The 58215-nt window shown below is 40.7% G+C and overlaps 10 protein-coding genes across 16 annotated transcripts; 3 read left to right on the top strand and 7 right to left on the bottom strand.

Moving 5' to 3' along the window:
* Positions 1–1975: 1975 nt before the first annotated feature.
* LOC135635487 (scarecrow-like protein 21) lies at positions 1976–5634 on the top strand. Its single transcript, XM_065146586.1, has 2 exons — positions 1976–2131; positions 3660–5634. Exon 2 carries the CDS (start codon positions 3788–3790, stop codon positions 5405–5407), a length of 1620 nt encoding a protein of 539 aa, XP_065002658.1. The 5' UTR covers positions 1976–2131; positions 3660–3787; the 3' UTR covers positions 5408–5634.
* Positions 5635–8216: 2582 nt separating this feature from the next.
* On the bottom strand, positions 8217–10445 carry LOC135635488 (uncharacterized). Its single transcript, XM_065146587.1, has 2 exons — positions 9758–10445; positions 8217–9671 (listed from the first exon to the last, which is right to left on the bottom strand). The coding sequence occupies exon 2, from the start codon at positions 9654–9656 to the stop codon at positions 8490–8492; it is 1167 nt and encodes a 388-aa protein (XP_065002659.1). The 5' UTR covers positions 9657–9671; positions 9758–10445; the 3' UTR covers positions 8217–8489.
* Positions 10446–14918: 4473 nt separating this feature from the next.
* On the bottom strand, positions 14919–17044 carry LOC135636251 (U-box domain-containing protein 4-like). Its single transcript, XM_065147889.1, has 2 exons — positions 15476–17044; positions 14919–15337 (listed from the first exon to the last, which is right to left on the bottom strand). Exons 1-2 carry the CDS (start codon positions 16760–16762, stop codon positions 15266–15268), a joined length of 1359 nt encoding a protein of 452 aa, XP_065003961.1. The 5' UTR covers positions 16763–17044; the 3' UTR covers positions 14919–15265.
* A 505-nt stretch (positions 17045–17549) lies between these two features.
* LOC135636252 (1-acyl-sn-glycerol-3-phosphate acyltransferase PLS1-like) lies at positions 17550–24763 on the bottom strand. The gene is made up of 11 exons (XM_065147890.1): positions 24514–24763; positions 24017–24139; positions 22805–22844; positions 22606–22679; positions 22356–22415; positions 21544–21621; positions 21168–21326; positions 20834–20959; positions 18685–18777; positions 18451–18534; positions 17550–17980 (listed from the first exon to the last, which is right to left on the bottom strand). The coding sequence occupies exons 1-11, from the start codon at positions 24592–24594 to the stop codon at positions 17774–17776; spliced, it is 1125 nt and encodes a 374-aa protein (XP_065003962.1). The 5' UTR covers positions 24595–24763; the 3' UTR covers positions 17550–17773.
* A 932-nt stretch (positions 24764–25695) lies between these two features.
* On the top strand, positions 25696–27754 carry LOC135582276 (uncharacterized). 3 transcript variants are annotated; one of them, XM_065146921.1, is made up of 6 exons: positions 25696–25976; positions 26079–26137; positions 26233–26294; positions 26424–26882; positions 26963–27164; positions 27392–27754. In XM_065146921.1, exons 1-6 carry the CDS (start codon positions 25829–25831, stop codon positions 27563–27565), a joined length of 1104 nt encoding a protein of 367 aa, XP_065002993.1. In that variant the 5' UTR covers positions 25696–25828; the 3' UTR covers positions 27566–27754. The 3 variants fall into 3 exon arrangements, with proteins under 3 accessions (XP_065002993.1, XP_065002994.1, XP_065002992.1); XM_065146922.1 differs by having other exon boundaries at positions 25698–25976; positions 27277–27408; XM_065146920.1 differs by having other exon boundaries at positions 25701–25976; positions 27389–27754.
* Positions 27755–27806: 52 nt separating this feature from the next.
* On the bottom strand, positions 27807–36299 carry LOC135635676 (protein DETOXIFICATION 42-like). Its single transcript, XM_065146923.1, has 14 exons — positions 36118–36299; positions 35890–35942; positions 35668–35789; positions 33595–33804; positions 33275–33465; positions 31689–31824; positions 31230–31326; positions 31010–31110; positions 30449–30612; positions 29728–29799; positions 29512–29628; positions 29253–29348; positions 29034–29155; positions 27807–28140 (listed from the first exon to the last, which is right to left on the bottom strand). Exons 2-14 carry the CDS (start codon positions 35925–35927, stop codon positions 28098–28100), a joined length of 1509 nt encoding a protein of 502 aa, XP_065002995.1. The 5' UTR covers positions 35928–35942; positions 36118–36299; the 3' UTR covers positions 27807–28097.
* Positions 36300–38187: 1888 nt separating this feature from the next.
* On the top strand, positions 38188–42395 carry LOC103980809 (uncharacterized). 3 transcript variants are annotated; one of them, XR_001977722.2, is made up of 17 exons: positions 38188–38384; positions 38493–38611; positions 38737–38851; positions 39006–39070; positions 39255–39293; positions 39418–39514; positions 39729–39825; positions 39924–39987; positions 40076–40152; positions 40325–40406; positions 40703–40782; positions 40865–40949; positions 41085–41153; positions 41254–41321; positions 41402–41450; positions 41660–42117; positions 42196–42395. XR_001977722.2 is itself a non-coding variant. In XM_018825121.2 (16 exons), the coding sequence occupies exons 1-16, from the start codon at positions 38252–38254 to the stop codon at positions 42035–42037; spliced, it is 1617 nt and encodes a 538-aa protein (XP_018680666.2). In that variant the 5' UTR covers positions 38189–38251; the 3' UTR covers positions 42038–42395. The 3 variants fall into 3 exon arrangements, 2 of the variants coding, with proteins under 2 accessions (XP_018680666.2, XP_009395594.2); XM_018825121.2 differs by having other exon boundaries at positions 38189–38384; positions 41660–42395; XM_009397319.3 differs by having other exon boundaries at positions 38190–38384; positions 38737–38845; positions 41660–42395.
* A 463-nt stretch (positions 42396–42858) lies between these two features.
* On the bottom strand, positions 42859–47015 carry LOC103980808 (zinc finger CCCH domain-containing protein 24). Of its 3 annotated transcripts, XR_010495701.1 has the most exons (4): positions 46715–47015; positions 44126–46380; positions 43898–44028; positions 42859–43316 (listed from the first exon to the last, which is right to left on the bottom strand). XR_010495701.1 is itself a non-coding variant. In XM_009397317.3 (2 exons), exon 2 carries the CDS (start codon positions 46355–46357, stop codon positions 44126–44128), a length of 2232 nt encoding a protein of 743 aa, XP_009395592.2. In that variant the 5' UTR covers positions 46358–46380; positions 46715–47015; the 3' UTR covers positions 43485–44125. The 3 variants fall into 3 exon arrangements, 1 of the variants encoding a protein (XP_009395592.2); XR_671353.3 differs by having other exon boundaries at positions 43898–46387; XM_009397317.3 differs by lacking the exon at positions 42859–43316 and having other exon boundaries at positions 43485–46380.
* Positions 47016–47795: 780 nt separating this feature from the next.
* LOC135635932 (calcium-dependent protein kinase 20-like) lies at positions 47796–53899 on the bottom strand. The gene is made up of 8 exons (XM_065147403.1): positions 52696–53899; positions 51776–51899; positions 51401–51544; positions 51065–51217; positions 50559–50674; positions 50224–50391; positions 49625–49855; positions 47796–49406 (listed from the first exon to the last, which is right to left on the bottom strand). Exons 1-8 carry the CDS (start codon positions 53200–53202, stop codon positions 49251–49253), a joined length of 1599 nt encoding a protein of 532 aa, XP_065003475.1. The 5' UTR covers positions 53203–53899; the 3' UTR covers positions 47796–49250.
* A 3019-nt stretch (positions 53900–56918) lies between these two features.
* LOC135635108 (photosystem II 5 kDa protein, chloroplastic-like) lies at positions 56919–57233 on the bottom strand. The gene has a single exon (XM_065145973.1). The coding sequence runs from the start codon at positions 57231–57233 to the stop codon at positions 56919–56921; it is 315 nt and encodes a 104-aa protein (XP_065002045.1).
* Positions 57234–58215: the final 982 nt, after the last annotated feature.

Here is a 58215-nt window from a genome sequence, read left to right as displayed (position 1 = left end):
TACGTGCACGACACCACATTCATACGAGCTTCCAAATGTTCACGAGGTATATTGAACTTGATCGAATGATAAATTGGATTCGGATTAAGTATGGAGTCGATGTAGTAAAGTATATTTTACATTGAGAAGAGAGAAGAGACGAGTTCCTCATCTTGTTTGAGTAGTTACGACTTACGTCACGAGTCATGGATTGAGGTCATGGCACAAACCATGGCATGGGGGCTCCATGACGTCTCACTTTGAGTAGATTAAGTCCGACCTTGATTTGTGCGTTAGTTCTTTGTGTGGTTTGATCCCTAACTTTGGATATCTTTGGAACGGATTGGATTTGATTGTCTGGCGATGGTCAAACTTCATAGATTTGGTAGCAATATGAACTCCGCTTGTAAGGCATACACTCCTAGCTATTAATTAAGATGAAAAAGAAATCTATCTATGATCATTAATAGTACTGAAGAGAAACTTCATTAAATATTTTCCTAATATATCTACTAACACATATGATTTTTGTTGCTACTAAAACATTTCAACTACAAATTCAAGGACGAAACTAAAATATTATAGTTTTCTTTACCAAACACACATGAAGCATTTCATAATTACACGAAGTATTTATATTAAAAATATAAATATATTTTCAAACATAGTCTTAGCACCTTGGATAGGATCAATATATTTTTCTTTCCAACTCGAACCTAATCATATCATCCCTAACACCCTACCTTACGAATAACTTTACAAATAACAAATATAAATTTAGAATGTCAACTAACCTAAATCTTGTCTGTCGATAGTAAGGTCGTTAATTCACACTTACATTTAGAAGAAAAAAAAATTATATACTTAGAATATGAGAGAAAATGCAGCAATGCTTGTTAAAAAAAACAACAAGGCATCCAAACTTTAGTAAATAAGGTAAAGGTGATGGGAAATTAATAGAACGAACTTGTTTTTGTCGCTGAGGAGTTTTTAGCTACAAATTTAGAATTATAATTGCTAAAAGTCATTATTTTGTCAAATGACCTTTTTTATTAGCAAAGTCATGCAATTTGCATACACACATGAAAGATTGTCAATTATATAATGCGATTTGTTGCTCCAATAAACAATTTTACTTTTATTTCTCATGGGGGGGGTGGAAAGAAGACACGGAGTGAAGATTCCACCATCATCTCGGATGCATTCTTTCGACAATGGCATCCTATCAGCTGCCAAACGCTTTTGATGCCGTTGTCATTATCATCATGATAATGATGCTTTAGAGATTCTTATTGTTTCGTCGTAGAGATTAGTCATTCCGCGTGCTAAGATATTGGTTCATCATCTTTGGGCCAATTAAATGACAAAACGGTGTTGTCATTGGGTGTTTGATTGATGGTGATCGATGATGATACAACTCTCCCAAGAATATTTATTTTGGATACCTAATTTACCATAAGTTCTTATTTCAATATCATAAATATATATATGATTATTATATCATAAATATGAATAAAAATATATTCTAATATGCTCGTCGGATAAACTCCAGCAGCCAAAAGAGAGGTCGTCCGGCCAACGCCCCCTTGTGTTGAAGCGGGAAGGGAAACGCGGGAGAAAAGGCATGGAGGAACCTTCTCCATATCGGAAGGCGGTCCGCGGAAACGTGTGGGTCAGATGGCTACCTTCCCACGGCCATTCGATTCGCCCGCACGGTTGACTCGCCTGCGCCCCTCCGGTCAAAATAAATTAGTCCCCAAACCCCCCAAATCAAAAAGGAATTCAATCCGTCACTTTGACCAAATTGGACATCCGCCCCCGGTTTCGCATCTCCATTTGTATCCTTAATCCCATCCCGTTCGATCCCCAATCCCATCGATTTCGCCTCGTCTTGCTCCACGTGTCTCCTTGGCGCTTCCAGCACCAGCGTATCGTCAAATCTGGTACGATTTGGGTGGGTACAAGTCGGGCGTGGCAACAAAGTAATTTTGAACATTCCACGGGGACACTTCAGCCCATGCTGTTGTTGCCTCTTGTGTCTTTATGCCCATCCCCTCCACTTGGCTCACAGGGAGTTGGAAGCGGAAACCTCGGTCTTGTTCCGCTGAGCTCTGTTGGATGTGTTCGACTGCTACTCTCAGGTGCTTACAAGGTAAGCTGAAGCCTGATTCGTCTGCTGTGATTTATATGTATGTTTCTGAGCAATTACATAGTGATAGAGTCGATCATCAAGCACTTTGTTCCTACGGGATGTGGGGCTTTCGTTGTCGTGGGGTTTGTTGATTTTTTTGTGTTGTGTTGATTTCTCTTTAATTTTCCTTTTTTTTATTGTGGGATTGATTGATGGAGCTGTGAATTCAAGCTTCTGTTTAAGGTTTATGTGACTTCATGGTGTTGATTTTGGGAACTTACATCGGTGGAATCCTCCCGATTAACCCGGGATTCCTACTATCTTTTTCCTTCTTCCTTCCTAATGAGCTCTTGATGATGGGAAGGTTCTCTTCTCTCCTTTGATTGAGGTGTAGAAGCTTTAATCAAGGGTTTTATGTCCAAAGTTTTTATACCGGGAAAGGAATTTCTATGCATAGGTTGTTTGTTTCCCCCTAAACTAGGGTTTGTGCTTGGAAAAATGGAGTGATTTGGGGTCTTTTGCAGAATTCGTTTGAGAAAATTATGTATTTTTTATGGAAAGAAAAGAAGATACTTAAGTTTCAGATCTGCAACCACTCTGTTATGCTTTTCCTTGCTTTGACTTTCACTTTCTTCCATTCCTCTTTCTTTGTGGTTTGTTTAGTTGATGCTAGCCTTTTTCTTCCTGGACATGTTGTCTTGGTGGATTAGGTAGCCATTTGATCAGGTGGGTTTCGGCCTTCAACTTGGTATATCTCATAAATTATACGAAGTTAGTCCTTCAAAATATGTTGCAGATCTATTTTCCTTCTACCTTTTTGGATATATGCTCTTCTGTTATGTTTTACAATTCTAGGATGCATAAAACTACAAGCCGGTATGGAGTCTGTCTATCTCTGGTATGGTGCCTGTGGTGGTTGTATCTAGGATTAGTCTCAATTCTTCATGTTAAATGAAACATCTAATCAACATGGCAATAGAATAATGTCAGTTTTTTTATTATAAAAATCATATAAAATCCTCAAAGGATAATAACACAGTTGAAGTCTTTCTCTTTTAAAATGTTCAAATTTCTGTCTTTGGCACCATAAGAAATTCATGATATCAGCAAATAAACCTTATCATAATTGTATGTTGTCATGCTTCCAGTCAATTAATGTCTGCAGCAATATAACATGTGTTTTATGTATTGTATTTCTTCTTGTTTCCCCTTTGTAATACTTATTGCTTTCCATAAAGGTGAGATGAATTTGGAACTAAATCTAAAATGTTTATGTAATTAAGCACAATGACGCCTACATAAATTGTTGAATGCTTGTGTATTGCTGATTCTTTTGACTTTCATATTAATGATTATTCTCATATTCTCATGTCCCCTCTCCTCGCCTTTGAATTTTGTTTGCTACTGACACTTTTTGGAACAATCTTCATTCCTACTCTTTTCTTAACCACATTTATTGAATCATAATGTTTTTGCCTCTTTGGTGAAAGCATCAGTTATTAATATGGAGTTATCTTGGTGCTCATGCCTATACATATGTCTATTTCAGATAAATTATTTTGATAAGACAAAAAAGCTCAGGCAAGCAAAAAATAGTCTTCAGAAGAATGCTCCTCCAGTCAATGTGATTTTAATTTTATTAGACCCTCGAGAGGCTACATTGTGGGTTATACTTCAATGCAAGCATCTAAAAAGTACTCGGTCTTTGACAAACACCAGCAGTCAACATATCATCAGAACTCCATGCCTGCTAGAGATGTTGAGTCCAGTTATATGCCTCAAAATCACAAATCTGTGCATTATTTTTCTTCTGATGATGGAACTCAGCAAAGAAAAATTCAATCTCAGACAAGTGATGTGCAATTCTGCACTCTAGAGTCCTCCTTGGCAACTGCTAATTATAACATGCATAATTCTCCATCTTCCCAAAGTTTCTCGTCGACCAGTGGGAGCCCTATATCCCAGCAAGATTCCCAATATGATATTGTCTACGGATCTTCAGTAAGTGCTTCATGTGTTACTGAAGACCCAAATGATCTTAAAATCAGGTTAAGGGAGATAGAGACTGCAATGCTAGGGCCTGATTCAGATATAGTTGAGAGCTTTGAAAACACCTATCCGGGCCATCTTTCATTGGAGCCAGATGCATGGAGACAAGTGATGGGAATTCCCAGAGGAGACTTGAAACAGCTTCTCATAGCCTGTGCTAGAGCTGTTGCTGACAATGATATGATTAATATTGAATGGCTAATTTCAGAGTTGAAGCAGATGGTTTCAGTTTCTGGGGAACCGTTTCAAAGATTGGGTGCATACTTGCTCGAAGGCCTCATAGCTAGGCTGTCTTCCTCTGGTAGTTCCATCTACAAAGCATTGAAGTGCAAAGAACCCACTAGTTCTGACCTCCTCTCCTACATGCATATTCTTTATGAGGTCTGTCCATACTTCAAATTCGGCTACTTATCTGCAAATGGAGCAATTGCTGAGGCTGTCAAGGGTGAGAACATGATTCACATAATTGATTTCCAGATTGCCCAGGGAAGCCAGTGGATAACCCTCATTCAAGCCCTTTCAGCAAGGCCTGGTGGTCCTCCACACATAAGAATAACCGGAGTTGATGATTCCAATTCTGCTTATGCAAGGGATGGTGGCCTACATATCGTGGGGCAGAGACTATCTAGACTTGCTCAATCTCGAAACGTGCCCTTTGAATTCCATGGTGCCGCCATGTCAGGCTGTGATGTGGAACTCAAGGACATTGTCATTCGGCCAGGGGAGGCAGTGGCAGTGAACTTTCCTTTTCAGCTACATCACATGCCAGATGAGAGTGTGAGCACAAGGAACCACCGAGATAGGCTTTTGAGATTGGTCAAGAGCCTTTCGCCAAAGGTAGTGACACTTGTGGAACAAGAATCCAACACTAACACTACTCCATTTTTTCCAAGATTTTTGGAGACTATGGAATATTATACTGCCATGTTTGAATCAATAGATGTGACTCTCCCAAGAGATAACAAGGAGAGAATTAGTGTTGAGCAGCACTGCCTTGCCAGGGACATAGTTAACATTGTTGCTTGCGAGGGTTCTGAAAGAGTGGAGAGACACGAGCTTTTTGGGAAATGGAAATCTCGGTTTTTGATGGCTGGATTCCGGCCATGCCCTCTTAGTCCTCTGGTGAATGCAACCATCAAAACGCTGTTACAGAACTACTCCGAACACTACTGGCTTGAAGAGCGAGATGGTGTACTTTATCTCGGGTGGAGGAATAGACCTCTGGTTGTCTCATGCGCCTGGAGATGAACTTAGGTATCTGACAAACTAATGACGATCTCTAGTTTTCCTCGTGCTACTTTAGTCTGTAAGCATCTGTAGCTGTCTATGGACAATTAGAATTCTGCTCATACTTTCCAGTTGTGACATGGTCGTGTAAGTTGTAGCATCATAGTTGAAGTTAGAAACAGCGATATTAAGAGTATCCATAACTTCATGTGATCTCATCTTCTATTACAACCTTCCTTTTGTCGACATGTCTACTGCATTTCGTAGGTTTAGAATGCTTGGTTGTAACTCTATGAGATAATGTGCTTTATCGGGAATGAGCGTAGGCATTAGCGAATAAAATTCATGGCATGCTATCATATAGCCACTATTGAGAAGAACATGAAAGGAATTGGCCACGGAAGAGAGACGTAGTAGACGACTGTCATGAGATGATGAATGGGTGCGACGAGTTTCTCGGAGCCTTTTGTTTCATATACTGATCCAAGAGCTCTTTTCCTTGCACTCTGAAGCCCCGTTCTTTCGGGGAAAAAGAACGAGCGCGTAGCAACACAGACACTGCACGATGGCTGCTCCAAAAGAAGAATTAATGAGCTGCCGGTCAGTCCTGTTCGTGATAACTGCATCCTCGACTGACGCCAAGTCCTTAGCGCGGCTGCTTTGCCTTCTCCGCTCCAGTCTCCTGCCACCACAGACTGCTTCTTCTCCGACACATCCAACTTGCCTGCAAGCTTTTCGACGGAATCCTCCACCCATGGGTTTGTGGTTCAAACGAGGTTCGAATGTTATTTTCCTCTGGTGATTTCCGCCTTGAACTCGTATGCAAAGTTCGGGCGAGACTGGAACGACGAGGAGATTGTTTGACATAATGCGTGAAAGAGATATGTTCCGTGGTTTCTCACCTTATGCTCAGACAGAATAAGAATCCCGTTGCAGCTTGTATAAGAGGATCCGATTGAGGCAGGAGCAGAACCCACTTCCATTACTTTGGTTATTGTGCTTCACTCATGTTCCCTGGCCCTTGATCTCCACGAAGGTAGAAAGGTGCGCGATTCAGAGTAGCTGCTTCCACTTGCTCTCATCGATATGTTACAAGTGTTCATGTTACAGTGAGGAAATAGATACGTCCTTGGAGTGCCAATGATAGATCTAATACTGATGCTGTCACAATGGTGGAAAGTTTCACATCAAGTTCGCGGTTGAGAATTCTTTGCTGAGCTCTTTTCCACCGTCGTTAATTGATCAAATATGGCTTCAAGGATATGGTCTCTGTTGGTGGTGCTGCACTGGTAGACCTGTATTCAAACGTGGCAGCTTGTCCAATGCTGTCGATGAGATGTAGTGCTCTGGTGTTCTATGACAGCTGCATGTGGAATGCCCGGTCTTGGAACGAAGGCAATGGCGACATTTGAGAATATGATTGAATCATCAATCAAGCCTAAGGCTGTCACATTGTCTGCGTGGTTTTGGTTGAAGAAGGGAGACGGGTACTGTATGCACCATGGTCGATCACTTTGGGAATCCTGGAGAATTGTAACAGGGCTTGCGACTCGCTGAACACACGTGTTTGGTGTGCAATGCTTGCTGGTTGTATGCTAAACCAACATCGATATAGGTGATTTGGTGGCAAGAAATCTACTGAAACTGGAGGCCGAGCATGCTGGATGCTGTAACCTTCCCTCCAATATCTATGCGTTTGATGGGCAGTTGGTAGGGGTGAAGAAAGTGATGATGGAGAGAGGGTTAAGGAAAACACCAGGATGTAGTTCAGTTTAGGCGAATAAAGTTGAGGTAGGAAGGATACCCCTTGGAGAGGAAGACCTTGTTGAAGCCTGAGCTTGAGAATTTTCTTGAAAGAGTTCAAATTTCACTTCTCAGAAACATGCTGAATATTTGGATTAGAAGAAGAGAAATCTGAAAAGCCTACTTGATACAGATGGGTATGCATTTCATTTTAACTTAATCCTATATAGTTTTCTATTATTTAATTATTTCATTCTTTTTATTGATCTTGAAGTGCTTTACTTTTATTACCAGAGATATACTATTTAGTTTTTGGATGGTGTAAACTCTTTAATGTTAAACACTAGCAAATAGGCATGACCACAACCAGTCCAACAAGTAGTTCAGCATTGTAACTTCATGTGGTATCTCAATGTCTAGAAATTCTTGCTGTAGTTGATATAAGAACTGAGCAAGCAGACAATTTATTGTTGAATTCATTTTTTTGAGTAGTTCATCAACTGATTCATTTTTTTGAGCAGTTCACAAACAAAGATGATACCAACATAGTTGTGAGACACCAAAGAGGAGAATAAATGTTACGAAATATCATCACAAGTAGGTCAGAAAAACCACCTGAATTGTTGTCATAACCAACTAGGTGTGAGGAACACTCAATTCATTGGATTTTGCCCATTTCAATCTTATCAAATTCCTGACAATTACAATTCATCTCTTTAAATCATTTTTTCCAATTGTGTATGCTCCATATTTAGCACCTCAGCAATGAACATCTAGCATTCTGCTTAATTTAACCCTCTCAAGAATGTTTAGAGACGACGGAAAACAGTAAAGAGGGGGAACGACACCATCCTATCAGATTGGCTGCGATTGGACAGTCGTGTCTTAAGAAATGAACTGCTGTACCTAGAGAAACTGCTAGCATTAGATGCCACACCAAATTAGCCAGTGTTTTCTCATGAATCATTTACAATATGTCTTTCAGTAGGACATCAACATGTGAACTTATACTGGCTGCTGAATGTCCAAGTAAAGAACTTAACAATGAACATTGGAAAAGTTTGAATTTCATGTAAAAGAGAAACTCTATAGAATTTTGTGTGTGTTGGTCACATCCAAAGGCAAGAATTATGGTTAATACAAGACGATAACATAACAGTTGCCAGTATGCACCCAATATTTTGTGAAAACAACATTAGGATAATGAGATCGTATACACGTAGAAGCACTAATCAACAACATTAGGATCCTATAACCATTTGATAATCCTAAGCAGCAACCAAAAATTACTTTACTAAGTATTAAGATGACCACTTGAAATGTCAGCTTAAGTCACCTGTGTATCTATCTGTGACTAAGTTCAAAAGAACGCCCTACTTCCGTAGAAGACTTTAGAGCCAGTCCCCTTTGACGCTGGCACCTTCTTGTCATTACCATTCTGTGCACTTGAAGAGGTGTCGTCGACATCCATAGGGAGTTTCATGTTGGCTAATGACTCTGTGAACTGCTGCATGCTTTTCATGTACATATCGACAATATCCTGCTGAACAACTGTCTGCTCTGGCTCAATGTTTACGCTGATGACTGGCTTCACCATTGTATTCTGCAGCTGTGGAGAGGAATCAGCCGCGCCATCTCTAACTTCAGGGCTTGGAGATGCCATGGCTGAGAGAACATGAGAGATAGCTGAAGATGTGGCTGGAAGCATGATATGAGATCCCATAGCGCTACAACTGCTTACAGGAATATCAATCGAATCTTGACTATTAGCAGCTGAGAAGCTCTCAACAAGACGGACCCCTGCTTCCTCGTTCGACCAATTGCCACTCTCTGAAGTGTTCAAGCTTTCAGAATTCTGCGTCTCCATGGTGGTACATTGGATCCCAAAGAGCTCTGAAACCATCATCCTGTTCTCGTTAACGACTCTCAGGTCAGGGAATTCGATTTTCTGATATTCACAGGGAATCTCATCCTCATTTTCTGCATCCGGCAAAGAAGCCTCAGGAACCATGGATTTGGGTACCACTGCAAGGGCCACAACATCCGGCAAGGCACCAACATAAGAGAGCGACAATTGAATGAAACCGGCAGGGGAATGGAAGAGATCGGTGGATGAGAGAGGGAACTCGTGCACCAGCTTGCCATCGGCCACAAGGACATCGGCGAGAGCTACCAACGCGAATCCCAGCAGCTGATCTTCCAAGTAATTCTTCACCTTGCTGAGCATCCAAATCTCGCATTTGAGCGACGACTCAATTGTTCGCACGCCGAGCCGCAGATTCTCGTTAAAGACCGGGTTCTGCCCACCCCCATTGACGATCTGGGTGGAGACGGCAGCGTCGGGGTCGCTGGTGAGGCAGAGCTTGGCATAAACATCTTGCTTGTGGTAGATGCAGATGTTGTGGACGTCGCGAGCTTGGTGGACAAAAACATCAAGGAAACCAGCAAACCCCAGAGAACTAAATGCGCCAGTGGAGGTGTCGGGCTTCTTGTTGATGCTCTCCAGACTTGGCTTCACAGGATTCATTACTTCAGGCAGGAGCTGCAAAACGATTACCGAGCTGCATTGAGTTAAGCTAAACATTGAGATGAAAGCATAGCGGGAGAGAGGCTGTAAAGAATCCAAACCTAATCTGTGACGTCCCGGCCTTGGGTACCTAATTTGAGATTGCAAAGTCGGAATCAGAGGCAATATTGAGACTCGGAAGCAGGAAAACTCGGGGAAAAGACAAATCTTGGCAGCTGGAAATTGCTTTCCAGAGACTGTTCTACGGGTTACAAAGGGAATAAAACCCTAGAGGCTTTGTCTGCGGAACTCAGAGAAACGGAAACCCTTGCCTCCGGATTCTCCAACGCCAGTCTGAAAAGCCAAGATCCAGTTTTGATGCCTCAGAGGAGCACATCACTTCCAAAAAATTCAAAACGAAGCCACCCCAAAGAAGCGTAGTTGAAATCCCAATAAAAATCGAATCTTTAAATCGAGATAAAGAACGACACAGGAAATCGAGGAGAGTCGAAGAATAAGAATAATCGTCCGAGGCGAGGCGAAATTATGACAGTCAGGTGGAGCTTCAAAGGCCTAAGCTGGTGTCTCCTTGTCTTCTACCAGGAGTCAAAAGCAATCCAGTGCCTTTTGCCGATTTCCAATATTTTTCTACTTATCGAAATGATTTCCACAGAAAGAACAGTGAAAAATCTGGAAGGATAATTAATGTAGAAGAAAGAATGCTTTGTGCTTGCTTTGGTGGGATCAACAAAGCCACCACGATAAAGCTTCAGCCGGACCGCCGCTCGAAGGATTCCTTTGCCGAGTCTTCTAAATTGTTGTGTGTGGAAGAAGTTGATAAGGACATTTTTAATATGAAATATATAGAATCATGAGGAGCAATTTTGCTCGATATAATACCCATGGGAAAAAGCAGTATTAATCATCATGTTCTGTACATTCCAATTATTGTAAAAGATAATTACAATCTGTGATATACGTAATTTTTTTCTCAAAATTATTATGAGAAGTGGCATCAGGCGCATAAAATAGAGAGTTAATTATATATTACTCTATAAAGTTAGAATTCTTTAGTATTTTGATTTTTAAATTTTAAAAATTTATATTGGATTCGTATAATTATGAAAGTGAAACATTGTATTTACATTAACGTTATTGGTTTTACCAACAAAGACATGAAACGATGAGTAAAAAGATAATTTTAATATCCTAATTACACTTTCGATGGTGGCGGACGATAACATCATTGGGGTTACAGGTGGCTGTTGTGAATGAGGAGGAAGAGCAATAGCGAGAGGTGAGACAAAGGAAGAGAAGAAAGACGTGACGCAGATATCGACGCTCTACATCTACATTGATGCCGACACAGTTGCCAAGTGACATCAATGCATATATAAAGCAGCGAAAGTATTGCTTGGCATCTTCATCGATACCAAAACATATGTAGAGCGACAAAAGGGCAGTGGTTTATTGTGAGCCGAATGTGGCCTTTCTTTGTTGGGCCTACGACACATTCGTCCATTATACCAATTTCCTCGTGGCTCGTCACATCCGCTAAGTCATTTGTGCCGCTTACCACTCTCTCTTTGTTGGTTATCCCATCACTGGCGTAGGTCTGCCCCCTTTGCGCTTCTTGTGATCCCAATCTTACTATCTCCCTTCACACTTTGTGGCCTTCTCATCCTCTAGCTCTTACTTCCTCACCTCCAAGTCCACGATGATACCTCGAGCGAAGAAGCTTGTAGATCCTCGATGGACAACCATGAAGCAATGCCATGAGGTGGTTAAGGAGATGATGGAGGTTGTCCTGCTAGGTTGGAGTTGGAGGATGGGGTTACGGTGTGACGTCAACACAGATGAAGAGAGGCGAAAATGGTCGCTCGACATCTACATCGGTACCGATACAGATGCAAAGCGATGCAGATGCAAGCAACGCCATTCTGTATTTACATCAGCAACAACGTAGTTGTTGAGTGATGTCAATGCAAATGAAGAGCATCGGTATCTATGTCATCATCTTCCTCTTCTCCCTTTACCTTAATTCTTGTCGTCGTTCTTCCTCCTTATCCATAATAGTCATTCGCAACCTCCAATGATACCATTGAAAACACGATTAGGATATTAAAATTATTTTTTATATATATTTATTGTATTTTTATCGATAAAACCGATGACATTAGGGTAAATAGATCTAAATATTTTTATTTTTATAATTATAAAATTTTAATATAAAATTTTAAAATAAAAAAATATTTAAAAAAATCTAAAATAAGATAATATGTAATTAGCCCCTAATACATAGAAGAAGAAGTCAGGATGTCAATTCTGCGTCTAAATGTGATCCCTCTTGGGACCCTTTAGCAAACGAAGCAAGTCGGTAGACACTGATTGCCTTCCGTAAACATATGTAATAATACTATCCACTCGACGAATAAATAGAGTAGAAAAAATTCTCGCAAAAACACAGTTAAAAAGGAACCATACAATCCATTCCGCAACCATTACCATAATGAGTTTATTTACTACACCCAACCAAAGACTACACATCCTTTGACTGTCAAAAGTTTATTCGCCCAAGAATTGTCATCCTTACGAGCTTTTGCATTTGGTTTGTGTACAGAGTGACTATAAATAAATATCTGGGGAACGAGTGTCTTTGGGGCCAATTAGCGCAAGTCACATCCCACACACCACACACAGAGACAGAGAGAGAGAGAGAGAGAGAGAGAGAGAGAGAGAGAGACAAAGAGCATCTTATCTCTTTGGTGGAAGAGTGACGACCACAGAGCAGAATGTAGCTTGATGTTGAGAGTGCACTCCAAGAACCATGTGTTGCCTGCTTTATGGACTTTGGTAAGATGAACTATCGTCAAGGTGTTCAGCCACCATCTCTATTGTACTTCACCACCTGATTTAGTACTTTATATTCTTTCGAAACCTAATTAACAGCAGTACAATATGACTTAGAAAAATCCAATGACCAAATTAGACGAAACAAAGCATCACATTTGTTACCGTATATTTTAGTTGTTTGACACGTCTACCACTGAGATTCAACTTGGACCCCTCTTTTGATAGGTAATCAAAAATTACATTAGAGGTATACCATAAATTAGATAAGTCAGGAGATAAAAATATAAACTAGTATTCTTAGATGAAATAAAAAATTATTATATAAAATCATCGATCATTATTTGATTGTGAAGACTCATAATAGTAAATCATCAAGCATTATAATTATGATATGATGGCTCCCCTTAGGAGATATGCTTTTATATCACTTTTCTTTATCTATATTATTTGAGATAAATATATTTTTCTCTGCTTATGTTGACACACAAATAGGCGAGTTAGCATTTTTTTTAAATTTAAAAGTAAAAAAATAAAAATTTTCTATATTATTATCGGATCTTCGTTAAGAATGAATTAGTATCGAATCCATAGGATAGGATGATATCTAATCGAATGCTCTTATATTATTATTTTTATCTATATTATTCAAGATAAATATATTTTTCTCTCACACACAAATAGGTGAGTTAGTATTTTTTAATTAAAAAGTTTAAAAAAAAAGAAGAGTAGTCCAAGTTGAGATCAGATTTTGAATTTATATGATGATAGTCCAAGAAATCACTTTTGTTTAAACATATTCAATCAACATTTGGATGGGATGGGATGCAATCAACCTTTGATGAGCAACCATTGTGATCCAACCAGACTCGGACTGGGTGGCAGGAGATGTGCCAGGAATCGACACTATTAAAAGTGCTACTCACCCTCTGATCTTGACCACTTCCTACTCCTCCAATCGTTTTCAGCCACCAATGATGCCATACACTCACTCATATCACTGCACGAGAATTGTTCCTCTTTTTACTGTTTTAGGGTTTGGCTGACCCAATTGCACGAGAATCTTCGTCTATCACCATCAAAACTGTTGTGTTAGGTCCGGAATAGACCACATATCCACTAATATCTCTAAAAAAGCAAGGATGGCTGACCAATGAGAGAACATGAAAGTTAAGTAGAATAGTTCTTTATTTATTTATTTATTTATTTATTATTTATTATTATTATTATTATTATTATTATATATAGTGTTTGTTTTCGAGAAGGGATAGTTGATTATGAGTCTTGCTGCAATGGCTTTATCAGAGGACACTTTTTTATTGAGAATTTACCAAAGCCATACTCTTTGATAAATAGGTAAATGTGTCATTTATTATTTAGGTTTATATATAATTTTATATTTAATCGAATCAAACTAAATTGGACTACTCTGATATTCCATCTTTTTTTTTTCATCTTCTCCGTCGTCACATTTTTACTTGTCGACCCTCGTAATCTCTCTACCATCATTACAAGATGAGGAAGAAGAGAAAAGGATAGGAAAAGAACATGAGTCGAAAGAAAAGAGAGGAGGAGAGGATGAGGGGGTAAAATTCTTGTCACATTTAAAAAATAATAATAATTGGAATAGAAGAGTAAAATTGAGATTAAAAAAAATATCTCTCCCCCTAATTTTTTGATAAAGGAATGTTATCAGTTAGAAAGTAAGTGGTGGAGGCTTCCTTAGGTAAATTATCATTCTTTTTTAGTATTTTTTAATAAATATTGAAACAACACATATTTTTAATGTCATCTTTCCTATCTTAGAAAATAATTCTATTAAAACGATCTTTGCAATTTAAAACGGCAAACCAGGAGATGCAAGAAAAGTCCATTCCAGTGGTTGATTAGGTGGGCGGCCGACGCTTCCACCACCTCCTGCTTTGTCCTCTCCAAACCCAATAAAATGCTCTCCCAAGTAGATGATCGACTAACATTAGAAGTGATCACTACTTACTTGAAGGCCACCTCTCGATGTTATTTCGTCGAACAGTTGGATGCTACCGAACTAAGAGAGAAAAACTCATGCGCGCACACTAGCGATGATTTCGTCGAGATACCGAACTATCGTGGACGACGCCCCGTTCGTGTCTCCTGAACGCTGCTGCTTGTTCCGCACACCAACTGTTCGACGAATAGCTGCAGACCACGGCGTTGCTTTCGGACGATGTCGTCTTACGTAGGCGGCGAACTCTTCATTTTAATTTCCGATGGCGTGGAGGCGATGTGAGTTGCCGCCCCTTTTGAACTCTCCCAGCGAGCGAAGCTACAAAAAGGTCGCCCGTGGATGCCCAACGCTGTTTTCAAACCTCTGACCATGAATAAAGTATGGTGGAAAAAGCAAAGATGCAAAGCTGAAAAGTTAGCTACGCAACATGCACGCTTTCAGTGCCATGATAAGAATTTTGCTTCCAGTCATCTCTGTCGATCGATTGAACTCTGGTGGATCAAGTGTTCATAAAACCCAATTTGATAGCATACGAAAGAAGCAATTTTGATTGATGACACACCAAAACCAGAGGTTTTTTGCGACCGGCAAGTATCTTACAGTCCCCCCCACCCAAACCCCCCCACCACCCACACACATTAACCCCGTCATCGTAACCTGGAAGCCAGCATTCACACCAGACACCACAGACCCCGATCCAGACTCTGATTGGTTCATTCACAGTGAAGAGAGACCAAAATGGTTCGCTTCTGTACGGGAAAAATGTAATCTTTGCCATGTTACCGATCACGAATTACCTCGCCGGGGCCGGCGTCGCCCCACCGTCCTGCCGCTGTTCCCGCAGGTACCCGAGAAGCATCTCCGCCTGTGTTTAAAATTGTGTACAACCACAGACAGCGATGTGAGTCTCTTTCGGAGTGTTGAATGAAGAGAAGAGAAGATTGAGGATGATGAAGGCGGTGTGCCGTCGGGAGGAAAGCGGAGGAGGGAGGGTGGAGCGTACCTTTTGCTTGGCACGCGAGGAGCCGGACTGCGAGAGCGCTACGAGCGGTGGGATGGCGCCCTCGCGGACGAGGAGGCCACGGTTGTGGGCGCTGTCGGCGCAGAGCTGGAGCAGAACGTGCACCGCGAACTCCTTCCCACGCGCCGGGCCCGCTTCGATGGCCTCCACGAGCATCGGAATCCCCCCAGCCGCAACGACCGCCTCCCTCCCCTCCGGTATCGCCGCCAGGCTACCCAGCACCACCAGCGACTTCTCCGTCGTGCCCCCGCCGCGCTCGCCCACCAGCTCTAACAGCGGGGGGACCGCCCCCGCGCTCACCGCCCGCTCCTTGTTCCGCCGCGCCGAGCACAGCTTGTACAGCGTCGTGAGAGCGTCCTTCTTCCCCCGGCTCGTCCCGCCGACTAGCAGCGCCACCAGCGGTGGGATCGCCCCGCACGCTCCGATGGTCGCCCGGTTTTCCTCGATCATCGAAAGGCTCAGCAGCGCGCACGCCGCGTTCTGCTTCGCCACCGCAGTCCCCGTGCGCAGCGCGTAAACCAGCGGCTTGATCGCCCCCGCCGCCGTGATGGGGCCCTTGTTCGCCTCCTCCAGGGAGAGGTTCAGCAGCGCCGTCACAGCGCTCTCCTGCGCAGCGGGGTCTGTGCTCTTCAGCAGCGGCACAAGAGGCGGGATACCCCCCGAAGCTCCGATCAGCGCCCGGAAGTCCGACCGGTGCTTCGCCAGGAGCCGAATCCCCGCCGCCGCCGCGCGCTTCACCTCCGGCGATGGCGACCCAAGTCCCTCCACGCACGCCTTCACCGCCGGCTCCACGCTCTCGACCGAAGCGCTCTCGAGCATCTCCGACGACGACGACGACGGCGAACCAAACCCCATCACGAGTGCCTCGATGTCGACCGGCCCGGACGTCGCAGGGCTCGGGGGCACCTCCGTCAGGGGTATGGACGCCAGCCGCTGGAGCTCCCCGGAGATGTCGGAGTTGAAGCTGGAGTAGTCGGAGAAGTCCCGCGACAGCTCTAACAGCTCGGCTGCCGACTCGGTGGAGGAGGCAGCAGACTTGGCGTCGGAAGGCCGGGGGGGTCCAACGGCGAGCTCCCGGAGCTGGAAGTCGACGACGGAGTCGGTCAGGTTCTCGGACACGGCGCCGGACCGCGCGGACGGGGACGCGACGGGGGGCGGATCATTCCGAAAGAGATTGGAGCGGATGGTGCGCATGGATCGGCCCAGGGAGCGCTGGATCCTGGCGGAGGAGGCGCATGGGCTCTGGGAGGAGTCGGCCAGAGAGACCATGGTGATCGACCACCGATGGCAGATGCAACCACCGCCGGAAGAGTGGAGACGGATCAGGAGTCGAGGTGAAGAGGACTGGCAAACGAATCCATGGAAGGCGAAGAGCTCGAGCTCGGAGAGGGAGGGATGAATGCTTTGATTCGTTTGGTGAGGGGGCGTAATAATTCTTGAGGGCACGCTCGGGGACAAGAATCGGGGGGCCTCGTGGGGCTCGGGAGCACGGCCGGTCTTGGAGCGAGCGCTATGAAACGAGCGCCTCGTCGTCCTTTCTCGGTACAGGGAGATGATAAAAGAGAGCCCACGGAGGGGGAGGCGTCGCGACGGGGCGTTGTTGGATGGATGAATGGGTCGACGGATGGACGACGCGTGGCGAGTCGAGGGTGGGGTTGGGTTCGGCGGGCGGCCGAGTCCGTATCAGCGTGCCTGGTTCGACTACAGCTGGCATATTGGCACGCGCCCTTTATTTGACGGGCTGATGACGAGGGCTGATCGCAGCCGTTGTCATCGGCATCTTTATCGTGACAGCGGTTCGACCACTACGTTATATTGGGCCAAGCAGCAGCTTGCTAAGGCCCAATTGGGTCCGGCCCATTTGTCGATCAGATTGCAATGATCTTCTACAGGCCCTCACGAGATTACGGAATGTAGATGATGTCTTCAGATGCCACTAACTTTGAGTAAAACTCAAGTCCAAACAGATGGCTATCATGCTTACTTGGAAAACTTGAATTGTATCATATTTCATAATGAGACAAGAAAAGAGTCAGCCAGACAGATAACAAGCATATAACAAAAATTTCTTCCCAGGAACTTCAATAATACTTGCAGGACCAAAATTGGAAAAAGACGAGGTTTCTCTAATATGTGCCTAGGACCAAAAAATGGAAGTGCAACAACAAATTCCAAACAATAGTCTACATCCTAGTGGCATTCTAGTTGTGACTTTGCAAATAACAAGGAAAAGTTCTTCAAGTTTCCCATTTCATAATAAGTTGCTGAGTAGTTTTTACACTAATCTTTCTTCGCTCGAGTTCGTGCAGCCCTTGCTGTGCTCGAGCGTTCCGACTGGGAAAATAGAATGAAGATGTGCATAACTATTACGACCAGTAATAGTGCCGCTGTTGATATCGCGACTCCTTTCCACGTCGACAGGAGCTCTGACCACTTGAAGAATCTGAATACACCATATGATAGCACACAAGACCAAAATGCAAACACCTGGAGGATCCAGGTTGTTTAGAGAACACGAAAAATCATATGCAGTGATTTTTTCAGAATTAAATGTCGATTTGTTCGACCCATGCAAATTTATATAACTTGCATATTAGAGAAGTGTGAACAATTATGGTAAAATGAAAATGTAAACAGATGAAAAAAAAAAGAAAAAAGGATAAGGAATCAAGCAGGAAGACATGAATATGGAGTGGAAGAACTCTTCTATCAGCAGTGGTTTTCATGTTAGTGGTTTCACCATAGATCTCTTCTAGACTATCGAGTATGGAGTGAAGTCAACATTTCAAACTGCAGCATGCTTAAAGTATGATTGCAGAACAAACTGCATTTAACAGCCAGAACTTGATGTCTAAAATAGCCTTTTAACTCATTTATGAAGAAAAGATAGATATTTCTGATTGAATTTTGTATTGCTTGTACTTCCAGAAACTTGTAAAGAAGCCTCGATGACATACCAGCAAGGACTTTAAAGGTCGACCAATTTGTCTTTGTTCAACGCCAAATGTGCCCTCTGATATATAATTATCTAGTAAAGCATCCTGTCCAATAGAAACAAGAGAACAAATTGGTTGACAACATATGGGAAATCAAATCATAAAGATGCAGCAGGAACATTGCACATCTTGCCCTGCAATCAAACAGAAGCTTTTAAACCTAAACAGTAAGCGCAGAGAAGAAAAGTGACATGCCTTAGCTACAAATAAGTTTTTACACCATTGTGCTACTCCATCATCTGTTTCAGGCATATCAGCCATAGCATGCCGTTTTATGAGGACATGTACCTGTGTTTAAAGTAGGCATTAGAATATAGCACTGCAAAATGCTAATGCAAACTGCAAACATGGTTTTTATTCTCTTCCATCAGAACATAACTTAAACGAACAAACATCAGAACAATATATTGCCCATTAAACAAACACAAACATAACTCTTAAAAAAAGCTCATCATAGAGTAATTTGATACCATAATCTTATGGACTTACACCAAATTAAGATAAGAAGATTTCCGCATAACATATCATGTAGGAATAAAATGACAGCAACCTGTGGAATTTGTAAATGACCCTATAGAAGTCAGATAAGACAAACATGAACTAGAAGCTCCTAGAAGGCCGATCAATTAACAAAACTGATTCAAATAAGTATAGGGATCCAGAACAAAGTTGATCATAACATCTTTCCCAAACTCTATTAAACTGCTTGGCTGATTTGCATATACTTTTTCCAAATGCATGTTCAAGACACTTCTTAGTCCTTGTAAGTGCTTACTGCTTAAGAATATCATGATCCAGGCAACACTGCCCAGAATAAGTAACAAACTTCTCATAAGGGTGCTAATGGTAGTGAATTTGTGAAAGTTGTCCATCCATATAATGCACCAAGTATGATTACTGCTAACAAAACCTGAATCTAAACAAAATGCATAACATGAAGTTTGATAGAATGATATCATCCTATTCTCAGCACCATCATCCTGATGATTTCTTACAATAATAACAAAGTAGATACCTGATACAAAATGAGTAACATTTTGCAAAATTTATTCACACGACGAAATGCATTAACTAAAGATGAAAATCTGCAGTCACTAAATGATATGGATTTAGAGAAGTGCAAAAAAATTTATAGCAAGAGTGCCTGATGAAATTTTGGCTTGTTGCAAAACTTAATATAGAATCAATTTCATGATGTCATTATTAAGGGTTCATTTAAATTAAAATATCCAGAAGCTAGTCAATCCTCATTGCAAAGCAAATCCTACTCGGAATAAAGATCTCAAATACTTGCCAGGATACTCGCCACTTTAAAACTAAAACGACGCTTACTGAAGTCTCTGGTTTATTACTCACTATCAACACTTGATATTTCACTAAAAATCGGAGTCAAACTGAGAAAGTGCATATAAAAACATAATAAAACAACTTATTGCACCAAACAGGTGGCACAATAGAAAAAGTATATCAAATTAATGCATAAATCCACACAAAAACCTTAATTCATAATATTACATCTTCTTTAGATTACTACCATACTACTATAAACTGTTGATTTAGAAAAAGTGACCACACAATATGCTAAAGGGTGTACCTAGTGCACGACATTCTTATTAATGTGGGATGTGGGGAGGGCCAATATATGCCGTCTTACTAAATATAGAGCTCCTTATTTAGATAGCCTGTTTCTGTGAGGGCACACAATACGCTGAAGTTGAAATATATAACATAACATGATTTTCTGCCTCATGTTTCTGGGGACCAAAAGAGGAAGTCAAAATTACAGGGAAAGAGATTGAAATCCTCATTCAAATGATCATATAGTAACTTCCATAATCTTTTCCAATCAGTGACCACATAAGAGATCAAACAGACATTTGTAAAACACAACATGCACTTTAAAGACATTACAAACTAGTCCACATGCAGATGGCACAAATTTGTATAAAAAAAATCGATGTGTCCCCAAACACCAAATAGTTCTAATATGATGCATACCAGACAAGATCAATCATAAAATTGCACACACACACACACACATATATATGAAAGATGTGTCTCTTACATAATATCTATAATCTTTATTTTTATCCTTCAAACTCAATCTAAAAATCTATGATTTTTTATTTTGTGTGAATATAAAGAAAAAATAAACATAAATTAGTGTCCAAGTGCAACAATACAAACATACAATTTCATAGAGTAAGCATATATAAAAGCAAACAATAAGAAGATTTTGCTAATAGACACAATACATGATAAGCAAGACTTGCAAATAAAAAACATAAATTAAGAGAATATTACAGCAATTCAAAAAAAAAATTTCCAATGCTTAGTTGCTTACAACTGAAGATTGCCCTTTCAGAATTCTGAGCATTGTTGGTGAAGGTTGATCTGCTGGAATAGCCACTGTTACATCGTATATGGCAGGAACAAAAGGCCGCATGATATTTACAGCTGAAACAAAACCCTGAAATTCAGATTCAAGGCATCAATACATATTCATCAAAGTCAGAGAAATTCTTCAAATATAGAATGCTCTTATGAGAACATTGTGTTGTGGAAATCTTGTAGAAAATATTCTGTTTGATTGTTACTCCACTTTGATTAGGTGACGACACGAGTCTAACATAAGGCTACCTACATAACAAACATTACTGTCAACAAAAAAAATCAACCTTGGTACGTGGAATCAGAACATTTCTTGGAGTTGGCAGACCCTGTGAAGCTGCATATTCTTGTGCCGCTAAAAGTTTTGCTGGAGTAAAGCGTGTCCCCTCAACAAAAAGTGCCAGCCAAAACGGTCTAGGAAAATCCTTTAATCTTTGCAGACCCAACTGTGTTTTATGATTATTACAAAGAATTAGAAATGCAGATTCAATTACAGTGGAATATAAGAATTCAGGCCAGCAATCAATATAGGTGCCTTCAGATTACATGATCACAATCACATGTGGGTACCATGAAGATTTGGCCATGCATAGCATTAAAATCCCACCAGCACAGCATGCGCTGGCTTGCAGAGGTCTGCACTATTCAGCAAGGGAATAATACCTTTAATGTGGTCTCATCCTTGGCCCAGCTTCTTTCCAGGAAGAGATATTCAGCAAACCACATTGACCAACCAATAACCTGGAAAAATAGTCGCATGACCAATAATCAGAATAATTATATTAGGATTGACATAGGTGAGCCATGTACAGGGTAAAAGTACATCACCATGACGACTTGAATAACTATTCCAAACTTGTCATGCCAAAGCTAGAATCAACTTTCTGTCATATCTATGAATCCACATGTATCTTACAATATGGCAAATATAGTATCAAAATAAAACAATAATTTAGCCAAGAATTTAAATCTCATTCCAATAACAGTTTTGACAATTGGTTGGACCAGTAAGGTACCAGAATTCTGGACAATATACCAATCTATACCTGTCTAGCATCTCCTAAAATAAAAATAAAAGAATTTGAATACCAATTGGTACCGACCTATATGGTTTGATACTAATCCTTGATCAGATCGATATATACCAGTCAACAAGTGCCGGTCCAACCGGTATTTGAAATCTTGAATTTAACATACTTCCTTGCAGCATGATTGTTATAGGGTGCATAATATGAAAATAAATATTGAATAGCAAAGCAAGCAGATGTTACGCAATCTAAAATGACTTAGTAAAAACTATCTAGGATAGATAAATAATGGAGAATGTTCAACCTGCAAATATTAAGTAGCTAAACACAACCAGAATGTGTTGGTAGCAATAAAAGCAAAGATCAGCCTCGGAACATAAAAGAGGACGTAACAGAATTGTTTTACTGATAGACAAAACAGAATAAGGCATATATAATTATACTCACTGGAAGGAACTTCGATGACTTCTTCATCACAGCTAACGCACTACCAAGACAACCTGAACGCTGAGGTAGACAATTAAAAAACCACATGAACAAGGAGAAGATACAGATGAGTCTATGGACTACTGCTTTCTCGCATGCATGAGACATTGCAAATTGCAACCAGTAAAGGCAACATGATGGCCTTAAATATCAGAACCCCAACAAGTTCACTGTACATTTCTGTCTACCATGAAAATAAAAGTATATGCACCTGTGCTAAAATCCATCCAACAAGCCAATCAATGTCGCTTCTGTGATTTGAAATCACAAGTGCATGCTCTACACCTGTATTTCCCTCATATAAGTTCAAGACAAGAACTGAATTTATATTTTGAGGTTAAACATCTATACCACTCAGCATTGATCATAAAAAAGCATTTGTAATTAGAATTTTTAAGTTCAATCCTTACCCATTGATTCAAATGTCTTGGAATCGGCATATACCTGAATCTGCAACCATGAAATAGAGCACAAATATATATTTTTACAAAGAAAAGATAGATGCATTAGGAAACATTTCATCAGTTCCATGCAGGAGTCTTTAAGATAATAAATGTAACTACTACTATAAACTAACATGACAATTTGCACAAACTAAATCCACCTTGACTCCACTAAACAAACTCAAGATATAGTAGCTTGTTGCAGCAGTACTCGTAGCCAACAAAACAATTATGTTGTTAATGTTCTAGAACCCAGGGCATTTTGTGTTGCAACTCAATTAAAGCAAAGATAAGAAGCCTGAAATTCATACATTTATAAGTACATAAGAGGAGCAAGCACACAGTCAGTAAGCTGGCATGGTATGGTGATTTACATCTTGTCACAATTTCAGCAACATAACAAGGCCACAAAGTACAGGTGTGAAAAAAGTCATAATATTGAAAGTTTCCCTTTTACTACCTGAAAAGGGAGTGATGATAGGAATTCCTAACATCATCACAGATATAGATTTTGAAAGCTCGACCAACTTTATTCCTCAAATCAATTGACTGGAGGAAGAAAAGCCCAACTCATCAGAGGTAGAGTGATTCTGATAAAAATGAAGTTCACTATTCATTAATATTCAAAAACAATTATTAAACAATTTTTGTGTAGTATATAATATGGATTAACCAAAACAACTTTTTGAAAGTCTCCTCTATTCTAGATCCACTTCTTTACTGCTACACCTCTATAAGTAGAAACAGTCAATATCTTGCTTGAGATGGCAAAACCATGTGTATATAGCACTCTTAACTATGACTCTCTGAACACCTTTACAATCCCACCACTGGCTCTAGTTTCCAGTCAGCTGCCTGAAATTTTGGATTCAAGTTCCAGAGGTACAAATGAAACTTCTAATATCTCATTATCCATAACTTGGATCTTCACTTGGAACTTATGAGATTCCAAAGATACCCAGGATTTCAGTAAAATGCAACATTGGATCAAAGTCGGTTCCCAACTTGGGACTATTGGGGAAATCCTGAAATTTCAAATCTCCCTGACAATCGGAGCCTAAAAACTACAATAAATTCAATAGGAGCACAATACATCATGCAGACCAGACATTGAACAAGCTCTACAACGGCCAAAACAATCAACAAATGCAATGGGATCTAAGAACACTTAAGGATTACCTTAACACCAGCCCACCAATCAACAAGCCAAACAAGCTGGAGCCACAGTAACTCAGCCAGCACTCTGTTAATCCTCCTATAAAGACTTTTGGAAAAAAGCCGTATTGTAATAAAACAGACAGCCTGCAGGGATAAAAACAAGGATCGGAAAATGAGCACGGTTGCGGAAAATTTGGAACACCCCAAAGTTCAAATATTTAGGAAATCTACACAAATATAAACCTCACCACCAGCAATAAGCAGATCGGAAAGAAAAAAGGCGAGAAGATTAAGAATGAAGAAAAATGTAAATTTTAAAAGAATAAGCCACTCGGATCATGATCGTTGAGAAGGAAACATTAAAACCTAAAAGAACCGACCAAATCAGAGAATCCATCATATCCGAGAGAGTTCCACCGGAGCCCCAACGCGCACGGGCTCAAACAAGAAACCCAACAAACAGAAAGAAAACCGGGCCGCTCCATGCCCTCTATTCTTCGCCACGTCTGGCGGCGTACCTGAACGACGTTCACGATCAACCCCGATAGTAGGAAGAGGAGGCCGAAGGGGACGACCATTAGCGCCGCGGCGACCGCCATGGCCGAGATCCAGCGAGAGGAGGAGCAGCAACTACTGAAAGGAATAGGATTTGGGGCCTTCTTTTCCCCCTTTCCACTTCTTTGCCAGCTTACGGTCCTCGGCGCTCCCTCTCCGTGCGCTACATAAACGCGCGTCCCCAAGTTCCGGATGCCTCAAAATAAAAGGAAAAAGAAAAAAAGAAAAACAAAGGAAATGAAAGAAAAAAAAATACGGAGAATTATATATGAAAACAAATCGAGACCACGGTTCTCAATTGTTTTGCCAGGTGGCGTGTGATTTGCGGCCTGCCGACCCATTTGGCCCGTTGGAGAACGGTGGGACCCCACTCGGGGGTTTATATCCAATAAATTTATCGGATGCAAATAATTAATAGAGTATATCATACTTATGCACGCATATATATCATCGAGTGCGGGAGTTATATAAAGGACAATGAATCATCAACTAAATCTTAAATCATAATTCTAATAAAGAGATAATTCTGTACCGACGTACGGTCCCTCGCTGTATCGTGTATACATACGTTTGTCACGTGAGACGACGTCGAAGTTTCACCATTGCGGCCGCTTGACTCATGAAGCACGTGACCGACACATCCACCAAAGGCTCGCCGCCTGCCACGTTCGACGCCCGTGGTTTGCCGACCGTGGAAAGAGGTGGCCTCTGGGCTTTAGGATTCGTGTGAGGAATTTGATGTTCCGTCGACTGCATTCTCATCCAACGGCAGCGAACCGTGACTGTTAAGAATTATTTTTGTAAATTATACCAAAAATTAAAAGGAAATTAAACGCTTGCAATTGATAATGATTTCTACATCACAAAAAAGAAGAGAGATCGTTCGATCTGATGGACATCGATGTGAATTAAAATTTCGATATCATATTCCAATGATCAACTAATCTACTTAATGTGTATTATTTTGCTTTGGATCAGCACGCCCGATCCCAGATGATCCGCAAAGTAATCAATAAATAAAAGTCACGGTGGGACCCGCGAGTGGACCCAGATCTCCAACGGTCGAAAACTTCGCACCGGCAGCAACGTTCCACTCCGACGGACTCGATAGGGTTCCAAGGCAACCCAAAAGCCCTCCTTATTAACGACTCTCTTGTTTAGAGAGTTCTTTCTCGTGCCTCTCCATCCCCTGCTTCTCTCTTCCCCGTTCCTTTCAGGTTGGAAGCGGTTCCTTCCTCTCTCAACGCACGCTTCATTGCAGCCGTCGAACAGCGAGGGATGGAGCCGGCCAACATCGACTGGAAGAACATCGAGTCGAGGTCCGTCCGCGACGAGGCCTACGAGAACATCAACGCCCCCAAGTGGCTCGATCTCGCCGCTCCCGACGCGTCACCCGTAGACGACGACGCCTGGTTCTGCAGACCAGGTACGTCAGTTACTATCCCAAGGAACCGCTTCCCTTTCCCTCTCCGTAGCTCAAGAACTCGAGCTTCTTGAACATTTCCATTCTTTCTTTCTTTGTTTCCAGATTGCAAGCACCCGAAAACCGCCGAAGATTTCAAGCTTTTGGCGACACCTAACCCCAAGGTTCGAGCGAATCCTCCGATTCTTCCTTTTTTCCTTTTCTTTAGATGTTTCGGTATGATTGTTCCTTAAAGTTCGGTTGATTGGAACGAAACTAGGCGAAGCTGATGCGGTCGAGCTCGGAGAGACTGCCTCTCGGTGAGAGGAACGGCACTCGTAGGTAATGAAATGTTGATCTAAACAAAAGCTCAGATCTTGCTGTGGAATTCTTTGTTTTTTGATTGCTTCCGATGATGTTGGAGTGAAAGCGGCTTGTTTTCTTTTTCTTTTGATTGGTTCGGTCTTCTAGAGACGAGAACAACCTGAAGAGAAGAGCAGGGATCGCTGCTCCATTGCTGCCGGTATCTCCTCACAAGCCAAAAGCCGCCGCTTCAAAGAAGTTCAGAGAGGATCTTGAAAACCAAGACCCGAATCAGTCGACACCGCAACGTCCAAGCCGCCCGCTCGGTGCTCCGAAGAGGTGTAACACTGCGAAAGAGATGATCAAGTCGAGCGCCGAGAAGAAGGTCGAGGAGCAGAAGGAGGAACCCAAGCAAAAGAAGGCCCAACCCCGGCTGAAGAGCACATTGTCTGCCAGCAATCTTTTCTCCGGGAAGGATATCTTGAATCAGATCTCCGAGTTCTACCACGAGATCAAGAAGATGGCGATCGGACGCGGGAGGACTCCAGCAGAAGAGACCAAGAAGGAGGTCAAGAAGGTTGCCGACATCGTTCCCGAAGCAGAGGATACGAAGCTACTGACTCCGAAGTAATTTTCAAGTATTGAGCTCATCTTCCAAATACAATTTGTTTTTTTCTGTTCTCTTCTTCTCATAGGATTGTCTGCAGGAAAGACGATGCATCAGTGAAGAAAAGCAGCAAAATGGCTGTGAGGATTGAGATCGAGAAATCAACAGCACTCAAAGAAGTAAGAGCTTATCCTCCAACGCCGCAGCGGTTCACTTCACCGTCGATTCGCAGTACAAGGAATCCAACGGCCACTGCCACAGGCAGATCCCCTCTCAACAAGCCTCCGAAATCAGCAACTCTGGTAAGTTGTCACAACCTCTGTAACCATCTACTAAAAGTTAACACTGAGGGCATGCAAGTAAGCACAGAATTTGAAGAACATGATCTATAGAATGATACTTCTGCCACCTCAGGTTGCTGCATGTGGTGAACTGTATGGTGTAAACTACATGTAGATATTCTTGGGCCTCTAATTTTCACAATGGCAAGAGTAAGTAATATTACCTTTTGGAAATGATTGAGCAGCAGAAGGTGATCCAGCAGGAGATGGAGCAAGACAAAGAGGAGAAGACAGCAAGATTACCTGTAAAGGGTGAAGATTGCAACAGAGCTGCTGCTGTTGCTGCTGATACTGATACTGAAGAAGGGAGTTCAGCTGATTTGTTTTGGTTCTTAAAGCCTTGCACTTATCTGGTAAAGTAGCTCTGATAGAGCTTTCCAAAGAGACGACTATGGTCACTGTCCATGTTTCTGTTAAGTCCTTTGATTCATTTAATTATATAGGGTAAAGAATTGCATTCAGCCTGTAGCGGAATAAACATGTGAACTTACAAGTGTAATTAATTAGGTGCATGTGATCTAAATGATACCTGAGATCAAGTTCTTTTTCTCTGTTTTCTGTGTCTACTTTTCAGAGGGGTGTTCTGAACTCAAACTATCAATATAGTGAAATAGCTGGAATTTCAGGTCTCATTATTTGGTACATTAAAGATCTATAATACAACTCATTAATTATACAAAAAAGAGTAAGCTATCTTGATCTGAGCTACAATTTTTTGGGGGGCACAACGTCGGTCCATGTGCAATGTAAGGTAAACAAAAGGAATTGCTACTTGAGTAATGAGAGCTCCATTTGAGTAGTATTTCCCTTTGATCAACAAAAACATTGCACCTTAAATTGTTGAATCAGTGTTCCACCCTCTTTTGTCAGGAGAAAAAGGAATTGAAAGCCTGATCAACTCCAAAGGAAGGTCCATGGTCCTGTACCTGTCCCTATTCTGTAGAAATTGAAGAATCTTATTAGAACACTGGACAAATCTAAGCATGCCATGCACCATGCAATGGTTGATGCTGAAAGCTATAACATCAGAGCTCATCATCTGAAGTTAGACCTAAGGAAAACTGTGCAAATGTGCAATATTATATCTGGTAGATAACAGCATGGCATTTGGAAACATGTTGGACTTCATATTTTTATCTCCAGAACTGGTAATACATACAAAACTTGAAGTAGATCTCTTTTAGTATGTAAGATTGATAAAGAAAACTGCATGGCATTTGGAAACATATTGGACTTCATATTTTTTCTCCAGAACTGGTAATACATACAAAACTTGAAGTAGATCTCTTTTACTAGTCCTACCATGTAAAAAGGTGCTGTTTTCATGTTTCCTTCAGAGAATATGGATTTTTCCTGCCTTACCTTCAACATTTTCAAGATTGAAGAAGGTGGCCACTTGACTTCACCTTTTTGCTAAATTTCCTTGAAATGAAGCAAGATTTAATTTTCAAGTGTGAGAAAATTTCTCTAACATGCCTGTGGTGAGACTAAGCAAGTTCCGATATGAACATTCCTCCAACATTGCAGCAGTAATTTACTAAGCAGTATAAAAGCATAACTTACTCCTGCTCAAGTTCAGTGATGAACCAAATAAGAGACCATCATGAAGTTAATTATCATGCTTAGTATGCTAACATGATGCAGCCGTTGACAGATGTATAGAGGAAAGGTGAGACCAACTTAATTGACTCAAGTTGCAGAATTAAGATAGCTTATGCAGCACTGCAGAGCACATATAGGTGGAGATTATCTGATTGATAATACAAATTTATACAGAGATCTAACATGTCAAAGCATGACCAATAAATTCATAAAGCGTCTAAGAATTACCTCCAGAAACCTGCCAACATCCGCAAACTCATGTAGATCGTTAGAGCTATCCAGATACCGACGAAACCATGACTAGAGGATAGGATGATCAAAAATACAATGCTGACTATTGCCACCAGGACCTGAGATGTTTTATAATGAGATCTTGTTGGACTCGAAAATTGACAAGTACAGTGCAAATTTATCTGTTTTCCAATATCATCATTCTATTTGAAATACCATGGAATACGCAGCGTATGCAAAATCTGATGCTCCATAGTTGATGCCGTCGAATACAAAGGCTAAGGCATTCATCGGTTGAGTAAGCGCCACAAACTGAACAGAGATAAACATGAATTAAGTAGAGAATGGAATCAAAAAGTTCTTTCGTAACTATTGTTTTTGGTGGAGCAGAGTAGTTAGCTTCAGAACAAGTGCACCAACAACTAATGCAAAAGAACACTCTTTTATGTCTTCCAAGAATGTGCAACTTAGATACCGGGATTCCAACGTGAACAAGTTGTAGCACTTTGGCATCCTTGGTGAACAATTTCGATGCAAACTGTAAGCCAATTCCGAGTATGAAGCACAGCAACAGCCCCAGAACCATACCCCACTGCAAAGCTAGTGCAGGTTAGTCTTTTTGTTGCTATGAAATTGTAACTAATGAACGTCAAGGGCAGAGATCAATTTAATTATTGATTGGAAAATATACTTGAAGAACACGTGAAGCAGCAGATGTTGCCCCAGAATGATCCCTTCTGGCAAATGCACTAGCAAGTATTGCCTGCAAAGTTCCTGACATATCTCAACTTACACTGGAATGAGCACGAGGGACTAATATGCTTTGAAGGTACATAATTGGTGCAGTAATCTGCCAAGTTATCTTAGATAGCAGACCGGAAGCCTTCATGTTAAGTTATGCAATGATCCACAAGTTGCTTTATCGGTGTGTTCTTCCAGAAAATATGGTGAAAAGATCTGATAGGACATGACATCAACTGGTTCTTCTAGTTTGTGTTTTGGCTCAAGAGGAACATGTCATTGGTGCATCTGAAACATGTATTATCTTTATGAAGAGGAAACAAAAGGTGCGATGCATATCAGTGACAGTGGACATACTGTGTTTGCAGAAACGAAAATGAGTGTTGGGGTTAATGACCATGCCAAGGATTAAATAGAAGGTACCATAATGATCCTATAACATCAATGTGAGTGTACTATAAATTAGTGTTTTATCCCATTTTGAAATATGTGATCTGACTTGCTACCAGTCAATAATATATTGTGATGTGTTTTTCATGAAAACACTATCATAATTGTTATCAATAACGTTACATGAAAGTAGATAGAAGTAGGATTACCAACTCTATTCTTATTGCCATCTGACATAAGGAATTGCCATAAAACAATCAAGCAAGCAATTGCTTCCTAACCTGTCCAGCAACCGCCAAGCCATCAGCAAGAAGAGAAGTCGCCAACCAAATCTGCAAACATATCTGGAATGCAGCCATAGGGACTGATCCCTGACGTGCAGCCATCGATGCTGCTAGTGTCACACAGAACGTCACAGCGATCACCCGTACAAGCAATAGAAGACCTGAAACCAGCACAGATTAATATCTTGCAGCTCTGAAAACATCAATAGTATGGACAGGAATAAATTGACATCTCGGAGCCTTCAACATCCTAAAGGAAGCAGCATATCATGCTAATTACTTATTTGACATCCTGCCTAGGCAAAGTATAAGTCAAATTCTAAGAAGCAACCAAATCATGGCAGAAAAGATACTAATTCACGTATGTGAAATGCATGATCTCACTATTCCTTAAATGCGGCTTTCTACTGAAACAAGTGCCACTGATTTCTTTTGTGTAGCAGAAAAAAGACACAAGATAGCCAGCAGTGGCTTTAGAGATACAGTTGACAAATGTACAGGATACATAAAGAAAAGTATGATATTAAACATGATATGTTTATTCAAGGAACTACTTACCATCTCTTAGGAACCGACCAAACTGCAGATTTTTGATACTGGGAGGCAAGACATCGACTTGTCTCAGTAATTTCCACAAAAGCATGAATGCAATTAAGTATCTGCAGAATATAATGAAATAAAAAAAAGGATGATATTAATGTTTCTTCGATGACAGAGGATGCTGGGTAAACTTACCAGCACTCTGCACAAGTGTAGAGAGCAACAAGATGGTACTTACTGAGAAATAACATGAGCAATCGCGGCACCACCAACGCCTAATCGAAACAAGAATATGAATATTGGATCCAAGATTATATTGGCTGCATCTCCAGCCACTGGGTCAGTCAAGAAGACACAATATTAGTTGATCATTCAAGAAACAAAACTAACAGCTGAGAAGTTCCAGCAATATATTTCTTTACAGAACTAGTAGTTTGCCGAAATAATGAATGCCAAAAATCAGCTGCTTCACACCAAATGACGATTATGAATGCATGAATAATTTTTTTATGGGCTTGCCTTATACTTGTGATATCCATTGATCATGAAAAATTAAACCAAATTTGTTATGATCAATTGTGAGACAGGTTTCACAGTGGTGAGAATTTATTTTAAGCATCAATGAACATCCATATAAACCATGAGCAAGACATTTATAAGTTATAGCACAACCAAACCTACTTATAAGTTGTCATACCAGTGGCATAAAGAGGAGTTTCTGTGTCCCTGATTCCACGAAAAACTCCTTGCATAGCCAAAGACAATAGAACAGCAGGGGCGCCAAGAGATCGCAATGTTAAGTACTCACATGCTGGTGTCAACATAGGGGAATCCTATCAACAAATATGCACTGTTATTGTATAGGCACAGTTCTTATCAAATAAATTTGGAATGAAATGCAAAAGCATCAGCATATAAAAATAATAATAATAATAATAATAATAATAACAATAAAGTTTACAATGGAGTATCGCTAAGTCATGCATAAAAACTACATATCTCGAGATATATGATGTTAGAAATTAGAACTAATAAAACAGAATTTATCAGACTTTTTCAGAGCCTCAACCATGGATAACTCCAACTCAACTGTTGTTTCCAACTATATTATGGGAATCTTCATGATATATGATTTTTCCATCAGATGTCACTGCTCATTCACGAGGATAAACTTTTCCAGTCCTTTATGTCCGAGTATACAATAAGCCCATTCTAGATCAGTACAATGACTGCATTCACAATTAATATGTTGGAAACAACTGTGAGTTTCATGTTTTCCCTTTAAGCATTCATTTTTTAGGCAATTGCTCAGAATGACAGAATCAGTGAATTTTTAGTGTGTGTGCATATAACACATATATATAATATTCTCTCAAAAATGGTGGGGCACAAATTCTATCAATCCAAAGAAATTATAAAATATTCAGGTCGAAGATTCACTTGTCTCAGCATTTATAACTATAGTTCATCTATAAGTGTTCCATGCACAAAAATGGAGTAATTTGGAATGGTCCTATAACATGGATGCTCAGAGATACTCTTTCCTGCCTTGATAGTTTGGCATAAATATTATGAGACATATTTGATTAATTAAAGTCAAAGTGAAGTTAAATTATCTGATCTGTCATTTCTTTTGGTTTTCTCATCAGAAGAATCTAAATGACTTGTTAAACAATTCAATTCTGGAGTTATATTAAGTTTAATTGATATTAAAATGTATTGCCTCAAAACATGATAGCAATTTCCACTACAGAACAATATATATGTGTTAAACTGTAGGATATATAAACCAGTTATCTTAGATTTAGCCATTACATAGAGTTCATTGCCACAGAAACCCCATATGCACGATAGTAAAAAAGAAAAAAAAAAGGAATGTGGGTGCAGCCGAACAAATCTAAATAATCTTTTCGACTATTACAATTAAAAAGGGCATATCTAGTAGTTTTTGTTACTACAAGATCTAAGGAGAGTCAATGTACATAGCCTTATTTTTAAGTGACCGTTTCTAACTATGTTAATCAAAATAGTTTTTGTTACTACATTTTGTGGTCACACCAATACACCATTATCATGTAAAAATAGAAGTTTGTTGCCCAAAATTATATAAATAACCATTATTCGCATATAGACAACATTCCATCTTGATGAGAATAAATACTAACTTGCTGGCAAAGTTTTCAAGGCTATCATGATTTTTTGCCATCTTAAAACCAATCAATGAAAAGATGACAACTTGGTCATGAAGCAGGCAACCTGTAGAAGAGAAGAACAGATGCTTACATGTTTCACACCCATAAAGATCAAAATGGGTTTTGCTCCAAAATTCAGGAATAGTGTTTCGAGAACACCAAGTACACCACCAACTACTAATGCTGAAGAGGCAGATGGAATCCGTTTGCGGTCCTCAACTTCAGTCATAGTAGCAGATTTATTCGATGAGAAAGGCGAGGTATACTCATGTTCATCATGATCTGAAAATAAAATTGTAGGCAATGCATCAACCCTGAGGTAACTCTGATGTAAATTTTGTGAAACTTTGTGTTCTATTTTAGCAAGAAGATGCATGATTCGGAAGAGACCAAACACTTGACATCACCTACCAGTGCAAGGCATCAATTCTTTCATTTCACTATCCTCAGAAAAAGACCCCTGGCATTCTCCACTTTCAGGATCTCCACTTGCTATTTTGCTGGTGGCATCTTCCTCAGCAACAAAGGATGTCGTGACACTGACAATAGGAAAGATAGCAATTCTTGATACTTGATTGAACACTGCAATAGACACGCCTACAGCTGCAAGCTCCACTGGACCTGTAAAAAGATTGACGAAAATGTGAACTTAATACTTAATATCCTCATGGACATAATTACATCATAAAAACACAACAAACAGCACGAATGTTGTTTGCACTGATCATCAGTTGAGACTATGGAGATATTTTGGACGGTATCAACCAACCAATTCTCTTATAACTAAGAGGTCAGAAGAACCATATAGCACAAACTGAAGAACAAGATAACTCTTATATATATATATGAGAAAGACCAATAGCACTCAAGGACTCCTTCAGTAACAATCTTGATCAATTTGCAGTTTGAGTCCATAGACCTAACTGTCAAATCTGGTCTTTTAGTTTTATTTGTTTTTTATATATCGATGTCTCATTTTGGGAGTATAGTATAGTATAATCTTTGCTTTGATTAATGAAACTTTATTTTTATAGCTTGTGTCAATTTTTTTTATTACACTCGATATCCAAGATGCTTGCTCGCTTGATATTAAGTTGCGTGACACCTTATCATTGAGACGTGTCTTAGATTTATAATATGTCATGTTTGGGAGAGTACGATTCCTCTAGCTATATTGAGTTAATATGTTTTAGCTTTTCTTAGGAATGAGTCGAGTCATTGACCTTGACCTTGGCCTCACGAAGGACTAGGTTGTTAACTCCAATTTGAAGGGTGAGCACCTCTTGTAGAGTCTTGAATATTGCCTTCTTATACCTTAGCATCCTTAGGTATGCCTTGATTATGACCTCGCTAATCAAGTTGAGGTCGACTTGAAGTTCTTCCTCGAAAACTACCTTATCGAAATTATTGATCTAAGGTATCGAAAAAATGATCTCGAGTGGTAAAATAACCTGAGTATCAAAAGCTAGGCTAAATGGAGACTCTCTCGAACTGGTCTTGATAATTGTTTGGGAAGCTTGTAAGATGCTAAGTAGCTCACCTATCCAAGTGTCATTAGTATTGATAACCTATTTTTGTAGTCCCTCGAGGATAGTCTAGTTAGTCACCTTAGCCATGTCACTAATATGCGGGTGAGCCACTAAACTAAACTTTAGCTAAATTAAATAGAATTGGAAAAGCTCTTTGGTATTATTGAACCAAATCATGCTGTTAATGATTATTGATTACAAGATCCCAAAGTGGGTGATGAGGTTCCTCAACATAGAGTTCATAACTTGTTTCTCATGGATGCAACCAACTTAACTTTTACTCATTTTGTAAACTCGAGTAAACTAAAGGTATTAAACCCCCCATCCACTTATGGCTCAAGAGGTGCTTATAAGGGTTGACATTATGTTGAGTCAGGGAATCTCGACAAGCATAAATAGTGAGAGGACAATCTATAAGCATAAATTTTCTATATATATATATAGACCACAATTATTAAGGAATGACAAGAAAAGATGCACATAAATATCTTACCACGATTATTAAGCAATTGAAGGAAAGATACACATATTTTTTAGTCCACACTTTTTTCTTTTCTAGCCCGCGTTTCTCTTTTTGTCTACTTTCTTCTGGCTTCCCTCCTCTCCCCACAGATACATACTTGCGACACATTCTTACAAGCCTTCCAAAACCTTTAAACAAAGGTACAATTTATCATCTTCCTTTACTCTTTAATTTCTCTTTTGCATCTGTTTTAGGACTATTTTTGTTATTGTTTTCTCAGAAATCATATAGCCATCCGTTGCCGCTGCTATCGAAGTAGAGAAGAAGAAAGAAAATGACACAACAGATATCGAAGTAAAGAAGAAAGAAATTATTGACAAGAAAAACACTGACCTGTAGATTTCCGCGCTAAGACAAATACACACTAAAATTACAGCATGAAAAGACGGGGCAAATCTCGATGAAATGACATAAACGAAAGCTCGAACTGACCAATGTGACCAATGAAGGCAGTATCGATTAGAGATGCAACGGGATCAGCCATCAGCGCAAGTGCCGCAGGGAAGGCGATCCTCATGATCTCCATCCCAAGCTCATCCAATCTAAAAGCATGCCTGTGTCGTGCATTGATAACCAAGAACAGACAACCGATAAGACGGAATCCAACGAGTTGAAATATCGGCGGAAGTTCCTAAAGAGAAGTGAAATCCGCACCTCGCGTCCTTGAATAAAACTCGGAGAGGAGAAGTCATCGACGAGGTGGCAGCCTATCACACAACACAAAGATGCCATCGTTTAACGAGAAACAAGCAGTTCTAAGACAGAATAGCTCATGCGCGGGAGCTCAATCGGATCTACGCATGCAACTAAGGTAGTGTGGGAACGAGAAAGGGATCAACAGTTAATCTGGAGCAAACAAAAACCAAGTGTTTTCCGGTAGACCTTCAGAAAACCGCGGTATGCCAAGTCTCGTATTCCTTCTGGATAGAGAAACTTCGTTGTTTCTTTGGCTCTTTGTAGCGACAGCTTCTCCCGAGGAGCAGGGGTCCTGCGAGGCGCTCCAAGAAAAGGAAGCTGTCTTCTGGGGGAGGCAGAGGGAATGAAACCGGACTCAGGTATACCTCGCCTTCTTTTTCCAGGAAGGCTCGTTCCAAGTTATACCCCTGCGAAAGCTTCGTAAGTCGCGACACGCCCACACGCCACTACAGTTGAAGACTACGAATAGATGCCTCACAGCATGCATTATATGATACTTAGTTATTACGACCAAAACCTTTCCTAAAATAGTCCTGTTTTTTAATCTCTTTTTTCCCCGCAAAGAGAATTCTACTTCTGTTTTTTGTTTTTTGTTTTTTGTTTTTGTTTTCTTTCTTTCTTTCCTCCCTTTCGAATCAAATCTAAATGAAGCGTGGTATTGGATAGGTTAAGTTAACATTAGATCGGTCTAACAAGAAAAATCAAATAATACTAATATATATGTATTTAAAATAAAATTAAAATATATAATAATAATAATAATAAAGTATTAAATAAATCAATACATGTTAAATATCAATTTAAAAAATTCTTATATTTTCAGAAAATATTGTGAATGACTAAAAAAATAAATAACTATTTTTAAGTTTTTGTAATGTATATGTTCACTTATTTCAACCATTAAATGGTTTTATATTATTCTTTCAATTTTATCCAATCTAAGGTGAATTAAAGAACACTTTGAACTAAAAATCACTTGCATATTATCAGAAAAGATTCTTTAAAATTTTGAAGACTTTTTTTTTAGATATGAGTTACACTTTTTAAAAAAAAATTATTATATATTTTTAATTTTTATTCAAAACCAATGTAATTCAACCCCTATTCTTAAAAGAAAAAAAGAAACCTTGGAAATGAATTACAATTATCAAAACTTCTATTGTTCTTTTCATCATTAAGAAAACCTTGAAAACTCATTTCCTAATATTTAGGATTTATGTCCTTTATATAAAAAGTATCTCTATGCATCGAATTCTTATTTTTAAGTTTATCTCTAATCGATATTGGTTCAAGGTTGTGCTCAACAAACCCTTTCCAATATTTTAATCGATTCAAGAAATATTGACTAAATGTTAAAACTTCCACAATTAAATGCATAGAGTTTATGAACTATATTATCTCAGGAATGAATCTAGTGAGATATGAATACATTTTCAGGATTATTATACTCAAAGATGCATATCGAGAATAATTACGTAATTTCTCTTAGTATTAATAGAATTGTGCCGTATCAAATTTAGGGAATATGCAACAATCATAATATTTCAAAACATTATCAATATAATGTTGATGTATCGACTATATTATATTAGAGTGTCGTTCATATAACATAAGGATATAATCGATATAGATCGAGACTACATGACGAATAGATGTTAACCACGTTATTATTTTTGTATCAAATCAAAAAGAACTTGTGAACTTGACGTTAGAAACTAATGGCAAAATGAAAGTAAGAATAAAATAATAAAAAAATTAGGTATGGAGTCACTTTTGGCTTGGTTTGATTGGGGTCAACCATTTGTGATTGAAACTTCTGTCTTTATATGTCAAGCAACTTTCATAGCGATTATTAATTCTCAAAATCACCATCAAATGAGTATATTGTTCCTGAATAAGACAACTCGATCCGAATTGGAAGCATCAGTTGGATTATCTTATGGAGTTTTTTTTCCAAGGGGGAAACTACGTGTTATTTGAACGAGGCATGATGCATAATTTGACATGTCATATATTGTATCTTTGACATGCCATTAGTTACTGCAATACCTAATTATGCTACAGATGATATTAAATTTAAAATGTTAAAATTACGTAAAAATCAAACATAACACGAAACAAAAAAAAAGCATTAATCATACACATTTCTCTGAATTCCTTATGCTACAGATGGGCTTCACATTCGTCTGTATTTGGGCTAAATCCATGTAAGTTAAATGGGCCGGGCTTTCTTCTAAGCCGCCCGTTTCCAATTCTAATTCCCGCTTCCAGAACGCGAATCGCCATTCCCGCGAAAACCTCACTCCACCCGCCATTTTTCATGCTTATGTCATTGGGTGGCACCATAATCCCAATCTCTCTCTCTCTCTCTCTCACACGGGCGATGGAGAACCGATGTCTTCCTTCGTCCTTCTTCGGCGATCTGAGGAGCAGAGAGCTCAATGGCTTCAGAGGTACACCTTGGTCCCTTGCCTTTTGGCGATTCCTTCCGTTCCGCAACCTTGAATCCAGTCGCAGCTTCTGATCGCGACCTTGTCGCGGATCGCCCTGCCCTCTTGTAGTACGCAAAAGGCCTTATCTTGGTGATCTCTCGTCGGAGCCCGGTAGCTTTGGCACTGGAGTGCTGTCCGTCGAGCACAGTGGCGCCACCACGCCTCCCACTGCCGTCTCTTTCTGCAAGGTTCCAACTTCCTTCTCAATCTTGTGCCTCCTTTGGCCTCCGATCTTGTTTACCACCTTAAATCCTCCGTACAGTATGAACAATGGCTTATATCCCTTCAAAAATTTCTCTTCCGATGAAGACAGACGAGTAGGAATTCTCACATTCTTGCGGTGTCGGATGAGGATGGGTATGTCAGCTTCTTCGACACACGTCGCAGCCTTCCTTCCTATGCTTCATGCCGGGAGAGGACGGGTTTGTGTAATTCCATTTTCCTAAATCTTTTCTACATTGGAAAAGAGAGCACTTTTTTAGTCAGAGGACCGAAAGAAATCGGTGCAAACTCGGGATCTAGGGTTTTGATCAAGTTTGCCTCTTTTAGATGCGGTAATCCGTTTGCTATTCGTTGTTGCAGCTGAATCTAGGGTTTGTGAGTGGGTTGCTCACAGCAATGCAATATTTGACATATGCTGGATAAAGGTACATTCTCAAGACAATCGAAAGCTTTTGTTCATTTTGGAATGAATATATCAATTAAAGTTGGCTCAAGTAGTTTCACAAAATTGGTCTCTTAAGAACTCTGAAAAATTGCATTCCTCTTGGAACAAATGGACCAGAGATAGCCCAAGTGATTTACATAATTTTTTTCGTTTATGTTCTGCAGGATGACGATCAGATTCTAACAGCTTCTGGCGATCAATATGTAAGCGAAGAAGCATATCCTCTTGCATTATTGTCCTTGTAGTTATTATAAGATTAGAGTCTTTAAGCAGCACCTACTGAATCCATCCTTGAATTCTGGTGAAAATTTGATGTTGTTGCACTAGGTCAAGATATGGAATGCTGAAAAGAGGAAATGCATTGGGATCCTGGCAGGGCACACAGGAAGTGTTAAAACAGTTTGCCCTCATTCATCAAATCCTGGTAGATTTTTTCTACTTGATTACAGTTTGGATTTTTTTTTGTCTATAGTCATTCATTAAGAATTTTGAGCCTTGACAGTCAAAATGTCATTCCTTTCTTGTCAGATATTAGCCTCTTTTTTGTTCTACTTGATTACAGTTTGGATTTTTTGTCTATAGTCATTCATAAAGAACTTTGAGCCTTGACAGTCAAAATTCCATTCCTTTCTTGTCAGATATTGTTGTCTCTGGTTCAAGAGATGGATCTTTTGCTCTTTGGGATCTGAGATGCAACTCTAGTTCCACAAATCGCTTTGGGGAAGCATGCTTGTTGTATGAAATTCATATAATCTAGTTGCATCCTTTTGTACACATCATTTATGCTCTAGATCCTATATGGTCAATGATATCTCTGGGGTAAAAATGTTTAGGTCTACTGCTTTTGTCAAAGAAGCGCACGCCTCTGCCCCAAGAAAAAGGAGGCGGCAAGGAAAAGTTTGTTCCTGTCCATTATCTTTTAGTGACTCATTTGGTTGATCTTTTCTCTTATCCTGGTTTCTTGATTTCTGTTTCATGTTCACAGCCTGCTTCTATGAGCATCACATCAGTTCTCTATCTCAAGGATGAGATCTCCATTGCCACTGCTGGAGCAGTTGACAGGTTCAAAAAAGATCTTTGACAACTTTCAGATACTATTGTCAGTGTCACTGAAGACTGATGCTTTTGATTATAGACAAGTGAAACCAAAATAGGATTTTTCACATGGTTCATTCCATTTACTTAGTACGCCTCACTCTCTTTCCTTTCCCCTGATTGTTCTCTTTTGTTCCAGTGTGGTGAAGTTCTGGGATACACGCAACCTAAAATCATCTGTTACTCAAGCTTGCCCTCATGTCGAGCCATTTGTCAGAAAGGTGAATCTAGATTTTCCATCTGAAAAATAAAATGAGAAATAGATGAAAGGAGGAAGATTTAAAGATGATGTCGCTATATAGAAAGTCGGCAACATCATCCATATAGCTTGTTCAGGAGGCTTTATGTAAAGACAAGTAACTTTTATTTGTGTATGGAGGATTGCCTTCTCTGTTACCATCCCCCCCACAAAAAAATGGAAAAACAACTTCAATATGTGTTCTTCGTTGCATGTATAAAGCTTTTTATTGCTTGTGTCTCTGAAATTGATTGGTATCTTTGTTCCCTGTGACTAAAGGAAACAATTCAACATGGAATTACATGCCTATCTCAAGATGCACATGGCGCCTCTCTCGTAGCTTCTTGCATGGATAGCAGGTATTTGAAGTTAATATCAGTTTGCTCCATTAAATTTTAGTAACCCAAATCACTTCTAATTAGCTTGCTTCATGTCTATTAGGATCTATTTGTATGAGGTGCTTCAACCGGACAAAGGTCCCGTAAAGGTTTTCTCTGGGAGTAAAATCGAGTCATTTTTTGTGAAGGCAAGTAAGATGCCCTTTTAGTCTGCAGCAATTATCCTTTTTATAAAACATATATCTCGGCAGAGAAATAGAATTTATTTAACCTTTAAATTACTATCAAAGCACTGATTTCTAATTTTTCTTGTGTGATTGAAGTCTGCAATCAGCCCTGATGGAGCTCATATTCTTGGGGGTTCTAGTGATGGTAATGCCTACATATGGCAGGTACATAATTTTTCCCTTCTGTTAAATCAAATGGTCTTTTCACTTTGGCATGACTTCTTTCCTCCAATATTATTACATTATTTTTGTGTTAATTTACCAGGTGAAGAGACCTGAAAGTGCACCGGCCATTTTGAAGGGCCATGACGGAGAAGTTACTGCAGTCGATTGGTATGTGAAAACATAAGAAAGAGATGGTTAATCCATTTTCTCTAGATCTTAATATCAACATAAAACTTCATGCTTTTCAGGTGCTCATCAGAAGTGGGAAAGCTAGCAACTTCTTCAGATGACTTCATGGTAAATTTACCTAGACAACATTTGGGTTTTTCCTGAATCAACACTAGTAATCTACAGCTCAGAAGTTGCTCTTTGGACGATAGTTAGGATCAGATAACAGATTCTAATTAAGCATATTGGTTTATGTAGTTCACAGATTTACTCGATATGAAGCAAGACTTCATATTCTATTGTTTTATCTTCACTATCAACTGTATCTCATTTAACAGGTTCGTGTCTGGAACATGAAGAAGGGTGGTCGCATAAGTGCAAGATCGCCAACAGCAATTAGAAAAAGGATAACTGCTGTTGTTACCGAGTGCAGGAAACGAATCTTGGATGATCCTCCAGCATGTTCGATTTCCATGGATGACACTTTCCAAGCTTTGACAGGAGCATCAGTGGAACCATCCTCTCCTGATGGAAGCAAAATGCTTGAGTTCAGTACGCCCAAGTCTGGAAAGAGAAGTTATAAATCATTTCTTAGGGAAGAGAAGGAGATGCAGCAAAGCCCAGAAGCTGCTTTGAGTAGCCCATCTTCTGTCCTCAACCCTCCTTCCTCTATTAAAAGGAGAACTATTCGGGACTACTTTGTTTCTTCTTCCTAAACTTTGGCCTGATTGCTTGTGCCATGAGGTTTATTCTCCTGAGAGTGCCTTATTCTACAAAATGCCAGATAATCGACAAGGTTGGCATGAACCATATCCCTTCCCTTGCTCTTGTCATCACTCCGGATTAAATTTTGCTCTCATTTTGGCTCATGCAGACACCTTTCTGCAGTTGTTTTGGCCAGAAAAAAAGAAGGCTTCCTGAAGATTGTGCACCCTGCTTGAGTGTTTTTGGTGGGCTACTTGTAGTTTTGTTCTTTTCTCTCTTTAGCTACTGGTTTTCTTATGTCAGGTGTAGCTGGTTTACCCATTGAGTTGTACCTACACAGGAGTTGTATATTTTACATTATAACATATTCTGAGGAAATAATAACTCGATTTTCTTAATTATTGTCTCCTATATTGTGACACTTTCTGAATCATACATTAAAGGGATAGACCAACATGGATTATGAGATTCTATTGTTGGGTTGTCATGATACTTCTACCAATTTATATAGTAATTCATTGCTTTTATATGCCCCACTGCATATAGCATCCATTGATGTAACCTGGCAAGAGGAATAGTTTGTCTACACGATTGCCACTAGTGACAGGAACTATATGTTCACAATTGGCTTTCAGTACTTGGAATCACACCTGTTGCAAGCTCCAAACCTTTAATAGTTCTTGAATCTCATGACATTTGAGGTTCCATCCAACACAAATAACATGCCCTGAACCCACAGTTGCCACCAGAAGAACAAGGCTGCATTGATCAGGATATATATATATATATATATATACACACACACCTATGAGTGCTGAACTATAGACACAGATAATCCAACACATAATCCATATTCTACAATTATATCTCAATTAAAATTTTCCAGTTGTCCAGCATAGACTACTGTAGAGAAGAAGACAAGAATCAGAAACCCTCAACCTTAGAAGTGACTTAAATTTGCTGGTGAACATGGTAATATTCAATTTACAAAAATATTGACCTAAAATCTCAGAGAACTTATGGAATCAAAAGCCAAGAATTGAATCAATGCTCATTATAGTACTTCCTTTTGATGGATTGCACACAACAAATCCAAAAAGCTACTGATCCAGATCATGGTAGAATAGATAGGTGTCCTAACCCAACCACAATCACCACCACGAGCTTCCACTAGGACCCAGCAAACATGATAGGAAAGAAGAGATGCCCACAAACCCAAAAAGGTAAGAGATGGCAATTCCACAAGTCCATAACATAGTATGCTCCATGGCCATGTTATTCCTGGATTCCCTGTAAATTGCCCCACCACCGCCTTCAGATATGTTTTATAATAAAATAATTCAAGGATTTGTAGGATCAAAAGAAAAAACACCACATAAAGCAGTATCTCATGAACAAACAACCAAGCATATGATGAAGACAACTAAGCAACTATTCACATGAAACCACAACCGAATATAAAAAGAAATAAAGGAACTGATATAATAGGAATAGTTTAAACAAATGTTACATCAAGCAGGGAACTTATGCACCAACTTTCCTACTATTGATTCTCTAGAACATCTGCGATAATTAAAAAATCAAATGGGGCACTTCACTGGCTGCTTTTAGATAATCTTTGTTCTTCTAATAAAAGAAAGCCAGAAAATACCCAAAATGGACTCCAAAGAGAACCCTTTTCACTCCATTGCCCAGTATCATTACATCAAGCATTATAATTAACCAAATGTGAACGCTGAGGGTAAAGACTAAAAAGAAAACTAGACAAGTTTCATTGTCATCAAGCATAAACTGATGTTTTGAGATTACGGGATTACGAACAAAAGAAAAAAAAAAAAGCAAAATGTTCAAACTATTGGAGAGCAGTTCACCTGGGATAGGCCTTCGTATAATCCAGAAGCACACCCCCATACATCCTTGAATTGGCTGAACTCATTGAAGTAATAATAAATATGTTTGTTGAAGAAATGAATCTCGCTCCTTTCTGCTTCTTTCCCTTCACCTTCCAATTAACCAAAAGAAAACATTGTTTAAGAACTGTTACTAATTACTACTTGATACCTCCCATCTAAGATTTTGGTGAAATTTTGGCTTTTTACCTAAGTTATGATCTGATCAAGCTGCATGTTATCAAGCCATGCACCAAGTACCACAGCTTGATCATGCCCATCCATCTCACCTTTTGAATTTGAACTTTCGACACCAATGGCAGGCAACTCAGAATGCCCTGCAGGAGCCACTGCAGCAGAAACCATTTTCTCAGGCGGTGTATCCCTCACTAGTGAATGGACCCATGAGAGATCAGGCTCATCCCCAGTTCCTCGTAACTCGAAGGAAGATGATCGTCTGAGAAGTCCCAGCTCTTCACCATTCACTCCCCAATCAGGTATACCAGATGGAGATGCCCACTTGGACCATGACAAGTTAGTGGGAGAATCTAGAATAGGAGATGATATGGGACCAAAATCACGGGAGCTCAGGCTCCGAAGTGTCTGCTGCTGCCTCTCCCTCTGTGAAAGAACAGCCAGGCGAGAACTCAATGGAGAAACAGGCTCCATGCTTCGTGGAGACATGAAACCAGGAGATGAGATATTAAGGGAGGCCTGTAAGAGAGATGAATGAACAGGTAGCTGCTGAGCATCAGTGGCCTTCACCATAGGCACACCTGTATTAATGGGTGAGAGCAAGTTCTGCTGCTGCTGGAAATGATTTAGTATAGCAGTCTTGTGAGATGGAGAAAAAATACACCCCTGATCAGAGTTATACCTTGGAGATGAGGTGATCTCGGCTGAAAAAAGGTCATCAAGGTTTGAGGGGTTCATAGCTTTGGTTCGAACAGAATGATTTGCAGTAGAAGAGCTCAGACGAGATTGGCACCAGTCATTGAACAGCTGCTGCTTATCAAACTCAGACATTACTAATTGGTCGTCCACTGGCATCTCTCTTGCACTCAGAGACGACCGCAGCCTGCTAGCCTGAAGATTGCTTACAGGAAGATTCAGCATGGGCACATTCGGCTGAGGCCAAGCCAACGAAGAGTGTCCAATACCATTGGCCAAAGGGGACATGGGTGGCGTGAAGGCAGACATACCAGCAGAAACCGAAGACGGTGACCCAGGCATGAACCCCAGCGCAGCTGCCATCTCCACTGAAGCAGTTGATGCTCTGGGAGAAGAAACAGCAGAGCCAGTGGACATATAAAGTGGACGCAGTTCGTCATCCGTGTGCGCAAAGAAACAGACCCGGCGAGCACAGCTGGTGCCATCCTTGCAGATCCTAGTGCGGTACTGCGCTGGGTGAAGCCAGGACTCAAAGACCCCATGTGCGTACTCGCACATATCTCCCCTCCGGCACGACCCCTTCCGGAAGTCAGGGCACGGGACGCAGCTATAGTGGTACTTCCTCGGGTCGCGCCTCCGAGCATTCTCACCAGGATGGGCAAAGGGGCACTCCGTCCAGTCATGGGAATACGCACGAGAGCAGGGGCGGATCTTGAACGAGAACATGCGGAACTCATCCGTGGCATATATGCTGTTCTTGATATCCGGGAGAGTCGGGTCAACTGGATACTCTTTCCTCTCCGACACAGTCACTGTAAGGTCAGGGTACTTCGCTGTCGGAGGAGAGGAAGTCGAGCGGGCCGATGGAGAACCCTCCTCGTCAGGGGACAAAGAACGGGGTGGCGAAGTGGAGTTTGACGAGCTGGTCGTCACACTAAGGGGAGGATGATGGCGATCGAAGCCACCACCCGAGATATCGCTGCACCTTCCAAGAAGTTGTCCGATGACATTCTTCACATCAGGCAGCCTGGGAGGCACCGCAATGACGTCAGCCGCGCGGTTTCCATTGGCATCGACCAAAGTGGGGTCGGCACCAGCCGCAAGGAGGATCTTCACAGCATCGACAGCATCCGAGGAACCGCCGGAAGCGGCACAGTGGAGCGCGGTGGCGTTGCCGGGGCCCGAGACACGGTTGACGTCAACGGAAGGTAGGGAGACTATGAGCTTGAGGACACTGAGGCTGCCGTACGTGGCGGCCACCATCAAGGGAGTCCGGTGCTCGAGCACCATCTGGTTGGAGCCCTTTCTGCGGCTGTACCAGAGGCCGGCTTCGTTGATGGCCGATGGATCGCGATCGAGGGACTGCCGTAACGCGTCCACGTCATCGTTAGCAGCGAGCTCAAGAAGGCTTGAAGAGAAGTCATCGGTCTCGACGGTGAGGTGATTCATTCCGAGGCCCGGAGCGTGTTGGTGCTGTTCTTCCTGTGAGGATGGAGTCGGCGACGACAAAGACGAGGGGGACGGTCTTATGCGCTCCGGACCACCGCACATGCTGCGGTTGGCATGAATTAGGCCTGAGAACTACAGATTGATCAGAAGAATGATCAAAATCACAGATTGGCGAGAGATGAACAGAAATAATGGAATCACAAAGCTCGAATCTTTTTCACAAAATGCAGCCATCGAAGCATTTCTGCAACGAAATCCGGCCACAAGAATGACTTCGACTGAGAGAATGGATCTGCCTCAAGCAGACCAAAACCAAAGCAACTGGAATTGTCAGGCGTTTACTAAACGAAAGACAACGACCAAACCTTGAAAGTTGACTATATCGGATGGAAGAAAACCTCATTTGTATTCTTAGAGACTACATCGAAAGAGTCAAATAAATCAGCTGAGAGAGCTCACGGTTTCCGCCAGCTGATGTTGGCAGATCGGGTAAAACGCGATCGAAACACCGAAATGAACTCGAGGCCGCCCGATCCTTCAACTTTCAGAGGCGGGGGAGCAGCAAAAGGCGGCCGCTGACACCGCGAACTCGTCTAGGAACCGGCGAAGCTGCAGAAAACCTCGGCGCCGCCTCTCATCACCGAAATAAGAGAGGGAGGAGGAGACCGGAAAAGCAGAGGAGAGAAGAGGCTTCGGCGTCTCCCTTGCTCACAAACGCACCCACAAGGCAACACAAATGAAACCCTGCCCAAGTGGGAGCCACATTTTGTTAGGTTTCATTTGATCCCTCTCGATCGCCTCTAATTTATCTAAATCCTTTTTTACGCGGGTCGAGATGGAGCGCACTTCAAATTTAACCCAAATGCACCATAAGAGCCATAATTCGGATACTCCCTCAATTGCCTTCCTTGTGATTCGGCATCACAACGGGGCCCGCTGGTCCACAGGCCGAAACGACGCGAAAAGGTAGGGACAGGGTACGTAGTCAAGGCTGGTCACCGACGAGTTCCCGTGCGTGTCTCGAGGGCAGGGATACACTCTGCTCAAGTGGAATCCAGGGTGGAGTCCGCGAATCGGGTGCGCCGTACCGGATCCAAGGTCAGCCTATTGAACTGGACTCCGTGGTGCGGTCAAATCCGATCCGACATGAACAGGACATCAAAGAGTGATTCATACCGTCCCACAACCGTGGATCATGCTTTGAGAATCGTGAAATGCCCGATCCCACGGTGCAATGGACAGTCGCTAATCTTGATGCAAAGAAAGCATGACATTTTAATTCGATCATATATATTTATATCTTTGATCAATATATATAAGTTAGATGACACTTGTCCATGATGAGCAGATCAGATTGGACTAATAATAATAGTAATTAATATGCGAGATAATGCGAACTTTTGTAGACTCCTTCCACGTGGTTTCGGGGTTGGATGGTGACATCGTCATCTCCTTTGTATTCTTGTGCTTTTATCGTATTATAAAGGAGGAATCTTATCTACACGTGGTTGAAGCAAACAAGATAGGTGTTAAGTGGGTCTTCACATCCACCGCATATGGTCCCGCGCAAGGGCATGAGAACTCCATTCTCTGTCTCTCCATTTCTTCTCCTTCCAAGATTATAAGCAGTGCATCTCCAGTGAGTCATGAGAATTCCTGCTCCCGTTTTCTCTATCTTCCATACCATTTTCTAAGGCGATGAGATGTCAACATGCACTGAGCACGAGGAAAAGTTTGTCTCTCGAGACCAAAAGAATCAGTGGCTCGATTCCTTTCGTCAATGTGTTCTTCTTCCAAGTTCCTGAGAGGAAACTGCAGCTGAAAGATAGATAGATTGGTGGAATACGATCTATGATCTGATAATGATCGTCTGTATTTTAGTCGAGTGGAAGATGTAATGCATTTCTTCTCCTTGGAAAGCAATCATATGAGAAAACAGTGGTCCCTGTTGCAACGTCAAGCTTGGAGATCTCTCCCCATGCCTTTGTGTTCCTTCTGTGTTGTGCTGGAAAGTGACTTGGAGGAGTACTTGATACAAATGGGAGTTCGAGCATTATCTGAAGAAAGGCTCCACGACAAGGATGGCATGCATCAAGGAGCTGAAGGGGCTGATGCTTTTCCCTTCTTAAATGGTTGCTGATCCATGAAAAGAAACTGCCAAGTGTTGATCTGAGAGGTCAATGAAGTTTGTATAGGGAGGAAAAAAAGTTTTAGGTCTGCGGGTGGCTTCGTCTAAGCTGCAGCCTGGCAAGCAATTGCAGTAATGGATGTGTTCTTCAGTTAATAACTGGGAGTATAAGATGTACTCTTGCATCGAACAGGAACAGCCTCATGCAACTGGCTGAAGCTTGTTCTCCTCATGGCGAATGTTCTTTCGTCCAGAAAAGAATATTTTTCCATTAAGGATAAATGAATTGGAAACCTTTTGAACCCTATTTATATATCCATGTAATGATCAGAAACGATGATATATGGAATAGACTAATCTGATCGGACTGTGAGTTACTGATCAGATTCAACTAAGTGAAATTGTTACAAGATACTTTGAAGGATAAAAACAAACTCTGATAGCCTCAATTATGAGCTGGAACAGTATAACTTTGAGCTTGCAACAGAGACTAAGAGAGAGTAGGAAGCTCAAAGATCAGATATCATATATGAATCAGATATATTTTCAAGGTGTAAGGTTACAAGGAAGCATTTCTGTTCCTTCAATCCTGTGGAAATGCCAGCATCCACATCCCTGATTTAACAGTATAGAAACACAAAGATATCTACATTACCATACAACCAAATGACATCCGGTGTATTCACACATTTTATGAATCCCAAATGTCAACAATCTCCATTTCATATAACAGAAACCAAATTAATGAAGAAACGAGGTGAAGGAACTGATGGATGGCCCGAAAGGTATTCAAGAAAGAAGGAGTAATGCAAAGCCAATAAAAGAGATATCGAGTTCAAACTATGCATATGTAGGTCTGTCCAGTTCTCAACTACCCTCACTTTTCGGCTGTAAAGATCCATCCTTCATTAGTTTCGAGCTTAGGCTATTGAACCGCTCCCTTGAATACTGTCTTGATGCCTTCCTCCAATCCGTACCTGCCTTCATCATCGCTGCAAACTCATCGTAACTTATTTTTCCGTCCTGAGATTAAAAAGAAGTAAAAAATTTCAACTTGTTAGTGTCTTAATATGATAAAGGCCATCAACACAAGGTGATTTCTTCTCACCAACCAAGTAGAAATCAATATCTTCAACAGATCTGCTCTAATGTTTTTACACCCTATGAAGGTTTTCTTTGTTTCTCTTAATTCAAAGCAGAGGAAACAAAATATGAAGAAATTGGAAAGTGATCGATGTTACCTTGTCTGTGTCTACGTCACGAATGATGGAATTAATCACTTCTTCATGATTCGGACCCAAGTCATCAGCCAAACAGTCCCTGAGCTCTTCGATTTCTATATATCCACTCTTATTTTGATCGAAGTATTGAAAGGCCTTGTGCAGGTGTTCATCGTTTCCAATCTTTTTTAGGTGGATGGAGACGGCAACAAATTCTCCATAGTCCAGGGAGCCATTTCCATCAGCATCAGCCTGTCATGAAGAAGGTAGATGAATTCGAATTAAAAGGAGTAAATTTTCATGTTCAACACTTGTATTTGTTGCAAATTACACTTGGGCAAGACAGTCGAATCTGGTTTTGCCGAATAATGTTTGTTCACTAAACTCTAAAAGCAGATGGAATGCAACTTAAATGCCCTATATTATTGTATGAAACAATTCAGCTTCCTTCCCCCTTCAGGGTAGGAAAAGACGAATATCCATATTCAGATCTGCTGAAGAAATAATTTCTAAGAAGGAAACAGAAGATGATGGCCATCGTGAGACCACACATGATGGTGCCCTTAAGATTTAATAATAGACCAAATAACACCTTTAAGTAATCGTGAGGAGAAACTTACGGCTTCCATTAGTATTATGACATCTGCATCAGGAATATGGTGTCCCAGCTTATGCAAACCATATTTTAACTCCTCTAGTGTTATTTGCCCTTTCTTGTTTACATCCATCTTCTCAAACATATTCTTTATGTCAGCAACCTCCTCCACAGATAAATGTTCAGCCACCACCTACAGCCATGTGGTCTCAAAATGTGTCAGCATTGAAGTCTGGCAGAGCACAAGGAACACATAAAAAGTTGTGGATCTTGATATTGCCTAACATGAGAATTATGTGAAGAACATGACCACTAAAGTGCGAACAGGATAAGTGATTTATTCATGTAACAGATTCTTACCCTAAGAGCTTTCTTTTTTAATTTATTCATCACCGAAAATTGCTGGAGTCTTGAACGAACAGTTTCACCAAGATTAACATTGGGAGCCTTGTTGGCATTTTGCAGCCAAGGGTGATCTGCAATGCAATGTAGATTGTGAGGGAAATGCTTCGAAAATGCAAAAAAGATATGCCAGAAGAGTTACTTCGGATGTAGATAAAATCCCTCTGTGGTGCAGATGGATTAACTTGTAAAGACTAAGAACAAGTGGAAGTATTCAATTGCAAGTTTTTGTCAAATTACAGTGCTACTTGATTTTAACACACAACCAGATGAAAATAATCAAGGATGCCTTACCGGCCTCCATCATTTCTTGATAATATTCATAACTTTGATTACCTCACATTGCTGGAAATGTAATGGAAGCTTTTGTTTCCTCAAACTAGTTAGGTTATGATTTAGTTAAGCAGAAAATGCCGATTCAGAGTAGTCGCTTATTGAAGAGCATTTAGGTATTGAAGATTTACCAAGAACTTCCTGAGCTGTCAAACGTCTCTTAGGATCTGGATCGAGCATCCGCTTGACAAGGTCTTTGGCAGTATCAGAAATCTTTGGCCATGGGTCTCTTTTGAAATCGATTACCGAGCGGATTATTGCTCGTGCGATGCCTTGCTCTGATTCTGCAATAGCCACTAGTTGTTAAATTAGCTAATAGATACTGAATGACATATCATAAAGACTTAATTATATTTCTCGATACAGTTCACTTATTAATAGACGTAGTAGCAACAATGGATCTGACATCAAACTGCATCCCTTCCAGGAATGTTCTTTCTTTTTGGCTCTCCAAGAAAGGAAATTACCTGCCCAAAATGGTGGCACACCACAAAGCAGGATGTATAGGATAACTCCTGCACTCCAGACATCAACTTCTGGGCCATAATCTCGCTTTAAAACCTCTGGAGCCATGTAGTAAGGACTGCCAACTATCTCAGTAAAGCGCTCACCTGCATAGCAAAAAGAAAACCAGCAAAGGCATCAGAAATCCTTTAAGTTACCCTACACAATATGGCACCTACGACTTCATGGACTAGAATGACCATCAAATGATTTTTCATGAATTTGTAGCAACTCAGGGATTTAAAGGTATTATAAGTTTCACGCTGCAGTATAGTAACCGGCCAAGGTTATAGGATACTAATCAAATATTCTCATAGTATTATACTATTACAACCTACCTGGCATAAAAAATACAGACAACCCAAAATCGATGGCTTTCAGAGGGGCATTTTCCTTTTTGCTTCCAAACAAGAAGTTCTCTGGTTTGAGGTCGCGGTGCATCACCCCGTGCTTGTGACAATTCTGATATAAAATGGAGCAAGTAAACAAGTAAGATCTTTAGCCATGGCACCATTCAAATCCAGCTTGAAGGCAACATAATATTGCAAGCAAGTCACACGTATCAGGATATTAGAAAATCAAGTCATAGCTCAGGCATGGAAATACTCGAATCCAGCTCGAACCAACATAACATTGCCTTAAATATCAACATAACAGGATCTCAAAGCCATGAAAAAATTAACTGAACTGCCGCTAACATGATAACAGGAAATGCATTAAAGAGAACAAATGTAGATCAAACTTAGGAGGTAGAAACTCCAAAAAACCAAAAAAAGAAGAACAAACAATAGTATTAACAGAAAGAAGGGTGCCGAATACAGAAACCTTACAGGTAGGAGGACATTAAAGTAGATATTGGCTTTCGAGAACGAGGGAGGAAGATACAATTATATTCCTCAGAAAAATCACCAGTATGTTTCCTTCGATGTTTGGAATTTGAGACTAATTAAGGAAGTTCAAAATTACCTTTTCAGTATGCTGAAATATCCATCAAATGCAATAGGCAACAATTAAACTTAATTAACACAGAAGCTCGTTCTATGGACTTGCAAATGCCATGACACAAAAGTAAAGTAAACGAGTGAGTTTTGGCAATTTGGCAAATGATACATACTTCTTTCGGTGATCCAGATGTATAAAAGAACAAGAATGTGCATGAATCTTATAAACATGAAGGATTAGCAAATGGATTGCAGGGATGAACGAGTTAGATTAAAAGAAGAGCGAAGAGTTTGATTCCTTCCGCAAGGGGTATTACCTGTACCACTTCAACAATTGTTCGCATGACCATGGCAGCGGCCCGTTCGGTGTAATGCCCCCTCGCAACAATCCGATCGAACAGCTCCCCTCCTTCGCAAAGCTCCATGACGAGGTGGACCGCGGTGTCGTCCTCATAGGTGTCCTTGAGGCTCACGATATTTGGGTGGCTCGGCAAATGCCGCATGATCTCTACCTCCCTCCTCACATCCTCGACGTCCACCGCCGTGCGCAGCTTCTTCTTGGAGATGGACTTGCAGGCGAAGTGCTCCCCCGTGGCCTTGTCGGTGCAGAGGCATGTGACGCCGAACTCCCCGCGGCCGAGCTCCTGGCCGAGATCGTACCGGCTCTCGATGTCCCGGCCGGTGGGTTCCTTGAGGACGACGAGGGTGGGTGCGGGTCCGCGGAGGTAACTGATAGAGAAAGGGTTCGGCCTCTTCTCCTTCTTCTTATTCTTCGTCGTCGTCGTCGTCTCCGGATCGACGGGGACGGCGCAGCAATTCCCCATTGGATTTAGTGGATTTTCGGACCAAGATCCAACCTTTCGCGGTTTTCTCCAAGGATTAACCGAAAGGAGTCCTTGAGAACCAACGCAAGCCGCGGCAAGATTGAATCTTTCCCAAGGAGAAAAATCCGATAGGGATGACAAAAAAATTGGTCTTTTACCAACCAAAAATAAGCGATCAAGCTCGACAGCTTGAAATTCCAAGAGAACGTATGGGAACCAAAATGCCTCTCCAAATTAGAGACCGTTTGGGATATCTAAACGAATACGGAACTCCTCGAATTGAAAGGAACGAAGACAATAGAAACGAGAACAGGAACCCTTGTGTTTTTCTTTCCTTGTCTCAATTCGCCTGCTTCTTTCCTCCGTTCTTCTTCCAAAAACGAGAATCCGAGCTTCCGCACCCCTCTGCTATCTCCTCCCCTCTCGGATTCTCTCAACTCGAACGGCAACAGGGGCAAAGTACGAATTTTTACGAGGTAAGGAGTCAAACAAAGGGACCGCGCGAGAAGAAAACAAACGGATTGGAACAAAAGATTTCGAATTCCAATCAAGAGCAGGAGGGTCGAATGAGCCCAATGTCGTGAGAAGAGAGGGTCAAAGCTTCCGACTCTCTTCTCCCCTCCCTCCCACCAGCTCCTCACGACAACAACGAGAAAAAGAAGCCAAACGAGAAGCAAAATCCGCCTTCTTTCTTGGGTTGTAGTAGTCAAAACAGCATCACAAGAAACACGCGATCGTTTCTCCTCGCTCGTCGGAAATCTAACGGAGTTCGTGATGACCAACGTGTCCCTCTTCGCCTGCGCGCCAAGATGCATTTGTACCCCAGACTTGACCGATTCAAACGCGACTTCAGCGGGACAAGAGAAGTACCGTATCGATTCAAGCAGAAGGGATGTGTTGACGACTTCCTACTCAAAATATAGTTATTATATTCTAATCAAAATCGGAACGTCGTATTTGATCGTTCACTATGCATTATACGTCACATGCAATCTTTCTAATGACAGTGAAAGACGGAAAGTGACCGATGGCAATTGGACTCGTGAGACATCGATTGTGTCCGACTTGATGGAATTATGTTTGATCAATTTGATGAAAAAACAAAAATCTTAATTTAGTTTGATTTTTTTTTTATATAAAAACTAATCAATACAAGAATTATGATCACAAAGAACTCGACAAAATATCCCATAACTTTGAAAGAGAGGGATGCCTCCTTAAAAAAATATTAATCATTTATCTCGAAAAGTTCATGTATTTTGCTAAACTTTCAGTGTGGAACAACTTTATCTTCCACTCAAAGCCAATTTTTACCCACCTTAATCTAAAAATGATAATTATAAATAATTTTCTTGTATAAACTATATATATATATATATATATATATATATATATATATATATATGATGATGATGATCATTTTTTTTTTAATATAAGTTTGAGAATTTTTCAAATAGCACCCCAACTTTAAAAGAATTTCGTGGAGCTTTTTTTTTTTTTTCTTGAAATGATCATTTTGCTCCCGTCAGCCACTACCCTTCGCTTTGTCGTTCACCCCCTCCATCATGTCAATTGCTCCCTTCCATCGAACCCACCAAGCAATAGAGTCCGGGAACTTGGATGGACTATCCCCTCCCCCTTCTTTACCCATAATTGACAATGGAAGATTTACGAATGTTGATCATAGAGGTTGCACCCTGTTATTGGGTCCAACGAGGTTTGATCAATTTTGGATGAAAAAATAGTAAACCTTAATTTAGTTTTAATTTTTTAATTAAAACTAAATAATACAAACATTATGATAACTCCACCAAGAACATGATAAAATATTGCATAACTTCGAAAGTGCCCTTGAATATGAATATTTTATTTTAGTTTCTAAACCAATGGTGGCCAAGCAAGTTGTATATTTCCCTAATCTCTACACGTGAATCTTTGCCTCAAAGCCAATTTTTACCTACCTTCTGAAAAATGATAATTTTTAAAAAATAATTTTCTTGTACAATTTAAACATTATATATATGCATGTATGTATGTATATATGTATATATATATATATATATATATATATATATATATATATATATATACATATTATCCTATAAAATATTTGGTATACTACCCCAATTGTATATATTTATTATTATTATTTATTTATATAAAATTTAGATTTGATAATTTATCGATTTGATACCACCTTTGGATGAAAAGTTTTAGTAGAGGAGAAAGATATCACTATAAATCGAGCGTAAAACTAAAAAAAAAATAATCTCTATTGTCTTAAATTCAAAAGTGTCAACAACAAGAGACTAAATAATAAAAATAAAGACGTGAAAAGATTCAACTAAGAATGCATGTTATTTATAGATAATACCTTACTGTTATTGGCAAAAGGAACTTACTAACAGGTTTTGGTCTCCTCTTTTATTGCTAGAATCTCCTCATGAGATTTGGAACAATAAATAGAAAGGCTTCTAGACTTTCCAAAGAGTTGAACAATGCTTGGTTGTTGAAATTTAAGGAATAATGGGCTACAACTAGAAGAGGAACTCGATAGCACCTTCTCCTCTTCTTCTTTGGCTCTTGGCATTAGTAGATTACTACGGTTGACTAAAGCTTTGGCTAGTTCTTTATGAACTTGTTCCTCTTCTTTTTCTCTCTTCTTCTACTACTTCTTCAAGGCTAGCTGATTTAGGATTGTGCAAGTGCTGTCCTAATCCAAGTCCCACTCAAATTTAGGTTTGGGCTGATGTGGTGTTGAGTAGGTGCTAGATTGGATTGGTCAAATCGGGCTTTGAAGTTCAAGTGTTGAACATGATAAATTACTAGTGACGACTAAAGCTTTGGTTGGTTCTCTATTACAATGCCACTACTAAAGGTCGGGGGATAGGAAGATGAAAGCTAGCTATACAATTGGAAGAATGAAGGCTACGAATTTGCTCTTCTCCTTCTCTCTTCTTTTGCTAGTGCTCTTGATCGTAAGACTTCCTTGAGGCCAGTTGATTTAGGATTGTGTCTATGTTGTCCTAATATGAGTCCCACTCAGAATAGATTTGGGCTGATATGGTGCTACTTGGGAGCTAATTTGGGATATGAAGTTTAAATGATAACTCGGCTTGAGTTCGATAAGGTTGATGAACATTTATGAGATCATTTTTGTTGCGGCCAATTCTTGACGCTTATCTAAAAATCATGAGAGTTCAATGAACATGAGAGCAAGAGATTTATTGTGCAGGGCACTGAAGAGATCAAGCTCATTCAAACCTCATCTTGGAATAATCCCGAAAGTTCAGAGACTACATCGAAGCAATTCTCACATGCTACTATTCAACTCTTGTCTCTCACCTCACCCATGGGAGGATATTCCAAGATGATTTTGTTTCTTTGGGACATGACCAAGTCGTATCGATTCCTAGTTTATGATATTAAATTATTAATATTTTAATATTAGAAGGAGAATTCGAATGTCGGCAAGATTATCCACCCATAAATCCTCTCGACAAGCGCTCTAGTGAGAAAGAATCGCGACGCCGCACGGAGCCTTTCCTTCACTGATCGCCCACCAAATGATAACAGCAAAGTCTGGGTAGATAGATCAACACATAAAGAGTAGTGTAGCTCGATTGACAGAGCAAAACATACATCATATACTTGTGCAAATTAACATGCCTCCATCCGGCCAGCTACCACCGGAGAAGACGGTGGACGGAAGAGCCTCACTGGTGACAGATCCTCGCCGTCGGCATGGTCACGCATATCGGGGCGTACTTCTTCTTCGCCTCCAACGTCCCCCGCTTAGGCTCCTCGTCTGCCGTCGCGATCCCCTGGCCGATGCCACACACCGCGGCCGCAGCTGCCGCGAACATCACCGCCCGCCGGCCGTTGTTCTCGCCGCCATCACGACGTTCGGTGTCTTTGACGTGGGTGGCAGCCTTGGCCACCACGAGGCTCCGCCGGCGGCCAATCGAGGGACGGTCAGCGACGCTGACACCGCCGAGGAAGGAAGCCGTTATGGGGAGTGATGATGCCATGTCTACCTCGCACACATGCAATTCCCTGCAATTCCAACTCACGCTCGTAATAAGGAGTGCGCGCAGGAAATCGTGAGGTGCCATTCGTCCATCTTATCCGAAGGCATGACCGCTCCAATGACTTCCATACACGTGGTGGATAACATGAGATCAGGAAGAGGTCTGTATTCAACCCAAATCGAGTCGACTCCACCCAGTCACACTGGAAGAGTTGCCCTGTCTGCAAGCGAAGAGACGACAAGGGAGTTGAGGAGGCTATTCCATCAGCACCTGCAAACTGGAATCCATGCTCAGTTACAGTGATGCTTTACACCCTTCCCTCACGTAGCTGAAGAACCCAGATGAGACACTGCACAGCCCACGCGAAGGGTTGTAGAAGGTCGAGCTGTCGAGGAGCGGGAAACTACTCGCTTGCTGATACGTTTGAATGCCATGGCGTGCATTTATTGGGATACAGCAGTGGCGCAGGTCTTGCTATCTGCAGCTACGAACTGGAATCAGTGATCAGTATACATTTAGTAAGGCAGGACATAAGTGAAGACAGCGCGCAGGACATTAAAGCTCACTGCCAACTCGTGCGGCGCCTTCCAAGCTTCACATCAGCCATTTCTACCTGGAAGAGCCTCTCGTACTCTTGTCTCTTTACATCACACTAAACTATCGTCACTCTCCTCTTGTCTGGCTTTGGTGAGTAGATGGAGAGGAATAAATGTGGCTTCACCAATCCGGTTGTCTTCCGCATTGGACTTGTCGTCTAGTTGTCTCATGCATTCAATTTTCACATATCACTGTGAGAGGTATGGCTGCTGAGGAGTGGAAACTCCTCATAAACTGCAATGTGTGCTTAGCATTAGGTCTCAGGTCCTCGATGACATGCTAAACGTATGATTTCTACTAATTACCAAGTTCTTAGATGTAGTTTATTACCCAAGAAGCTGACATTTCTGAAGCTAAACATTATGTCACTGTCATTATCAAGGCA

This window comes from Musa acuminata, chromosome BXJ3-4 (genome assembly GCF_036884655.1).
Source record: "Musa acuminata AAA Group cultivar baxijiao chromosome BXJ3-4, Cavendish_Baxijiao_AAA, whole genome shotgun sequence".
In the NCBI taxonomy this organism is placed as follows: Eukaryota; Viridiplantae; Streptophyta; class Magnoliopsida; order Zingiberales; family Musaceae; genus Musa; species Musa acuminata.
Note: the sequence above shows the minus strand (reverse complement) of the source record. Positions and strands in the feature narration are given on the sequence as shown.

Excerpts from the sequence above, each read along its gene's own strand:
- LOC135636251 (XM_065147889.1), bottom strand. The coding sequence starts at position 16,762 with ATGGTCTCTCTGGCCGACTCCTCCCAGAGCCCATGCGCCTCCTCCGCC. Across the intron at positions 15,338-15,475 it reads CCTCGCGTGCCAAGCAAAAG|GCGGAGATGCTTCTCGGGTA; the intron begins GTACGCTCCACC and ends TTTTAAACACAG.
- LOC135635487 (XM_065146586.1), top strand. The coding sequence starts at position 3,788 with ATGCAAGCATCTAAAAAGTACTCGGTCTTTGACAAACACCAGCAGTCA.
- LOC103980808 (XM_009397317.3), bottom strand. The coding sequence starts at position 46,357 with ATGTGCGGTGGTCCGGAGCGCATAAGACCGTCCCCCTCGTCTTTGTCG.
- LOC135582276 (XM_065146920.1), top strand. The coding sequence starts at position 25,829 with ATGGAGCCGGCCAACATCGACTGGAAGAACATCGAGTCGAGGTCCGTC. Across the intron at positions 25,977-26,078 it reads CGCCTGGTTCTGCAGACCAG|ATTGCAAGCACCCGAAAACC; the intron begins GTACGTCAGTTA and ends CTTTGTTTCCAG. Across the intron at positions 26,138-26,232 it reads TGGCGACACCTAACCCCAAG|GCGAAGCTGATGCGGTCGAG; the intron begins GTTCGAGCGAAT and ends GAACGAAACTAG.
- LOC135635676 (XM_065146923.1), bottom strand. The coding sequence starts at position 35,927 with ATGACTTCTCCTCTCCGAGTTTTATTCAAGGACGCGAG. Across the intron at positions 31,327-31,688 it reads AACTCCTCTTTATGCCACTG|TGGCTGGAGATGCAGCCAAT; the intron begins GTATGACAACTT and ends TGACTGACCCAG. Across the intron at positions 31,111-31,229 it reads ATTGCTCATGTTATTTCTCA|ATACTTAATTGCATTCATGC; the intron begins GTAAGTACCATC and ends TATATTCTGCAG.
- LOC135635108 (XM_065145973.1), bottom strand. The coding sequence starts at position 57,233 with ATGGCATCATCACTCCCCATAACGGCTTCCTTCCTCGGCGGTGTCAGC.
- LOC103980809 (XM_018825121.2), top strand. The coding sequence starts at position 38,252 with ATGCTTATGTCATTGGGTGGCACCATAATCCCAATCTCTCTCTCTCTC. Across the intron at positions 39,071-39,254 it reads TTGACATATGCTGGATAAAG|GATGACGATCAGATTCTAAC; the intron begins GTACATTCTCAA and ends TATGTTCTGCAG. Across the intron at positions 39,294-39,417 it reads CAGCTTCTGGCGATCAATAT|GTCAAGATATGGAATGCTGA; the intron begins GTAAGCGAAGAA and ends TTGTTGCACTAG.
- LOC135636252 (XM_065147890.1), bottom strand. The coding sequence starts at position 24,594 with ATGGCGGTCGCCGCGGCGCTAATGGTCGTCCCCTTCGGCCTCCTCTTC. Across the intron at positions 21,622-22,355 it reads AGTCATCGAAGTTCCTTCCA|GTTATTGGTTGGTCAATGTG; the intron begins GTGAGTATAATT and ends CTATTTTTCCAG. Across the intron at positions 18,535-18,684 it reads AAAACTTATTTGTAGCTAAG|GATGCTTTACTAGATAATTA; the intron begins GCATGTCACTTT and ends TCTATTGGACAG.
- LOC135635932 (XM_065147403.1), bottom strand. The coding sequence starts at position 53,202 with ATGGGGAATTGCTGCGCCGTCCCCGTCGATCCGGAGACGACGACGACG. Across the intron at positions 50,675-51,064 it reads GACAGCTCAGGAAGTTCTTG|ATCACCCTTGGCTGCAAAAT; the intron begins GTAAATCTTCAA and ends ATTGCATTGCAG. Across the intron at positions 50,392-50,558 it reads TAAAAAAGAAAGCTCTTAGG|GTGGTGGCTGAACATTTATC; the intron begins GTAAGAATCTGT and ends ACATGGCTGTAG.
- LOC135635488 (XM_065146587.1), bottom strand. The coding sequence starts at position 9,656 with ATGAATCCTGTGAAGCCAAGTCTGGAGAGCATCAACAAGAAGCCCGAC.